This window comes from Dermacentor variabilis, chromosome 2 (genome assembly GCF_050947875.1).
Source record: "Dermacentor variabilis isolate Ectoservices chromosome 2, ASM5094787v1, whole genome shotgun sequence".
NCBI classification, from domain to species: Eukaryota; Metazoa; Arthropoda; class Arachnida; order Ixodida; family Ixodidae; genus Dermacentor; species Dermacentor variabilis.
In genome coordinates, this window is record NC_134569.1 from 139,265,620 (window position 1) to 139,337,708 (window position 72,089).

Below are 72,089 nucleotides of genomic sequence, written 5' to 3' on the forward strand. Positions count from 1 at the left end.
ACACGACATCGGGGTGCAACGGCATCACCTCAGGCACCATCGAGATGCAAACCCATTTAACGCCGCTGGCGGCGCTCCTTGCGACTCCAGAGTACAACTGCCGTGTTTGGGCGCCCACTCTACATGCGCGCTGTGAAGCAGCAGGTTTCTTTCTGCTGCGCAGCAGTCTTTGGCTCGCCCATTACGTTGCGTCTACCCTCATGTATTTTCGTACGCCGTCCTAAGAACTACAGCGCTATGTCCTAAGAAAATACCACGTAACCAATGAGGATGGCTCAATTTTAGAAGCGATCGTGCAACGCAGCAACCCAGATTAGTGATCATTCGGAAAACGAGAAAATAGTGAAAGGTTCCTTCACGTACAACGCTTAATATTGACATAAAAATGACAAGCATCATCAGCAGAGATCTTTCCAGCATTTTATTTTCGGCGGAGTATAGAAGTACACAAGAACTGGGTAGCGCTCAAAATCAGCCGTCATTTCTCTCGCCCCATTCAGTTATACTTGACTGCAAGACTCCTTATCGTAGATCACAACTTCGATGTGGCACTTCTTTCGAAATTGCTCGGTACATTCACTTGGAACATTGTCTTTGACTGCAATCGTAGTCCATAGCATGCACCCTGCAAAGAGAGAGAGAGAAGGTATTGCAAGTGACCATTGTCTGCGTAAAAAGTGAAGGCTACTGTATTGTCGCACAGGATCAGTACAGCTTACACTCGGAATTCTTTCGTTTTCGCTTTTATTGTTCAGCTTACCTCATATGAGCACAAAAAAGACAACTAGCCGATGTATACAATGCTTAGTGGCTTGAGGAAGGTTGAGTGAAACAATTGATATGCACAGGAGAACAGACATTCATCAGCCCTTCACAGTGCGAAGTACGAGCAGCGAAGCTGTAGTGTCTTTTACCTCAATCGACGCATCTATGTATACGTAGGCATTTTTCTTCTCATCATCATTATTATTGTAATGATTAAGAACGCCTGGATGTAGGCAGCATGCCGCATGTGCTCGTGCTTAGAAACGGTTCTCGGTCTTCTACCCCTCATCGGTCCATCGTGTAATAAATCTCCTTTATAATTGGGGGACGGGCTGCGTCCCTTTCAAGTCTACCATGCGGGAGCTGCGCACTCGGACGCTACCTTCCGCCATGACAGAAGCCGACCATCATACGCGCCCGTCGCCACATGTTCTCAGCGCTGGCTCTATTCGCCAGCGGGTTCCTACCATCTTCAGCGGAATGGACAACAATGACGTTGAAAATTGGCTTGCGTCATACGAGCTTGGATGACTCGACCAAGCTAACCAACGTCGTTTTCTATCTCACCGGCGTGACCAATCTCTTGTTCAAGAAGCATCAGGCGGATTTCCGAACGTAGCCTAAGTTCAAGACGGCTTTTACAGAGTTATTTAACCGTCCCGCCGTCCGCAAACTCTGAACCAAGCAGCGCTTGAGCACACGCACACGGGGCACGGGTGAGACATTCACCAGATACATACAGGACGATCTCGATCTATGTCAATGCGTCAATGTCACGATGTCGAAAGGAGACCGAATTAAGGACATCATGAAAAGAATTGATGATGATGTTTTCCAAATGCTACTGGCCAGGAACCTGAACACCGTTGCCATGGTTATCGCTTTCTTTCAAAGCTAAGACAAGCGATGCAAACAGCGCCTTTGACGAGGCATTCTCCTGCAACCGATGCGTTGATCTCCAGCCTGTCCATTGGTTCCGGCCAAGAGTAACTCATCACGCAGATCAAGGCCTTTGTACACGAAGAAGTCACACCACGGCTGTCCCTGCTACCCTTAACCTAGGTGCCTGCTAATTTTTTGCCATCTGCTCTGCACGACGTTAATCAAGGAGAAACTGCTTACGCACTACCGGTTGCTCCCCAGCCACCGCTGACTGCCGCTCCGCTAACTTATGTTGCGGTAGCTGTCAGGCGATGCCAAGCGCCGATACGACTCTTTCAGAGGCACATGTGGCGCCCTTATCCTCCCATCTCCTGGGCAGGCCCTCCTGGGGCCAACTCGTGGTGCACGCACAAAAATCGGCCTACGGCGAACGTGCAACACCTACAGGTGGCGCAAAAATTCATTGCGCCAACGCCACGAAGGGCCACTTCAGTTTCGAGCTGCGTGCTACGAGCTGCTGTCTCTCCTTCTGCTACGCCGGCATTGCATGGGACTGCGTGTGCGCGATCACGACAGGTGCGATAAAACGGATAGGTTTCAATAAACTTAGCAGTGAAGTATTTTCTAGGGCTTCCGACGAAAAGAAATGGAGCAAATTATACCGAAAGAATCATGTTTTCGACGTGACAGAAGAAAACGCGGACGTGCGACTGCGTGTTCGCAGAGTTTCTCGCGGAAGCCATATCAATGCAAAAGGCACTGCAGTAGCGAACACGGCAGTACAACCCCGACGTGTCGACCCTATCGCGTGTCCCTCTCGCTATGCACTTGGACAATACCGACGCCTTGTGGGACCTCATTAGGCTTGTTGTTCGAGAAGAGCTCCAAAAGCGTCAGGTGGCTCCGGCATCGGTACAGCGACTCGCTCTGGCTGAGGTTGTCCGAGAGGAAATCAGGCAGGCAGTCCAAGTACCAGAGCGAAGCGAGACACCCCAGCACGAATTACGGCAGCCACAACCTCGCATGTCGTATACGGAAGTAGCGCGAAGGTCACTGTCCCCGATTTTTCGAGATGTGAGTGACGTTCCGAACTTTCATGGTGTGCGCGCCGTTGAACAAGCAACTTGCAATTTCAGGGCTCACCGCACGCTATTCACGGCTGAAACACGACCACCCCGCAAGAGCGACGTATGGCGCACAGCATACCGGAGGCCCTTGTGTTTTCATTGCGGTGAAGCCGATCACCTCTACAGGGCGTGTCCTTACCGCCGAGCTGGACTCCGTGGATTTTCACTGAATGCGCCGTGCCCGCGAAATGGTGAACGCCCCCTGGAGATTGAAGTATACCTCGCGGACGCCAGGACCACGTTTGCCCAACGATTCCGTGAACCCCGGTCACCGTCACCAGCCCGAAACAGGTCTTCCAGCCTCCTCTTCACGCCGAGAGCAACGAGGCGTCCCTTACCCTGCCCTGCCTGCCGGGAAAACTGAGTCCAGCCACCTGCGGAGGTGAGGTCGCTGACGTTGCAAAGCCTGAAGATCCTCCACTACGGCGACCGCGATATGACGTAATCGAGAATGCAGAGAAAGCAGTATAGTTCCGTGTCAGTATCCTGCGACGTACTAGTTACCATAGATGACCACGAAGTCAAGGCGTTAATCGACACGGATTCGGGCACGTCTGTTATGAGCCAGAATATTGCGCGTATACTGAACAAAGTTTCGACGCAATGGACTGAAACTCAGATTCGTACGGCAGGAGGGCATCTCATAACTCCAATGGGCCGGTGCACGGCGCGAGTCAACATTCGGGGCTTCACGTACTTCGTCATTCTTCCTGACCGTTCAAAGGACCTTATACTTGGCATGGATTTCTTTCAGGCGAACGGTGCCATCATCGACCTGCAAGAGTATACAGTCAGGTTCGCTACTACACTCTAAGAACAGTTTACACCCTTTGGCTTGCCCCTTCTGCCACACAAAAATAATCGTCATCTGCCTTGATGAGTTTCCTTTCTTTATCGCTGCAAGCCCAGAACTTTCCAGTAACGAATGACACGCGCGTTATCAGCATAGAACAGTTTACACCCTTTGGAGTGCCCCTTCTGATAACGCGCGTGCCGTTCGTCACTGGAAAGTTCCGGGCTTGCAGCGATAAAGAAAGGAAACGCATCAAGGCAGATGACGATTATTCTTGTGTGGCAGAAAGGGCAAGCCAAAGGGTGTAAACTGTTCTTAGAGTGTACGCAAGCGATAGCGAACAGTAATGACGACCATGAGGTCGCGCTTCATGTAGCTGACGATCACCTCACTTTGCCACCCAAGAGCAGCGTGCTTACCCTTGTCCGATGCGACATGGAGGACGACGCCGAAGGAATTGCTCTGGCGAACGTGTCCCTGCTTCTTGAGCGCCACATTTGTGGAGGCAGAGGGCTTCTTCAGGTGCGAAACAAATGTTTAGTGGTTTTCATAAAAAGCTTTAGCAACCAATAACGGCATGTACCGCGAGGAACGACAATCGCATTCCTTCGGGAAATAACTGATGTTATTGACATTGCCCCATTGGAAACCGCGTCGTCTCAGCAATCTGAGTTACCCAGCCTAAAAGAACGGATTCACGTTAACGCCGCTCTGCCATACCACCAGAAAGATCGTCTACTGAGTCCCGTGAATGAATTTGCTAACTGTTTTTCAACGTCATCCAGAGTGCTGCGCACGTCCATAACAAAGCACGGCATCAATACGGACGAGTCAGCATGTCCTGTTCGTCAGCATCTCTACAGAGTGTCTCTAGTGGAAAGGGAAGCGTTCAAGCATCAGGTGAAAGAGATGCTCCAAGACGACGTGATCCAGCCGTCCACCAGCCCGTCGGCCTCCCCTGTAGTGTTAGTCAGAAAGACAAACACACTACGATTCTGTGTAGATTACGGAAAGTTGGATGCCACGCATGGACGACGCACTGGATCGTCTAAAACATGCCAAATTTTTCTTCGTTGGATATTAAATCAGGGTATTGGCAAATCGAAGTTGATGAACAGGATCCTCAAAACACAGCGTTTTTGACACCTGACGGGCTTTATGAGTTAAAAGTTCTCCCCTTCGGTCAAAGTTCTCCCCTTCGGTTGGAAAGTTCTCCCCTTCGGTTGGAAAGTTCTCCCCTTCGGTTGGAAAGTTCTCCCCTTCGGTTGGAAAGTTCTCCCCTTCGGTTGGAAAGTTCTCCCCTTCGGTTGGAAAGTTCTCCCCTTCGGTTGGAAAGTTCTCCCCTTCGGATGATGGATACCGTGCTTGCTGAACTCAAATGACAAACCTGCCTTGTATACTTGGACGACGTCTTCGTGTTCTCGAGCACGTTTGATGAACATCTCGCACGACTCGAGAGTGTCCTCCCTGCGATCCATACTGCCGGCCTCACCATCAAGCCTCAAAAAAGCTACTTCGGTCTCACGTGGTCTCACGTGCACCGGTTAAGCGCGCAACATCGTTTTTGAGGCAGAACGATCTGTGTGTTTTGTCTGCGGACAAGGAAGGTGGCTTTGTTGTCCTCAAAGAAGGTGATTTTAATACGAAAGCCGGCTCTGCGATTGCCTCTATTCGACCAGTGTAGTAATGGATCTCTCAGAAAAATCAAGCTAGAAGCAAAGCGTCTTTGTAAGAAGGCAGACCTTAGCCAGTTGGTTCGTGAAATTGACAACGTGAAGTCTGGTTGCCTTCAAATTATGTTTAGTGCGAAGACGCATAAACCCGTTTACCCATTAAGGGTCATAGTTTCAGAAACAGGGTCATGGCAGAAAAAGTTCGCTCTTTTCTTGCAAGATAAGCTCGGAATTCTTAATATTGACGCCCCATTTTGGTTAGGAGCTATGCAGAAATCGTAGATTTCCTGAAAGAAAATTCTGACAAAAGCTTATCAGCTTGCTCCTTTGACATAAAGGACTTGTACTACTCCTTGCCTCAAAAGAAAGTAATAACTTGTGTAGAAGAGTGCATAGACGAGTATGGCGTGGTTTCGTTCCAAAATTCAGCCGGTTTGTCCGTTCAGGGCTTTTCAGATATGCTTAGTTGCTACCTTCACTCTACATATGCAGCATGGAATGCCGACATATTAATTCAAAAGCAAGGGGTTTGCATCAGTTCATATTTGGCGCCCATACTAAGTGACATTTTTCTAGCTCACCATACAGAAACCTGTCTCGTACCTTGTCGGAGCACAGGGTGGTTAAAGTTGTCAGATACGTTGACGACTATCTCGTTCTTTCTGAACCAGACGCACGTTTTACAGTAGGCAAGCTTTACGAAGTGTTTTCTGCAGGCCTTAGCCCACTTACTTTCACGATTGAAGAGCCCACCCATAACGTGCGGCGTTTCCTAGATATTCAGCTCGAGTTCATGGAACGGCACACGTGTTGGGAGTATAAACCTAGAGCTAATAAGCCCCTGTTATCGTATAGGTCAGCCCACTCGAAGCTCGGCAAGAGGAGCATTGCCAACTTATGCTTCGGAAATGCTCTAAAGAAGTCTTGCCACCATAAGACCTATACGAGTCTTATGAATCAATCGGGAAGGTTATCAGCAGCAGGGTTTCCGGAATCAGTGCAAGTTTCGGTCGTCGAGGGGCTGCTAAAATGGCGCAGGTCAGATAGCAGAATTCGGGACACGGCAAATCAAGGGACGGAACGTATAAGGAAGGTAGTGCCCTAGGTGCACAGAACGGCACATAAACTGAAGAAAATGTCTAGCCGAGTGGACACAAAAGTGATCTTTTCCGCTCCAGAGAAGCTGGCAAAAATATGTCGATTAACGGACCCGTACCGTAAGCCAGCTGCCGGATGCTCTACGAATCACCGAAAAGCGCCAGTGGGATGCATAGAAGCTGTTGTACATGAGCTTCCGCTGTCCTGTGGGAAAAATACATCGGACAGAAAGGGAGATGTCTTAATGACCGATTACGGGAACATTGCCAAACTGTGAAAAATAAGCAATACGGTCATCTGTCAACCCACTGTCAAGAATGCGGCTGTGCGCGGGTGTATGGATCCTGCCGGGTTCTTGCGAAGCACAAAGATAAAGACGTGCGAGCGATTATTGAGGCTCAGGCTATCTGGCGAATAGTGACACATGTGTTAGTGCCCCTTCGGTCGACTCGTTAGATAAGGAGACGGCTTTTTTGGAAGGGTAAGGTTTGGATAAGGTGGCGCCACTGTGCATGGGTTATATAGGTGTATTTCCTGAAAATCAAGCTGTTGAAGTTAGCGCATTGTGGTGTCGTCTCCCTTCCGTCCTTGTTTGCTGGCGCTAAATATGCTTTCAGTTTACCAACACGCCCAACAAATGGCAATTGTGTACTGTCGACTGATAGGCCTACCCACCAGACGGTACCTGAAAATAGGCACGTCATGCCACAAGACGAGGAGGTAGTTCCAGTCGTTAGTACAATATGGACGCATATTCCGGCTGCCTCTGTTATAGAGACTTTCCCCGTGACCAAAGGATGCCTCGAGGGTAAGGCCGTAACTGCGCCGAGAGATACTGGCTGCCATAATGTAACGGTTCGACAAGGACTCGTTCCGAAGGAAAAGCTTACAGGAACAAAACGTCCAATATTTCTGTTAGATCGCACTAATCGAAAGAATAATGCCAGAGGCATTAGTATTTCCAGACACGGCCTTCTTCATAGGCATGGTGCGTGTCACGTGCGTGCAGAACTCGCTTTAGGATGTGGTGTAGGGGAACGTCGTAGGTGTAAAGCCGATTATTCTAGTTAACCCACATCCGCCACGACAACATCATGGAGCGGGCCAAGCAGATAGCACCGCGAGATACATGGGTGACACGGTCATTTCGTCGGTAAGTCCTGCAGCGGAGGACATCCAGCGTCATCCTAGAAGTCGTGGGGAGTGCCCTTAAATTTCGTCCACAAATAGGAAGACGTCACCCGAGGACTTCAGCTTGCCACTCCGCCAAGTAGAAAACCAACATGACTTTTTGGGTGATAGCGCTGCAGCTGCAAAAAGAACTGTAGCACGCCCTATGACCAATCTACCGGCATTAGAACCCTCAGCCACCGTTATGACCAAAGCGACTCTCGAGAACCTGCAAAAAAATGACGAGTCCTTAGGACGTTGCTTTGAGAATGTCGGTAAGGCGATTGTGGCAAACAATCGTGAGACTCACTGTAACTTATTTGACGAAGTCTTATATTTAAGACACAAGCTGTCATGTGGGAATGAAGTACAACAGCTTGTTCTCCCCAGACAACTGAAGCAGAAATCCTGAATGTGGTACATGAGAGAATTATCCCAGCTAATTGAGAAATATCCCAGACGACTAATCGCATTTTCACCGAATTGTACTGGCCAGCTGTGCCATCTGAAACGAAAAGATTCATGAAGTCCTGCGATGTCTGCCAATGGACTGGTCATCGACATCTAGTCGACCGTGCCCCAATTTACGCTTTGCCTGTTCGTGAAGCACCTGTGTCCTGCGTGGGCACTGATATCGTTGACACCGTCGCAAATCGACCCTAACGGCGCCGTCGGCACCGTGGGACAAAATAATTTGGCGAAACCACCTGACCACAAGATCCACGAGAAATGTACTGTTTTTACTTTATAAGCACCTACGTGCCAACTCTTGTGTTGCTTGTAAGCTCTTACCTCTGACTTTTGTAGCAGATCCTTTATATGTAGTATGACGAACTCAGTTCTCTGCGTTTCGTGTGTTGACTCACCGCGTCATACCTCACCGTCGCGTTGATCTTGAACTGGAGGGAAGTGTAGTAGCAGGACGGCATTTGAAGTGCGTGGGCGTTGGATTGGGCGCTTGTGTCGCTGTGCGAGGCCACAGCGAGGGTGAAAAGCGCCAGTGTGCGTGTGATCGCCGCGCGGGCCCCGCGAGATCGGTTCGAGCAACGTGACCGACAAGCTGAGTGGAGCGGTACAGAAGGGAAGCTGTCGCCGGGCCATGCGAGTCGAGCAGCGGGCCACGTCCCCACGTCTCCGTTCCTGCTCCTGGTGAACCGGGCTTCGTCCCGGCTACCAGCACTCTCCTTGGAGGCTCTTGGTGCTTCCTAGAAAGACAGTGTAGCAGTGTTACTCGTCGTGCTTCCCTGTCGGCACCAGGCTGCTGCCCGGCTTTTGTGTTGTCGAGATAGGCTGCACTACGGCGTTCATCGCCATTTCTCGTCCTCCAAGGTTGGGCTATGCCCTTGCTCCCGTCATTCTCGTAGGGACTTGCGGCTGAGCTACGCCCAATCCAACGCTACCCCACCACTGCGGCTTGAATCTACCACCATTCGAACTGTGAGCTGTGCATTATCTGAACTGAGTTTAGCGACTAGAGTGGCAAACCTGTTAAATGTATTATCTGTATTTATCCTTATGTGTCTGTCTAATCTCATGTCTGCAGTCCGTGTATGAATTCGTTCCTTTCCGTCTTGGGGTGATCCCTTAGTACGTCTGGCTAGCCTGCGCCCATACATTTGCTCCCCCCCCCCAACCCTCGTTCTTCTGCTAAACTTGTCGTCCAGGAAGACACCAATATATCGCCGTGCCGGTCAGCACCTGTACAAGTCTCATGTGGCGCTTTCTACGATAGAACAGTCTTCTTCACGATGTCCGTCCTCTTCGTTGCCCGAGAAGCCCTTCCTCTGCTTTTTTCTACCCTTCACCACGCTGCCGGTTTCAGCACAATGCCCGTTTATAACACGCTTTCATCCCCGCTCACATTGCTTCATCACGAACGCCTTGGCCATATCAAGACCATCGATTCTATTTAGATCGTATTCGTCCCCGTCGAGACGTCTCCTACAGCTGTCCTTCTCCTGAGCGCCATCTCTGCTCCTGATCCAACATCTATGCATGTCTTCAGCCCATTCATGACCGAGGATCGGACACCCTTGCAGCAGTCCTACCTTCTTACCATTCTGCAGAACTTACAAACTTCTTTCGACGTAGCACAAGCATTCTTAGGCCACACATCAACAGTCGAGCACCAGATCGACACTGGCTCCCACTCACCGCTACGCCAACGTGCATATCTTGTATCCGCTGCGGAACGCCGCGTCATTGCCGACCAGGCCTACGACATGTTCAGTCGAGTTGCGATTAAACCTTCACAGAGCTCATGGGCTTCTCCTTTGGTACTTGTCACAAAGAAAGATGGTTCCATACAGTTTTGCGTCGATTTTTGGCGCTTAAGCAACTATGCGCCGAAATATATTTACCCATTGCGGCGCATAGATGATGCTCTCGACTGCTTACAAAGAGCCGAGTTCTTCCCTTCATTCGACTTGCGGTCAGGCTACTGGCAAGTCCCGATGGCGGAGGCCGATCGCCCAAAAACTGCCTTTCTAACACGAGATGGCCTATATGAGTTCACAGTCTTACCTTTCAGACTTTGCAACGCGACTGCCAGATTCGAAAGCATCATAGATGATGTTTTGCGAGGCCTTACATGGAATATATGTCTATGTTTGCTTGATGTGATCGTGGTATTTGCTCCTGATTTCGCAACGCACATGCGCCGCCTTCAGCACGTGCTGAGTTTTGTAAACAACGCCGATCTGCAGCGTAATCTAAAAAAATGAGGCTTTGCCGCACGCAAGTTGAGTATCCTCGGCTACGTTGTGTCCAAGGATGACATTCTTCCGGATCCCGAGAAACAATATTTACAACTTCACTGAGAACTACGCAATTATGAAAAATATATGAAACTCGACGTAATGTTCCAAGCTCCGTGGGCGCCCACCACTAGGGCCTACACACAAACGCCCCTACGAGGTAATCCAAGTCCACATGAGGGATGGTGGAACCATGCCTGTGGTCACTACCACACGGCCCCTCGGCATGACCATCGCAGCCAACGGCGCCAACTCAACGGCTGTATCCAAGATCCACCGACTGAAAGCGAATACGTCGCGGCTGCTGAAACGGCTGACCAACCGGCGACAGGGCATGAAGGAAGAAAGCCTTATCCGCCTTGTTCACTCGTTCATCTTCTGTCTTATTACCTACGTCGCCGCCTTCCATAATTAGTACAAAGCAGAAAAGACTAAACTGGACATCATTATACACGGAGCCTACAAGCTAGCCTTAGGACTGCCAAACAACACTAGCACAGAACTCCTGCTCTAATTAGGACTCCATAACACCCTCGACGAATTAAACGAAGCAAGGCGTCGGTCTCATCTGGAGCGTCTCACCCTCACAGAAACGGGCCAGCACATTCTAACTAAACTCGGCATCACCTACCACCGTCAACATCTAGACAAATACCCAATTCCACGCGACGTACAGACTAGGGAGCATCCCAACCCTATCCTCCAAAACACGCACCCGGAACACAATAAAGAACGCTGAAAGGCAAGCTCTGCCTCCCTCATTAAAGCCTATGGCGGCACGACGGACGTAACCTTCATTGACGCAGCTGAATATCAAGACAGGCACCGCTTCGCGGCTGGTACCACAGTAGGCGACTCGCTCATACATGCCGCCAGCATCGTAACCCAAAACGCAGAGACGGCCGAAGAAATGGCCATCGCCCTGGCCACCTTCGATCCTGACTGCCTCACCATCGTGAGTGATTGCCGCACGGCAATCAGCCATTACAATAATGGTCGTATTTCACAACAAGAACTACACATCCTACACCTTCACTCACCCGCAAGTCAAATAAGTCTCGTCAGGTCTCTAGCTCACGCCGGCGTCGTAAATCCGCACCTCACCAGCCTCAACGAGGTCGCTCACTCCGAAGCGCGAGGCCTTGTAAACCGTGCCGGAGAGAGCGTAGGTGCACCCGCGGAACGCGATCGCCTCACCAGCTTCAACGACCTTACGAAATCATTCTATCTCAAAAGAAGAACCGTCCTCATCCCTAATCCCAATTTAAACAGAGCACAGGCAACCACGCTTCGCCTGTTACAGACAAGCACGTACCCCTCACTAATACGTTACCACAGTATCAACCCAGACACCTACCCTAGTCACACTTGCAAGATCTGGAAGAGTCAGGCAGCATCGCTTCCCCATGTGCTATGGGAATGTAAACAACAGCAATGTCACTCTCTCGTCGAGATGGCACGCTACCCTGCGCAGCTCCCACCTCGACGACCAACTCTGCGCTACGCGGCAAGCCGGCGAGGAGGCGACGAGGCAAGACCTCGACGTCCCCATGTGGGAGGCCTAGGCCCAGCCAACTAAACTGCTGGTTTCAATAAAAGTTTGTTCCTCCTCCTCGACGTAATCTTATAGTCGTCTTAGCGGCAAATTATCATATAATTTGCTTCGGAATAGTTTTCTTAAAAGAAGAGTTACAGCCCTTTTCTGTAACCATACTCCTTGCGTAGACGGCTACGTGTTGACAGGAGATGGAAATCCTGTAGTGTTTACAACGTCACTGTGAACTAACTAACTGCAACAAGTAAATCAAACTGCGCGTAATGATAGAGCCATCTCAGCGACCAAATTCAGTACATTTTTTTCCCAATATATCTGCATTACATTAAGAGCTACAGAGCATTCGCTAGAAACTTGAGACGAAAGCGCAGGTGGCGACTGCCGCGGACGGCGGAGGAGAAGGCTCGAGTTATGTGCCGACACATGGGTGCGATCCTCGGGGAAGAAGCCCTTAACAGCTTCTCTGTAAAAGCACTTACTACTTGTTTTCGCAACGCTATAAACGCTATACCAGCATCCTTTAGGAGGCAATCTTTCCTTAAAATGGACTGAAAATGTCGTCATTACCGACACGACTCGAAAAGCAATGTTACTTCAGATAAGCTCATGGCTGCCGCGAATACTTAAGACAAACTGCTTCTTACCTTTCTATAATGGTACGACAGTAATAAATCGTGAGGCTGCATCGGCATTACACGTTTATATATTGCTATGTACGTATACCGTGTTTTTTCTGTAGCTGCACAAAAATTTCAGAAATGAACCGTGGCAGATAGTACAATTCTCACCCTTCATCGTAATTACTCCATGAGGTGATAATTAGTTCAAAAAGAAATCAAAATGCGTAGTTGAAGAATTAGCGTAGTTGCGATAAATAAATTGTTAATATTGGGCACATGTATAGAAGTTACAATATGCAACGGCGACAACATTGCCTTTATTTCAGTAGTCTACAGAAAAATGAATATGTGCATGTTTAGTAAAGATTGCGAGAATGAAAGTGCGCGACTGTAATGGGCTGACTATCGAGATGCCTTGTTTTGACAAACGTCCTTCTACATTGGTGAACTATTTCGATAAAAGGGCTATGACGTGCAGTTGCTGGCTCACGTAGGCATCCGCATAGTCTCATGGGCTAGTGCACATGTTTGTTATCGCACACATAGCTATCACTACACGATATCTGTCCACTATCGCGTTCTTCTATTAAAGGGGATAAACAGACGGCAATGGAATGTAGAGTCGTACGAACATTTGTATCCGGGGCTCTTGAAGAAGCATTAGTTCGGCTTTATATACATATAATGAAGTAGAATTATTACTTCGCACGTTTGCTTAAGTATTTCGGATATTTCATATGTTAATACCAATAACAAAAGTCATGCGAGAAATTCCCAGGATAGACACGGCAGTACTTCCATAATGGTTCTATTTATTTTTTCCTTTGAGCCTGACTTATTTTCAGTTGGTTTCCCCAGTGTACAGTAAGCTTTCTTCTTTCATATGGTGAGGTTTCCATGGAAACAAACATATATAAAATTTGTTTAGGCGTTTAAAGTCAAGCAGACAAACATGTAAATTCCTGTAGTTTGGTTTACATCTACGAATATTGTCGTGGTCGATTTCTGTTGCAGAATCTTGCAGACCTAAATACACATCTCCAGTGAGGATTTAAAATAACTGTCTCTTAGGCTAAACACTGCGAGTTCCTTAGCACACAGGGCACGGAACATAGTAATGTGGGAAATAACTATACGGAGGTCTATATGGATTAAGCTTTAGTCACCTTTCTGATTGTAAATATAGGGTAAGAACTGTGTTCTTCCGTTCATAGTAATGCGTAGATATTACGTACACTAGAAAGGAGGCACGCCGCATGTGGAAATGGCTAACAACGATAGGTTGTTAGGCTGATGATCTTCAGATCCCAAGCATACTTCAGCGTACGTTCGTACTGTCCAGTCTAAGGCCTAAGGTAAGAGCAGTTTTCAGCAAGTGTTCTAGTCTCGATGCGCTGTTTTGTTGTGAAGACACTCGTCGAATTGAAAGTTGCAAGTGACGGCGGCCAAGAAGGCATGATGTCGCTTTGTATCTTGTGGGGTACCAAGGCTAAATGACGTTTCCGATATTGTTATTGCTTGGCAGCAGCAAAGGCCAATGATATAGGAACAGGTGCAAGTTGACAGTAACAGCCTATGAGAAAATTATTTCACAAGCTAAGTTATCTGAAACCTGGTAGCAACATCGCTCCCGTACTTCAGTGAAGTCTCCAGGGGCTGCGTGCTTATGCTACTTATATATATTAGCATCGTCACCTCAAGCCTTTTGAATTTAACAGACACAGTCGCTATGTCGGCCGTACTAGTCCACCATGACATAGAACTTCCTTACGTGTATTTCTCTTATATGGAAACTCCAATACGGCGCACCTCTCGTAGTCGTCATAGAGGGCTCTCGCTTCCTGCTTTTGACCATCACCTGTAAGATTATAGAAGTAATTTAGGCTCATAGTAGGTCCTTGTCTTGATCGGCACGAGTGATAACATTACAGGAAACATAGCTTCCGGAAAGAAAATTCAAGATCAACATTGTTAATCCATAAGCTAGCCAAAGAAAGAAAAGAGAGACTGCTATGAATATTATATTGCAATTTCTCATCTGATGCTTCGTTCACTATGATTCTCAGTTCATTTACGGTACCGTTTAAGTTCTAACTATACTATCTATATAGTATATACTATACTATATATTCTAACTATACTAGCTACAGAAGTCAAGTGAAATAATAAATGCGTGAAGAGCACATTGATACCCGTACAGCTTCTAAAATGGATGCGCAGTTTCTTGGCATGCACACCATCTGCTTGCAATACGAGGCCAGAGCACGCCATGCTTGCAGAGATCCTTGACGTCATTTGCAAGGACGTTGCTTCTTTTATGAGAAGACTAATACGGACATTTGATTTATTATGGCATGACGATTGTTACTTTCACAAAAGGATTACTGATTTTTCTTCGAACTAGAATACAATAGGCCATTGCTTTTAACTTGTAGCGGCCAGCTATGCAATGTGTTTCATTGAGTCACTTCTCGTAATATTTATGGATAAGAGTTTCGTTTCCGTGATTACTGTAGGATTTGAAATGACTTGGAATAACTGGCATAGATAAAAATCGACAAAATAATAAAAAACAACATTATTCGAAGTGTGAGTATCACAAGTCTAACTCCATCTATCGACGAAGTCACGCTGATAAATATGATTCGCCGATTACATCCACGACTCTGCAAGCGTCGTCTCAAGCTGCGAGTTAGGCATACCTGCCTTATCTTTCATTGCACGTATGCATGTCACGCATGACCGCAATTAAGAGCACCGACATAATGCACTACGAGGTATAATTAGGTGACCCTGTTTGGTTTACAAGGCGGAAATTTGGCAACAACTTCTGCACCTAGGCTACATTTCAAGAAGCTGGGTAGCCTTTGATTTTTGTTCTTGTGCAACAGGTGCAGTTCTGCACCTGTTCTGCATCGTGTAACTAAGCTTCAATAGGCACGTCGCACAGCAACGGTACATCTACATCCGCACTTCACTGCGCTCCTCTTCGCTCGTCCAGGGATAATTTCATCATCATCAGCCTGGTTACGCCACTGCAGGGCAAAGGTCTCTCAAATACTTCTCCAACTACCCCGGTCATGTACTAATTGTGGCCATGTTGTCCCTGCAAACGTCTTAATCTCATCCGCCCACCTAACTTTCTGCCGCGCCCTGCTACGCTTGCCTTTCCTTGGAATCCAGTCCGTAACCCTTAATGACCATCGGTTATCTTCCCTCCTCATTATATGTCCGGCCCTTGCCCACTCCCCCCATTTCTTTTTCTTGATTTCAACTAAGATGTCACTAACTCGCGTTTGTTCCCTCACCCGATCTGCTCTTCTCTTATCCCTTAACGTTACACCTATCATTCTTCTTTCCATAGCTTGTTGCGTCGTCCTCAATTTAAGTAGAACCCTTTTCGTAAGCCTCCAGCTTTCTACCCCGTGCGTGAGTACTGGTACCTCTTAGTACGCACCTCTTATACACTTTTCTCTTGAGGAATAATGGCAACCTGCTGTTCATGATCTGGGAATGCCTGCCAAACGCCCCCCAGCTCATTCTTATTCTTTTGAATATTTCAGTCTCATGATCCGGATCCACGGTCAACACCTGCCCTAAGTAGATGTATTGCTTTACCACTTCCAGTGCCTCGCTACCTATCGTAAGCTGCTGTTCTCTTCCGAGACTGTTAAACATTACCTTAGTTTTCTGCAGATTAATTTTAGGTCAGTGAGCATGCATTGTAATTTTTCCCCTGAGTTATTAAGCAAGGCAATATCATCAGCGAATCGCTAGTTGCTCAGGTATTCTCCATTAATTCTTATCCCCAATTTTCCCAATCCAGGTCTCTGAATACCTCCGGTAAACACGCTGTGAATAGCATGGGAGAGATCGTATCTACCTGCCTGAGCCCTTTCTTTATAGGGATTTGGCTGCTTTGTTATGTAGGAATACGGTGTTATACATGCGCCGCAATATAGCCGTAAGTGTCTATGGTGCAACACTTGCTATTCATTTAATTCTGAAGCAATCAATCTGATGCAATGTGCATATGGGATCGGGGCTGTACCACTCCCAACTCTAAAGTGTCTTGACGAATAAGGCCGCTTGAAACGAAATAGTTTCAAAAATTAGATTATGCCACATGCCGTTTTATTCTTTGGTTGCAATGTATCTAGTATACGACACATTTATTTTTCATGTGACGGAACCTGTAGATATCCAGTGACCTCAACAAACGCAGCTGTTGAAAATGATATAACTGCCTGTTAACCATTGACCAAGGCTGCTATAGATTGTGTTACGTGAATGATAAATATTCTTATATAGTTTACGGGTTGTTCTTTAAGGTTCTCATAAAGGCCCGCCACTGTGTAGCTTCCGTAATATGCTATGATATCTTGAAACTGGAGTCCGTCCTAAGTTAGGCCACCTAATATTTTTCGGAAGAGTGTTTTATTCTTTCACATTAATATAGATTCATGCTAACTTTTATTTAACTTCCGCCTATGTGTCTCAGCAATGGCTAAATTCCCATACATTCATCACCTAAATGTAACTTTTTTTCTACAGGCACCACTTATTTTATGCGCTTGCTGACGGCTTCTGTGCTTATGCTCAGGCGGCAACTGTTCGTTGTGCGCTCCTTTATTATGGAATGTTAGCTGCAGGTATGAAATGACAAAATACTGGAGAGAACAGTGGCCTTCCACTCCGCAGTATTGTCACGTGTAACGCGACAGCGCTTGTACAGCAACAGCAGTCCAGAGTTCCTGCAGCAAGCTTTATTAGGGTGAACTTGCGCACGGTGAGGAAACTAGTGTGGTGGTGGAGCCAATAGCGACCGTTAACTATCGCTGCGAAAAGGACACCCGTGCCCATACTGAGGCGAGCATTCGTACATGTACCCGCCCACTCAAAAGCATTCGACATGAGCCCACTAATGCCACGTCGCGAACGGCAAACTGATAAAGATGAGCGACGCACATGTCAAGCATGCAAACAAAATGCGATAACAACTTCTTTATGGGGGCTCCCAAGTAACACTGCGGAACGATATCTTTCGAGTGCAATGCTATTGCCTCCACACACATTGGAGTGAGGTATTTTAGTTACCATCATCGATGGTGACGAACGCCTTGTCCGGTGCGTCTCCTTTCTCGAAGTGGTACGTGATGTTCTTTCTGAAATGTTCGTTAAAAACGTGAGCACCTCAGAAATTTATTGGAAAATAAAGAAAGGAAGAAAGATCGGTTATCGTGGCTTTCGCCATTTAAAGCCGGTGGATGCTGTTTGTTGTTGATACAACATTTGATCGTTTCGACCAAATTCTCATAAGCAATTCCCGGTGTCACTTTAAATTATGAGGTTTTACATGCCAAAACCACCTTCTTATGATGAGGAACGCCGAAGTGGGGGTCTACGGAAATTTCGACCACCTGAGGTTCTTTAACGTGTGCATCAAGCATACGGGTGTTTTGGCATTTCGTTCCCATCGAAATTGGCCCGCCGTGGACGGGATTCGATCCCGCGACCTCACGCTCAGCAGCCTAATACCATAGCCACTGAGCAACCACAGCGGGTAATTTCCTGTTGTGAAAGTATGGACCGTAACTTACTTTTTAATTACTAACTTTTTTTAACTTACTTTCTTTAACTTAACTTCTTTTGCAACTTACTTTCTTATTTTTAATATGATTTGATAGTGCACCCATTCTCACAATATATGCCGGAGAGTCCTCTGGAAGGAAGCAATAGTTTTTCGGCGCATTTCGTTATATTGTGCTCTCCATAGTAAGATATTGTACAATAACAACAACAAAAAGGAAACATATTACAGAACAATGTGAAAGGGAAAATGTGTGTTCCACCCACACTGTAGCAAGAACCGACAAAGTAAACCCATACGGGTTTCAGAAAGACCCGAATTAGAAGAAAACTTAGGCCCGGTCCTGTATTTGAGCCTGGAACCAACGCCTTACCGTGGCGGTGGTGCTAGCATCTGAGCTAGCCTTGAGGTTAGCAGATAGCTACGCAAGGGCGAATTCGTCGATAAATGAAAGCACAGGGACATTGAATGTGGGAAATCTCTTTTGAGGAAGTCCGCAAGGTGGAGAAAAGATCATGTAACATTACTATTGAGACGGCTACAGGCATGGGCTACTGCAAGGAGTACTCAATTATCTAAGAATTAAAGTATTCGACATTTCATCAAGGTTTATTCATGTTTATTATGAATACTCCATTCCAAACAATGCTCGGCAGAAAAAGAGTGTATCAAGATTCACCCACAATTGTGGCACACATTATAATTGATGTTTTAAATGTCAATATGACAGTTAAATAACTACTTTCCTCAAGATATTATTTACTGAATTAATTAATTAACACCATAAAATTGCTATTTTGGAGGCACATTTATTCGCTGGAAATCTCGCTTAGCAATTTTATTTTTTTTTATTTTTTATTTCACAATAACCCTAAAGGCCCTCTAGGGAGGGTATTACATAGGGTAAATGTTACATAGGTGAGGTGAACAGTGCGTAACGTTAATACAATGGAAAAAGAAAACTGGGAAAAAATTAATTACAGTGCATCAACGTACAAATACAAAAAAATAATGATAGTTATCAGTACAGCAACTCTAAATGGTTTGTACAAAATGTGACACTGTCGTGGAAGCTTGGTTAACGGCGCATTAACAAAAAAAAAATATGTTTACAAATCAGAGAGTCAGACGTGATATATTAGGTATTCATGGTACTGCCTAGAGCGTCTGTAAATTTTAAGGCATTTGTTTCGGTGACAATGTGCGATGGCAGATTATTCCATTCTTTCGAGGTGCGAGGTATGAATGACTGACCAAATGCGAGGGAATGACACATTATGCATTTAACTTTGCAAGAATGATCCCGACGCGGAAAAATGACTGAGGGATTACGCATGAACTCGTTATGAAGGGATACGTGATAGTAGAGCTTATGGAATAGTGTTAAACGAGATATATTATGGCGAAGTGACAAGGCTTCAAGTCCAATATTTTTGGAAAACGGTGACCCAATATACGAGCTGACATTTGTCATTTTTTACACCGCGTTGGTAAAACTAAGCTGAACGTGCAATTTTTTGCGAGATTTGCTGGTTATTTTGGAATATGCAATGCAGCTTTGAAAATGTCCTAATTATTTGTGTCCTAATGCAAATGTCGCAATATATTATAATCATCAGTGAAAGCTAGGCGGTCAACCAGTGAAGTGCTGATGATAGCCACAACTTCGATACACGAGACTATATGAATCTAGTCAGTTTTACCGATATTTGAAGGCTCGTTTATAGCCAGAGTTGACGTCTGCGCAGGCAAGTGTGGGATTGGGGGGTTAGTTTACGCTGGGGAGGCGCGGCCACTTTTACGATTCGGTGTAGTGCCACGAGACTGTTGTAACAGTGCCCATGGGCGCGTGCCGGGGGCACAAGCGCTTATGTGCAATACAATCTAACTCGCACCGTGCTCTAACATTTCCGTTAACGAACGTGTTTGAGACGATTACTGGCAGAACGCGAATAGCGCAGCGGTAAAGCCGCGGTGGAAGGAGCAACATCTGCGCTGGCGGATACCATGATGGTAGTTGAAACACATTTGCATGGCTCATAGTGCTCCTGCAACAAATTCGAAGGAGTGCAAATGCCATCTGTCGAGCTACCGCTGCGTTCTCGACGTTGGTCGAGCTGCGACGAAGGTTAGCTTTAAACACGATGCATTTCAGCAGCGCAGCACCCTTGACATGGCGGAATAATTGACCGGTCTTCGGTGGTGTGCGGACTACGATGGACTGTCGAGAAGCTTTATTAACCTAATAAAGCTTCTAAACTTGAACTTGAACTTGAACCTGCAACAGTGACCCTTGAAGACTCTTGCATTTATACCCTAAACAGCATCGAATTGGTGTTTTCGTCATTTTCTGTTTATCAGTAAGAAAGCTTCGCCAATGAAGAACTGATTTTTTCCCGGTATTAAGCCAGGTATCACCGCCGCTGTGGGAGAATCGATCTGCGGGTGTCCCACAGGGAACTCACGAACGAAAAGCACTTACGGACGAAAAGCTTGGTGACTTCATCCCCGAAAGTTTAGCACAAGGCGACATAAGGGAAACGTTAATAACAACTTGATGTGTTATCTAAATATTCCTGTGGAAGTCGGCAAGGTTTAGAGGCGCTCAGTATTAGTCATCCCTATTCAACTTTTCATTATTATATTCTGAACTTCTCAAGCATCATGGTTAAAAACCACAGGAAACTTATCCAGTGATTCCGCTTGTTTGCACTGTCTGCATACATCATATACAACGCTACAATAAAGCAGCTCAAGTTCATACGGCTCCACAATCTTGTAGTTCTGTAACCTTTAGAATTTATTTGACTGCATTTCCTTACCTTCGAGGTTACCTAACTTAAGCCAGATTGCCATGGTATTCGGTATATTTTTTTGCAGGATATTTTCCATATCTAGAGGTGGCAGCATTGACTGACTTTTACTTTACTGAAATTTAGACAATATACAGTTGTCCGGGTGAAGAGGGCTAAAGGTGACACACGTGGTCACCTGACTAGGCCCTAGACACCTTGAATTCACGCAGGCACAGTTACGACATGGTAAGTTGCGAAGTACAATTTTTTTTACAGGAAGATTATAACAATTCACATGCAGCACTATACATGCACTGTACATTCAAAGCAATCTAATTAAGAGTGTATAATACCTGCAAACATGTTCACTTGACCAAAAAAAGAAAAAAAAGCAAGGAATCCTAACGATCTCCTACACAACAATAAAAAAATATGTTCACATGACAAATATGTTCACTTGACAAAAAAAGAATAAAGGAAAAAAATGTCAACTGGTTTATACACGATTTAAGAAAAATCTCTTTGCCTGGTTTCGGAAACAGGCAAAGAGGAACAGTTTTCCATGAAGTCAATCAGAGCAGGATGAAGGTTTAACACATTAGGAATTTGCCAATTTAACAGTTGTGTCCCGTAATTCGTCCTGCATTTAAACTTGATGAAGTTGGTTCTCCTAAACTCGTAGTGGGATTCATGTTTGGTATACCTCAAAGAGAAGAGTTGTGGATCAATTTTGAAATCTGAATATGCAAGCTCTGATAGTCGCAGTTTATATAGTGATTCAATGTCCAGGACTCGATTCTGCGAAAAATATACAGATGTCGATTCACGTTGTGGTAGATTTTCAATAAAGCGCACACTTTTTTTTTCTGTAATCGATGGAGGCTTTCCATGTTAGAGCTAGTAGTGGTGCCCCAAACAAGCAGGCAGTAATGCAGTCGCGAATGAACGGTATTAAAATACAGTTGACGTCGTATATAACGAGGCAACAATAAGCGAATCTTATTAAGCATACCAATACAATGTGCAATATTGCGCTTAATATAGTGAATATGGCAAGACCAACGAAGGTTTTCGTGAAACTGAACACCTAAAAAGTTAATTTGTGTTACCTTCTTTAGCGATCGCGACTCGAATGCCACATCATTATTAATATAAGCAGGTCTGTTAACAGGGGTAAAAACAATGTACTTAGTTTTGTCAACATTTAATGAGAGTCATAAGTTTACACGCGGAATTAAGGAACCTAGATTTTCACCAGAAGAAAATACACTTGTGTCGTCAGTGTAAAGGATAATAGAAGGGGTTTGTGGGATAGAAACCATGTCATTGATGTATAAAAAAAACAGAGTAGGTCCTAGGATTGACGCCTGAGGAACCCCAAATTTTATTAGCTCAGAATTAGACGTAGCATTATTAATAACAACATACTGGGAACGACCGGAAAGGTAGTTCTGCAATAATTTAAGTTAAGTGCCTCCTATTCCATAATACGGTAGTTTGCTAAGAAGTATATTATGTTTAATAGAATCAAACGCTTTGCTGAAATCTAGAAAAACACCTAATGTGTACAATTGATTTTCTATGTTGTTAATAAGTTTACTGAGCAATGCAGATTCAGTTGATTTCTTCCTCTGAAATCCGTACTGGCTGGGAGAGATTAACTTGTGTTTGTTAAGATAGGTAGTAATCCGTGTATTAATCACTTTGTCTACTATTTTGGAAAACAACGATAGAACTGATATAGGTCTATAATTACCAATTATATTTGCAGCACCGCCTTTAAATAAAACAGCAACTCTTGCCATCTTCATTTTTCGGGGAAAATACCTGTTGTCAAGATTAGATTTGTTATATGACAACGCAAGATTAACTATTAGGACAGCAATTGCTTTAATTGGTGCTACCGTAATGCCATCAAAACCGCAAGAACAGTTATTTTTGAAGCCTAATATACTATCATTAATCTCTGCAGGATTAGCTGGATATAAGAAAAGTTTGTGCGGAAGACTATATTCCATGTATTTTCTAATATTACTGGGCGTTCCTGCAGGAAAATCTCCAAATGCCAAAAAATGTCTGTTGAACTCATTGGCAAGATCTTTACCACTCAGAACCGTTCCTCCAATTGTCATTTGTGTATGCATATTTTTTTCTGATTTCTGTAGAAGATCTTTGACTGTACGCCACGTTTTTTAAGGGTCAAAGGAGATATATGAAAATTTATGAGCGTAGTATTGAATTCTAGATTTATTTATATCTGCACCTAATGGATTTCTAACTTTTTTATACTCTTTCAGAACTTTCAAGTCCTTAGATTTTATAAACTTGGAGAAAAGCCTATTTCGTGCCTTGATTCGCCTGAGCAGGTCTCGTGTAATCCAAGGCTTCCTTCCTTTTCTACACTTCGCCATTGTTACAACTGGGAAAGCGCATTCATACAACGCTGTCATTTTGTGCAAGAATTTGTTGTATAAGATATTAGGATCTTCATCACGCTGCAATTGGCTCCAGTCGACAGAGAAGACTATTTGACGAAATATTCAATTTTGCTTTGGTTTATAACGCGGTAACTATTTAGTGGGTAAGTATGTTCGAATATTTGTTGATTTGACCTTTCCTTAAGCAGAAGGTAGACAGGTGATCACTGATGTCGCTCAGGAGTACTCCTGCCGTGGTACCACCGATATCACTGTTTGTTAGGCATAGATCAATAAGTGTTTCGCTGGAGCCTGTGATACGAGTAGGTGTTGTGATTATATTGGAAAAGCCGTCGGCTAACATATATCAACAAATTCATTGACAGAATTTGACTTTTCTAGTAGGTTAATATTAAAATCAACTATTATTACCACAGGTATACTTTGTAAGGAGAGGTCGCCCAATACTATTTCTAACAAGTTGAACTTTTGAAGAGACGCAGAAGGTGGCCGATAAATTACGCCAAAGATGAATGCTTTTGTCTGAATAAAAAATGATTCGCACGAAGGGCTGAAAACTGTGCACTGTGGCATTATGTCGTAAGAAAGACTTTTTAATGTAAAAAGCTGCACCACCCCCTTTTTTGGCTTCCCTAAACAGCGCTTCACACCTATAACCAGGAAAGCGAACATCATTCCATTCAGTATACCAGGTTTCAGTGAAAACCAGCGCATCAAATTCATGGTTCAATGACGACAAAAAAATATCAATTTCTTCTTCTTTGTTTCTTAAACTGCATGCATTCAGATGATAAAAGCAAAAGCATCCGGATTTTGAAACCTTCATACATTTAAAAAAGTTAACATCGTGATAAGAACTGTTATCCATTTGAACTGTCATTCACAGTAGATATACACTATCTAAATAGCACATCATATCATGTTATCAATGTCACTTTCATCGCGGATGCGAATCGCGTTGGCGCCTTCAATTTTTCGTGCAAATATGTGACCATTCTTTTGCCACACAAACCGATAGTTCTTTTCCCTGCCTTTTCCACTTGCTAGCCAAAGAAGGCGTTTGTTGAAAGGTGTCAGGTTGTCCAAAAATTTCACGTTTGGTGCTTCATTCTCAAGGCGTGAGCGATCGCGCATCCATTCTTCCTTATGTAGGACGGATGAAAACCGAGCAAGAAGGATAGGCTTCTTTCCTTTTCGTGCAGGTAGCCTATAAAGCGCATCAAGGTTACTGTTCTCCAGCAGCGGTAGCTGAAGTTTGCATGCAAGATCATTCATTTTCGCGAGCAGGTCTTTGTGTTCCTCCACTATGAGGCCATGTACTTCCATGTTTTGCCTGCGAATGTGCTGTTCCAGCTCATTCAGCTGACGTTTGATTTCCCTCGTGCTTGCGGACGTTCCCGATTCTATGGCCTCGACTCTTCTTTCCAAGACTGCAATGTCAGAGTTTTGCTTGCCTAACTTACTTAATATTGTATCATATTTGCCGGAAAGGTGCTGTATCGATGTTTCAATGTCACTGACTTTTTTTCAATAGTTGTGTCAAATTGTCAACTTTAGTGACGAGGGGAAGCATGAGGGTTATCTTTTCATCTAGCTGTTTCAATCTCTTCTGAATGTTTGAGTCTTCTGTTGGTGTTACGGTGTTGCCACATCCTTTTTTTTCTAAGTTCAGATGTTGCACAGTTCCAGCTTGATTTTAGTGAGTCACCCTGGGCACGGAAATTGGATGTTTCACCCACGATCATTTACCTAGATTGTACGAGTACTTGCAACCAGTGCATGTTATATACATGTCATCTTCAGGCAACGCACTATGACATGTCAAACACTCTTTTTCTTCCATATCCGAGATCACCAAGAATGCTCTAATAAACACCTTACTGTGGCAGCAGTGGACACAACCAGATCTACAGTCCTTACAAGAGAGGCTAAAAGTACCACCAACCTGTGAACAAGCGTAGAATTTTGTAAGAACGCGTTCAGTCTGCCGTCCACTGCTGCCACTGCGTGAATGCCAGCACAGCCGGTGGTGTCAGTCTTTTTGTAGCCAGAGTGTGGTCACGTGGCTTGTCCGCAGTTATCGATGCGAAGATCGGCACGATGATTATTCGGCTGTCACTCAGGCGTACAGGCGCAGCTCCTATGATATCCCAAGGCTTTCGTGATATCCCAGTGGCTTCCTGTGAACACGCGTAGAATTTTGTAAGAACGCGTTCAGTCTGCCGTCCACTGCTGCCACTGCGTGAATGCTAGCACAGCCGGTGGTGTCCGTCATTTTGTAGCCAGAGTGTGGTCACGTGGCTTGTCCGCAGTTATCGATGCGAAGATCGGCACGATGATTCTTCGGCTGTCAGCCAGGCGTGCAGGCGCAGCTCCGATGATAGCCCAAGGCTTTCGTGATATCCCAGTGGCTTCCTGTGAACAAGCGTAGAATTTTGTAAGAACGCGTTCAGTCTGCCGTCCACTGCTGCCACTGCGCGAATTCCAGCACAGCCGGTGGTGTCCGTCGTTTTGTAGCCAGAGTGTGGTCACGTGGCTTGTCCGCAGTTATCGATGCGAAGATCGGCACGATGATTCTTCGGCTGTCAGCCAGGCGTGCAGGCGCAGCTCCGATGATATCCCAAGGCTTTCGTGATATCCCAGTGGCTTCCTGTGAACAAGCGTAGAATTTTGTAAGAACGCGTTCAGTCTGCCGTCCACTGCTGCCACTGCGTGAAATCCTGTGTCGTTAAGCCGATCAAGGCGTATTGTAGAGCAGTCTTGGTAAGATATTGAGAATTTTTGGATTGACCAATGTTGATATTCTTTTTTGTCAGAAGACAAATGATTCACCACAATGCTTCGCCTCATCGGACCTCGCTGCTCGCTTTGTCAACTTGCCTGACAGTGTGTTGACTTGGCTTGTCTCATTGTATGGTCCGATGTTCGACTTTAGAAAAATTTCTACGAAGAAAATGCGACTTTAGAAATTGTTTCTAAGAAGTTTGTAAGACATTACACTCATGAAGTTTCATAATTGAAATCCTTGCGCTCCGTAGAATGCGCGGCTTCCGCAAGATGCCGCGAGATTATAGCTGGCAATAAAAATACTCTCGCAACTTTGTGCTCGGCTGAGGCTCCTTGCGGTATGTGACTCCAGGTGCATGGGCGTTCCCAATAATTTCAGCCAGAGTTCACAATGTTCGCACATCATTATCTCTACGAGCATGAAAAAGACATTCTAGAGAAAATTCATAATGATTTCCCGCGCCGGGAGTTGCATTGGTCAGCGCTGCATCAAAGCGCGAAAAAAATTCGGGCGGCGCTTCAGCGCCATAAGGCCCCCCTCCCCCTCCCTGGCTAAGCCCCTTCTAGAGGTTGCAGCATTGCGGTCTGTAAGCGGATCGAACCGTATTGCAGAGGTGTTGTAAGGCATTGACAATTTTAGGATTGGCCCTTCTGTCATTTGTCTACCTGAGCGATCACTCAGTCCTCTATGGCAAACGTCCATAACTCACTTCGCACTGCCGTTCAAACCCTTGAGAAGCCAGACGTAATCAGCAGTCGGCCCATCGTCATCATATTTTGTTCGGACGGCGGTCACACAATCGAGATCTCCATCGTTGTCAGTGTCTAGTATGGCGACGCCAGCGGAGTGCTTCTTAAAAAGCTGTAAAATAATACAGTGGCATTGAAATAATGGCAAACAAATATACGAAGCGCGAAATGGAAGCTACCAGACGATCATAGCTTCAAAAAAGTGTGCCAAGTAGTTAGGCGCTACAAGTATGCTATAGGTTAAGTTTCGAAAAACACTTCCGCGACTATTGTTTTGTTTCATTTAGCAGCTCCAAAGCAACGACGCTATTTATCCAACCGCAGATGTCTTGTTCACTTCAGTATAGCAACAGAAACTTACCGCTGTATATTTAGTACTTACGCTTGCATAGAATAGTGATCCATTTCGGTCGATAAAGTATTAGGACGAATAAATATCATCGCTACACTTCATGTTCACGCATGATAGTGAGGTAAATTAAGGTCAGTAAGATTAAGGGCAGTCTTCCTACGGCCAACTAAGACGCTAAAATGACAGAATTTTCCAGCTATGCCTTGTTGTTCACTTTCACCGATTGCCTTTGCCACGCATCTGCATGCTTTAGCATATGGCGCATTACCGTGAAAGTGCAACTGCTGCATGAAGATGAGCCTAAATGACTCCATAGCCTAAATGACAAACATAAGCACCTGTCTCTGACGTGAAAAAACATGTTATTCGGATCTAAACGGGAGTTTCTTGGTATGTCGGGTCTTATGGAATAGTATATTTGGGGTAAAGACAAGTGCTGGTAAGTCCAAGTACTACGTAATAACTACAATATCACAACCTAAAATAGACACATTTCATGTCGGATCACAGTCACCTCTTAACCATACGTAATTTCCATTTGAATAGCGTATGGTTTGGAATGGAAACTGTGGTAATAGTAAATTTCTAATATTTATGTTACACTTCTTTTGATGTGAAAGTATCTGTTAGCATTCTATCGCGTCAGTCTGAGTCTGTCTTCATGTCGTGAAATCACGTAACACGGTATCGGTGTTGCGCAATTAGATACGCCGATACTGCGCCCTTGCTGAATGGTTCTCTTTCACCACTTAATCAAACAGAACATTACCAACAGGTCGACTTGTATTATAAATATTCCTCGCGTGGCATTATTGAAATCAATTTCATAGCGAACAGAAAGGTTGACAAAATTGCGCAATACGCCCGGCCTTGTGCACTTGGCTGCTACTACTTATCTTTTCGGGCCTCTGTGCCCCCTACATTGCCATCTTCTTTACTCATTCCTTGCGTCTACCATAATAGTTGCTCCAACGAAATTTACGGCCCTGCATAGAGAAATTTTATTTTGATTTGTGTGACGCTATAGGTGTAGAGTGCTTGTACGGACATTTGTCGTGCAATGGTACTAGGATAGGCACACTTAGGTGTTCGATTAGACGAACTCCGGAATTGACCCCCTTCAAAAACCACGCTAAATTTCTTGCGGTGACAGATATTGAGAAGCAAGCCGTCAAAAAATATCGTGAAAATCACTAGATTTTTTTCCTTGAAGTGTCGGAGTAAATGCAAGGGGGATAGTTAATTTTCTGCCTCAGAGCATTAAACGGCGTTTTGTTAAAAAGCTGAACGAAACAGTGCTGATTGTTACGGTGAGCTTCATGGCGCGTATTTTACAGCCTAAGTCATTCTGGAAATTCATTCCAAGTAGAAACGGCTCGAAAAATTGATGTCTACAATTCGCAAATTACAATATGTACATTAACTGCATACGTGCGTAAATTGCACATGTGATTTGACTATTTAAAACGCTTCTTAGTGTTTCCGAATAAGATGACTATGCATTTACATTTCTCGTGCAAGTAATGTCCGTCGTTCTTGACAATTCAGATTAGGGATTATATTTGTGTTATCTGAAAAACGTGATTTTTCTAAATTCCGGAAAGCTAAGATATGATAACCCGGTGGTTAAATTTTGGCACAAGGTTTTGGCACAATATACATGTGACATCATTTAAATAAACATATTGTTACGAAAGGATAAAACAAGAGAGAGGGAGAAGAAGATCATGCGATGCTGGCTGCTTCGTGTTGCCAGTCAGCCATATTAACCCCATTGATTCTGCTTGTATATGCATCGTAAATACAGCCTGTCTATACTCTCAACATGCCCGTGACAGAATGGTGGGAGGTGCGGGGTACCACGACGAGAAATGGAGCTCTGCAGTGGACGTCGCATCACCATCCTCAGCATGAATGACGGTGAGCACGCGGGATCAACGTCGTTACCGTCTCCAATGTCACCATTGCCAGCTACGTCGCTGTATGCTTCGGTTGTGGTTGTGCAACCCAAGTATCCCAGAACTCTCTGCACGACTGATGCAGCCGACATTGGAGAATGAGTGGCTGTTTACAAATGCGTGAGTGGAATCAGCAGATGGGACCCTACGCTTATGCTACCTAACCTGTTGTTCAAGCTAAGAGGCACGGCAAAGATGTGGTTCGAAAACCATGGAGAGCAGCTGACCAGGTGGGACCAATACAAAGAGGCGTTAACAGAGTTGTTTGGAAAACCAGCGGGTCGTAAAAGTGCCTCAAAGCAGAAACTGGCCTCGCTTGCCTAATTTCCAACGGAGTCGTATCTTTCGTACATGCAGGAGGTGCTGGCCTTTTTTCGTAAAGCCGATCACGATATGACAGAAGCTGAGAAGGTATGGCATGGGCTTAAGGGAATTACTGACGATGATTTTAATCTACTCATGTGCAAAAGCTGCTCTAGAGTTGATGCTATCATCAAAGAGGGCTGACAATTCGAGCAGGCGAAAAGTTTACGCGTCGTGCAACTATTCGCCAGACTACCCAATACTGCCGCAACGTCGACGTGTGAAGATCAGCCCGCACAGTAGCATGCGTCGCCATCAGAGCACGTAGTGCGAATCATTCGACATGAATTTGACGCGATGGCGCCCGCAGCTTTCTGTTCGCGTAGCTCTGGTCATCATCACCATCATCATCATCATCATCATCATCATCATCATCATCATGATTATCCTCGCTAGGCCCACTGCTGGGCGAAGACCTTTCCCACACTTCTACAACTGTGGCCATGTTGTCCCTACAAACTTCTTAATCCCGAGGTCCCGATACAGTCATTGACTATGGGACCTCCTTCTGTATATTATTTGTTTTTACAACCTGTAATCTATAATGAATAAAAATCAATTTCAATTTCAATTTCAATCCGCCTACCTAACTTTCTGCCGTCCCCTGCTACTCTTCCCCTCCCTTGGTAACCAGTACGTAACCCTTAATGACCATCGGTTATCTTCCCTCCTCATTACATGTCCTGCCGATGTCCATTTCTTTTGCTTCATTTCAACTAATATGTCATTAGCTCGCGTTTGTTCCCTCACGCAATCTGCTCTTTTCTTATCCCTTAAAGTTACACCAATCATTCTTCTTTCCATAGCTCCTTGCGTCGTCCTGAGTTTAAGTAGAACCATTTTCGTAAGCCTCCAGGTTTCTGCCCCGTGCGTGAGTACTGGTAAAACACAGCTGTTATACACTTTTCCCTTGAGGGATAATGGCAACCTGCTGTTCATGATCTGAAAATGCCTGCCAAACGCACCGCAGCACATTCTTATTCTTCTGATTATTTCAGTATCATGATCCCAATCTGCGGTCACTACCTGTCCTAAGTAGATGTATTCCCGTACCACTTCCAATGCCTCGCTACCTATCGTAAACTGCTGTCCTCTTTCCGAGACTGGCAAACATTACTTTAGTTCTCTGCAGATTAATTTTGAGACCCATCCTTCTGCTTTGCCTCTCCAGGTCAGTGAGGATGCACTGCAATTGGTCCCCTGAGTTACTAAGCAAGACATTATTATCTGCGAATCGCAAGTTCCTAAGGTATTCTCCGTTAACTCTTATTCAATATTCTTCCCAATGCAGGTCTCCGAATACCTCCAGTACACGCGCTGTGAATAGCATCGGGGAGATCGTATCTCCCTGCCAGACGCCTTTCTTTATTGGGATTTTGTTGCTTTCTTTATGGAGTACTATGGTGGCGGTGGAGCCGCTATATATACCTTTCAGTATTTTTACATCTACACCCTAATTCCGTAATGCCTACATGATTGCTGAGGTTTCGACTGAATCAAACGTTTTCTCGTTATAAATGAAAGCTATATGTAAGGGTGGGCTGTATTCCGCACATTTCTCTATCACCTGATTGATAGTGTGAATATGGTCTATTGTTGAGTAGCCTTTACGGAATCCGGCTTGGTCTTTTGGTTGACAGAAGTCTAAGGTGTTCCTGATTACCTTAGTAAATACTTTGTAGGCAACGGACAGTAAGCTGATCGCTCTATAATTTTTCAAGTCTTTGGCATCCCCTTTCTTATGGATTAGGATTATGTTAGCGTTTTTAAAAGATTCCGGTACGCTCGAAGTCATGAGGCATTGCGTATAGAGGGTGGCCAGTTCTTCTAGAACAACCTGTCCACCATCCTTCAACAAATCTGCTGTTACCTGATCCTCCGCAGCTGCCTTCCCCTTTTCCATAGCTCGCAAGGCTTTCTTTACTTCTTCCGGCGTTACTTGTGGGATTTCAAATTCCTCTAGACTATTCTCTTTTCCATTATCGTCGTGGGGGCCACTGGTACTGTATAAATCTCTGTAGAACTACTCTGCCACTTCAACTATCTCGTCTATATTAGTAATGCTATTGCCGGCTTTGTCCCTTAACGCATACATCTGATTCTTGCCTATTCCTAGTTTCTTCTTCACTAGTTTTAGGCTTCCTCCGTTCCTGAGAGCGCGTTCAATTCTATCCGTATAATACTTCCTTATGTCAGCTGTCTCACGCTTGTTGATTAACTTGGAAATTTCTGCCAGTTCTATTCCAGCAGTAGGGTTGGAGGCTTTCGTACATTGGCGCTTCCTGATCAGGTCTTTCGTCTCCTGCGATAGCTTACTGGCATCCTGTCTAACGGAGTTACCACCGACTTCTATTGCACACTCCTTAATGATGCCCATAAGATTGTCGTTCATATCTTCAACACTAAGGTCCTGTTTCTGAGTTAAAGCCGAATACCTGTTCTGTAGCTTGATCCGGAACTCCTTACCGCTAACTCATTCACCGGCTTCTTATGTACCAGTTTCTTCCATTGCCTCCTCAAATCTAGGCTAATTCGAGTTCTTACCATCCTGTGGTCACTGCAGTGCACTTTGCCGAGCACATCCACATCTTGTATGATACCAGGGTTAGCGCAGAGTATAAAGTCTATTTTTTTGTCTAGTCTCGCCACTCGGACTCCTCCCCGTCCACTTTTGGCTATCCTGCTTTTTCAGTTCCCTTCGTACAAGTCATTGTTCACCAGTAACTTCAAAATACTGGCCTGCATTCTGTCTGTGCTGCCATCAACCCCAGAGCCAATGAACGCCCTTCTACAGTTTTAGCTCCAACCCGACGCTTCTCTCCGGGTTTTCGCACCCTGACTGAGTGGAGAACTGCGGACGACCAGGCGATATGTTTCACCTGCCGCCGCATTGGTCATGTCGCCCGATACTGTCGCAACTCGTGGCCCTCAACACATCGCACGTCGACCAACCGGAGCCGTTTTAACGGAAATGCTCGCAATGTTTCGCCCACCGCCGAGTCTAACAGCGCCGACAATTCAGCTAGGAACACGTGGTACAGTCGCTCACTATAACAGTGCGGACACCAGTCTCGTTGACTGCAAACACGTCGCCCATCTTCTCGTTCACCGCAGCCACGCCGTCTTTCGTCCCCGGTGGCTTCTGGCCGCACCCTTTCGGAAAACTACGAAATGCAGCCCTGGAAGCTGGTGCTGCATTGCCTACTACTCCAGCAAATCCTCTGTCTGTGCCCACAAAGAGAAGTGGTATTGACAATAGAATAGACAGAATACCTCTCGAAGCACTCATTGACACTGGCGCCCACATGTTTGTGATGAGTGCTAGCTTACGTAGACCCCAGCAGCTGCCCGAGTCCTTCGTGTGGCCGGCGGTGGCGTGCTGGTTGTTCTTGGAATGTGTGCGGCGCGTTATCCTACGACATTATTCTTGGATTGGACATTTTATGCAATCACTCCGCCCTCATAGACTGCGCAACCGGCGCTCTTCAGTTGCAACTGCCTCTAGTCACTGATGCTCCTAGCACCACTCCACCGCACTTCAGAATGTGCGTATGTCACCTGAGGCAGTCACGTCGCTTTTACTGCACAGCCACAGATTCCTCACGGTGAATAAGTTATTCGCCCCATCACTGACGTGCTTTTGAACCAGAACTTTCCTCTTGAGCATACGCTGGTAACAATTACTAAAAACGGTGTCGATCTTCCGCTTCAGAATTTCAGCCTCTGCCCTCAAGTGCTTCCAGCCAGCATGCTCCTGGCCACCGTTTCTAATAATTTCGAATTTGACATTTAAAGCATGAATGCCGAGGGTGCTTTCTCACCGCCAATCGCAGCTCACAGGTCTCCTTCACTAACGGATGACTTCGCGAAGATGATTGTACCTGCCCTCACCTCTGCACAGGCCATGGACATACGTTTCCTCGAATCGTACCGTGACAGCTTTGATTTCAGCGACAGGCGTTTTGGCCAAGCATCTGTTGTTCACCACCGTATCCACACTGGAGACACGCATCCTATTCTCCGGCGTCCCTATCGTGTATGGCATGCTGAACGTAGAGTCATACAATCAGAAGTGGACAAAATGCTCTGGTCATCGAACCACCAGCCAGTTCATGGCTTCGTCTGTCATCCTTGTGAAAAAAAAGATGGTACCTGGCGTTTTTGCGTCGATTATCACCATTTAAGCAAGGTCACCCGAACAGACGTCCAGCCACTACCACGCATCGATGACGCCTTGGACTTCTTGCACGGAGCTAAATACTTCTCGTGCATTGATCTTCAATCCGGCTACTGGCAGATATCAGTTAATGAAATGGACCGCGAGAAGACGGCCTTCATCACAATTGATCGTTTATGTCAGTTCAAAGTCATGCCCTTTGGCCTATGCAATGCTGCTGCGACATTTGAACACTTCATGGACTCTCTTCTGCGAGGCTACAAATGGACCACCTGTCTTTGTTACCTTGACGACGTCATTGTTTTTTCTCCCATGTTCGCTAGCCACCTTACCCGACTCGCTGGAATTCTTGCGGTTTTCCGAAAAGCCGGCCTCCAAATGAACTCCACAAAATGTCAATTCGGATGCTGTCAGCGCTTGAGTCAGGTGGCGGCAGCAGCTCGCGCAGGTCCTCGAGGGGCGAGGTTTTCAACGGCGTCGTCTGCTACGGCGGCGCGCGCTGGTCGCATTGTCGGGAAGCGTTCTACTGTCGGTTGCAGCGCACCGATTTCATCGTTACTGCGTGAAATGAGCCGGTATTCTTTACTAAGCGCTTTGCGACGCCCACTGATACGGCTAGAAGGTAACGTCATCGCTGAAAGGTGCAGGGCAGTCAAAGACGATGTACTAATTCCATACATTCTTGACGGCCCGTTCCTGGAAGGCGACTATATATTCTAGCATGATAAGCCGCCGATTCACACTGCTCGTGTTGTGCAAGAACTGCTGGAAGAGCGCGCCGTCACTCTCTTCGAGTGAGCGCCTACATCCCCGGTCGCCAACATAATTTAAGATGTCTGGGGCTCGTTGAAAGTATCCCTGGCACACCATCCCTTCTATGAGTCGCCCGAGGATATGCTTCGATCCACCATCGTCAGCGACTGAGACGTGCTGCGAATGAACACATCCCCGATCAAGTCACTCTACACTTCACTACCTTCCAGGATGAGCGCTGTCATCACTGCCGCTGGGCTCATGACGAGATACTAACTGAAGTTCGGAATGTGACGTGTCCAATTCCCCGGCGGTGGACAGGGTCTTTCTGGTGTAGTGAATGACTGTCGAGAAAAATCACTTCTAGCTCATTGTCTTAACCTAAAACATTCCTTTAATCGTATCCGTTTGTTTCATCATGTTCGACCCCCATAGTTATCAATGTTCAGTGCTGTGTTTTTCTTTCGAGTCAAATAAAGACTGAGCACGTTGCGCGCACATCTTGGTGAGTCTTGTCGCTGCTTATTGCGGTAGCAGAAACAGTGAAGAAATATATGTGCATGCGCTCAGTACCCCGGCCTTTCGAAAGAACAAACGAAGCATGCTGTTAAAAGAAGTTTGTAAAACTCCATTATCGCCAACGAAGGCTCAGAGTTTGGCGTCGCACAACGTTTAGTAAAAAAATATCAGCTCAGTTCCCATAGTACCGATGGAAGGTGCACTGCCCCTGACACTAGCACGCCTCCTGACAATGCGGCCAGCGCGTGCCGCCGTAGCAGATGACGCAGATCACGACTCCGCCCCTCGAGCGTCTGCGCCTGTTCGAGCTGCTGCCGCCGCACGACTATACTGCTTGCCGCATCGCGATGCAATACGTTCCGAGTTTTCCCCTAAGTGTAAAACAGACTGTACATGCTTCTATTTGCTTTTAAGAAGATCGGTAGGCTTGACGATTATTTTTACAGCTGCCATGCGGCGAAACGGGAGCGTCTGCCTAGCAATTTAATTGACGCTGAGCAGGTAATCGGAAACGACATCGTGGTGCCGCCGGAAAAATCGTCGGCACATACGATGCGGCACGTACATACGGCACATACGAGCTAAAGTAATTTTTGCAGTTCCTCACAAAATGTTTGCTAGAAATCCGTGTTGTCTGTGATGGCGACAACGGACTTCCATCGGCACTGTATAATATATCGCTGCATAGCACAAGTACTACATGCGCCCAGAACTTTAACTAGTACGTCCCCTACAATATAGAATAGAGGCACCAATGTAAACAGCTTGGCCATTTCTTAACAGTGCTCAAGAGACAGAAGTTGAAAGTATTAGTAATCATTTCTGCTTCAACAATGCCGGCGCGACCAAGACGCGGTCGTGCATCGTCCAATAACTCGATCGATCGGTCCAGTGGTGATGCAGGAATGAACTCCGGTCATCTTCAATGCATTGAGCACATAATCAATTTGTCTGCACGCGTGAACTTCGGCCACTGCTAATGCATGCACCAGAAGTGGTTTCCATTCTTGGGCGGCGCACACACAAACCAAACACGAGAAAGAAGACAGGAAAAGCGCTGGTGGAACAGCAGAAAGGTTTTATATGAATAGAAGGATTATATACAAAGTAAATATTAAATTTATGCGTGTTAGATATAAAAACCGTCATACACTCAGGAGCGATCAATGAACGAGCTCGCTTCGTTTGCCAGTTGTTTACTTCGTTCGGCGTACCGCAGTGAGCCATGTCTCTCGTCTGCTTTTTTCGTGCCATTTTCTTGTGAATCCGCAGAATTTCACTGGTCGCATTAACCCTTTCGTGTTTACATTGCTGTCGTGACAGTTAACAACACAATAATAATTTCCGGTCATGCGAAGAGGCGCCGTTGCAAACGAGCGACGTTTCGCGTGCAGCACGAACTGAACGCGGGCGCGATCGTGAAGGGAAGCGGCGGTAGAAACCTACACGCGTTGGAGGTGAAATCCTTCCGCCAGGGGAGAAACGAGCGCTCGCGTCTAGGATGAAACTTGGCGTGTGGACGTCTGTGGAAAAAGCAACCTTGTCAGTTCTGTTTTGGAGTTTACCTGGCACGGGCTGTTGATCTTAAAACGAATAAAAAATATCTTAAATGCACGCGTGATCACTAGACAACCCCAAAATTTGTATTCTGTGGGTATACATGCGAAGTGACGAATATCATTCACAGACAGGCCATAAGGGACGCGGGGACATCTATATTTTTTGCTACCTCCCGTTCTTTAACCTAAATTTAGGAACACACGCATTTTCAAACTTCGCCTTGATTTATTACGACAGCAGTGGCCTGAATTTAATTCGCAACCTTGGTCGCACCGGCATAGCCACTAACCTATGGCGGCGGGTGATATAATCACACATAAAAACAAACGTCTTCGTGCAAGATTATTACATATATGGTATGTGTGCTCCAATATATCATTTATAGGACACCAGTAAAAAGGATTCGCCTGGTGCAGTAGCTTGGCATACACATGGGACGTATTTCACCAAATTACGCAAATTACATGAACTGCGGGAATTAGCGTGCGTGGAGCTTTCGTCTGCCTGCATGGCAATAATTACGACTGGGGACGAGCTGTGCTGTTTAGTCATGAAAGCGCCCTCACCCATCATGTTGGTCCTCGAAGTTGTCGAGTAATTTGCATAAAGCCTTAAAACCTGCTGGAACCAATGATACGACGTGCTTTACCTTGTAGAGGCGCAACACAACGCGATTAAAGAAGCTCATTGAATTTTCGAGAAGAAAAGCTTCCTCCCTATACATTGGCGTGCGCCCACTAAAGGGGATTTTCCAAAAAGCTGCCGTCCAGCGGATGACCAATAATAGTACAATATGGATAGAATAGAACATGCTCTCAGGAACGGAGGAAGCCTAAAAGCATGAAGAAGAAACTAGGAATAGGCAAGAATCAGATGTATGCGTTAAGAGAGAAAGCCGACAATATAATTACTAATATGGATGAGATAGTTCAAGTGGCTGAGGAGTTCTATAGAGATTTATACAGTACCAGTGGCACCCATCACGACAATGGAAGAGAGAATGGTCTAGAAGAATTTGAAATCCCACAAGTAACGCCGGAAGAAGTAAAGAAAGCCTTGGGAGCTATACAAAGGGGGAAGGCAGCTGGGGAGGATCAGGTAACAGCAGATTTGTTGAAGGATGGTGGGCAGACTGTTCTAGAAAAACTGGCCACCCTGTATACGCAGTCCCTCATGGCTTGGAGCGTACCGGAAACTTGGAAGAATGATAACATAATCCTAATCCATAAGAAAGGGGACGCAATAGGCTTGAATAATTATAGACCGATCAGCTTACTGTCCGTTACCTACAAAGTATTTACTAAGGTAATCGCAAATAGAATCAGGAGCTCCTTAGACCTCAATCAACCAAACGACCAGGCAGGATTCCGTAAAGGCTACTCAACAATGCACCATAGTCACACTATCAATCAGGTGATAGAGAAATGTGCGAAATATAACGAACCCTTATATATAGCTTTCCTTGATTACGAGAAAGCGTTTGATTCAGTCGAAACCTCAACCGTCATGGAGGCATTACGGAATCAGGGTGTAGACGAGCCGTATTTAAAAATACTGTAAGATATACATAGTGGTTCCACAGCCAACGTAGTCCTCCATAAAGAGAGCAACAACATCCCAATAAAGAAAGGCGTCAGGCAGGGAGATATGATCTCTCCAATGCTATTCAAAGCGTGTTTACAGGAGGTGTTCAGAGACCTAGATTGGGAAGAATTCGGGATAAGAGGTAATGGAGAATGCCTTACTAACTTGCGATTCGCTGATGATATTGCCTTGCTTAGTAAGTCAGCATACTCACTGACCTGGAGAGGCAAAGCAGAAGGGTGGGTCTAAAAATTAATCTGCAGAAAAGTAAAGTAATGTTTAACAGTCTCGGAAGAGAACAGCAGTTTACGATAAGTAGCGAGGCACTGGAAGTGGTAAGGGGATACATCTACTTAGTACAGGTAGTGACCGCGGATCCGGATCATGAGACTGAAATAATCAGAATAAGAATGGGCTAGAGTGCGTTTCGCAGGCATTCTCAGATCCCTCAAGAGAAAAGTGTATAACAGCTGTGTCTTACCAGTACTCACGTATGGAGCAGAAACATGGAGGATTACAAAAAGGGTTAAATTGAGGATGACGCACCGAGCTGTGGAAAGAAGAATGATAGCTGTAACGTTAAGGGATAAGAAAATAGCAGATTGGTTGAGGGAACAAACGCGAGTTAATGACATCTTACTTGAAATGAAGAAAACGAAATGGCCATGGACAGGACATGCAATGAAGAGGGAAGATAACCGATGGCCATTAGGGGTTACGGACTGGATTCCAATGGAAGGGAAGCGTAGCAGGGGGCGGCAGAATGGTAGGTGGCCGGATGAGATTAAGAAGTTTGCAGGGACAACATGGCCACAATTACTACATGACCGGGGTAGTTGGAGAAGTATGGGAGAGGAATTTTCCCTGCAGTGGGCGTAACCAGGCTGATGATGATGAAGCGGAGGACGGACGGAAATGTAGAAGCAAGAAACAGGACGGTGAGTGAAGTCTAAATTAATATGTATGCATAAATTGAGACGTAGACCAATGTGATTCTTTGTTGTTTCTCAGAGCAGTCGCCCGAGCCAGAGCCCAAGCACCACACGTGCCAATAGATGTTGATGAGAATTCTATGTAGGAATGACGAGGACAGTCTGCACAAAGAGCGCTCACAATTTGTATATATATATATATATATATATATATATATATATATATATATATATATATATATATATATATATATATATATATATATATATATATATATATTTCAGTATGCTTCTTTTCTGTTACGTCTGGTAACGTTCACCAATTTCCAAGAGGCCTGTGGCTTCATCGCTACCCCGACGGTGCCAGCGCGTTCATGTTCTTTGAGTAAATCAATACTTTGCGACACGCCTAACGCACGAATCCTCTCTCTCAAGGCGCTTGAGCGCACAAGGTATATCTGGAAATGCCTTTTATTGCTTCCTTTTAGGCAAGCTTACTCGACCTAACTCTTAGGGCCCATTCACACTTGCCAGTCGGAGAGGTCGTGCGACCGTTCTGATCGCAAAGCGACAATCGCACACGGTCGCATTGGTAGAAAAGCGACGATTGCAGTCCAGTCGCACGCTGCTTGATTTTACAGCCTTGCGACTTCGAGTCGCAAACAGCTAAACCAAACAGCGATGCCCCGGAAGTAGCGCGTGAGGTTTTGTCCATCCGGTTGTCATTTCCGGTGGCAAGCACGAAACGACGTCGTTCCCGAGAGTTGTCGTTTCGAACGAGAAGGTGACCCGCAGGTCGCTGATGTGGCCCCGCGAGTGTTATCGTCGGTGTTGTCGAGCCGCTACTTGGTCACACACGACTGACGGTCACACGACATCTCCGACTCACAAGTCTGAATGCAGCCTTAGAGCAAAGGGCGTCGCTGATGTGGGAACGGAGCTCAATAGCATGCGTCGAAATTCTGACTTGTTTATGTACTTATAAAGGCACGTGTCAAGGTAACTATGAAGGGCACATAAGAACGCAGAGAGAAACATATATACATGCAAACCACAATATGGGAGGGAGTAACTAAACAACGCTATCGTTGAACGCGAGTTTTGCAAACATTTACAGAGAAAAAGGAGAAAAACAGTGATAATACGTGCCTTCATTATATCTACGACAACATCCTTTGTCTCCGTATTGGAATCCCCGAAAACAGGTGGCCATGTAAAGCAAAAGGTGCAGATACACGCTACGACAATGATATTTCCTTGCCGCATTTTTCTTTGTCCAGGTGCCGTGCGATTGTTACCCGAACGATACGCTACCATATTTTATATGAATAAGCCATGGCCCTTTTAAGGCTGTTTCGACAGAAATTTATTGCCGGTTGTACATACCAGCGCTTGAGCATATTGCGGTGACAGTCGATTACAAAATTTGTTCTTTTTCATTTTGTTTGCAAAAATTTTGATCTAGCTGAGCAGCAAGAAATTTGACGCGGCAATTTTAGTTGCCAATTATTTGTGCCGTCTGTCGCCCGGTGAACAATTTTGTACAGACAGCGCAGTGAACGCTCCCGCTTATGCACCTGTCACTTATGTGTAACGTGATCGAGCACTTTATTCGTTCTGTGTAGGAAAATATTTCTTGTTTTATTCTTCTTTTCAACTGATTCCAATATTAGAATTAAGCACTGTACATGCGTGCTCTACCTCGTTCACTCAGAAACATAGCCGACGTAGAGAAAAATACCATGCCTGCAATTATGAAAATAGGGCGATCTCACAAATTGTTGTGGGTCCCGCAGTAGTTGACAGTCCATTAGGAAAGTTCATTACAAGGTTCACATTGGACTGACACAAACATAATGTCTGACTTCAGTCCTATCGCGTTCGAGCACACAGGTTGCGAACATATTTGCACTTACGCACATGAGGCACGAGATATTTATGTGGATTCAAAGAACATCGGGACTCGCTGTTATGCGAAACATTTGGCACGTATCAGGCCGTCTCGCCTTGCTGGGGTTTACGCAAATTTTTACCAAACAGACCGGCATGTTTGTTTACGGCGATACGTTCTGCGTGTAGGGCGAGCAGACGTTTACGAACCTCCCTACCGGACTCCTCAAAATGAGCCACCGATCACTATCATCGCAGCTTCGGGAATGGCTGCGCAGCCATTTTATTTTATTTTGTTAGATGTTACACACTGGCCTGTGGACTTGCAAGTATTCTTATGCTGACGCATTATTTAATTTCAAACAAATGTTACAAAAGGTTCTGCCATGCTGAAAATGTTTTGGGTTGTTGCGTGAAAATATGTCTCGCGCGCAGGTCAATATTCTGGCGCAGGTACTACCGTGAGAACCAGGTACGCTGTCTAAACGAGCACTTATCCACCCATTCTTGTGCAGCTGTTTACACTCAAAATTGTAAAGCACCCTAGACAGCTGTCGAAGTTAGCCGTAGAAACCGTTATAGTAGCGTCTCCTATTGCCGTTGTCTGTTTCTGAATACCTAAGTAGTGCGCACCACACACACACACACACACACACACACACACACACACACACACACACACACACACACACACACACACACACACACACACACACACACACACACACACACACACACACATATATATATATATATATATATATATATATATATATATATATATATATATATATATATATATTTGAAGAAACGAAGGAGCACGCTTACCAAAATTGCATTTTTAATGGTTTTACGTTTCAGCCTTGGCACGGCCTTCCTCCGGATAAACACAGATGCAAGCGCGCAAACGCTTTTATGTCGTTGGCATAATCAGCAGTGATATGCACGAGTACGATTGTAAATAATAACAGAAAAAGTGCAGCAGTAAGTATAACTTCTCCATGTCGCACTTGATATCATTCTATAACTTCATGTACAACCATCGCAATACCATAATGATATTTCATACATACCATTTACGTGCACAAGTTATACTTACTGCTGCACTTATTGTGTTATTATTTGCAAGTGTACACATGCATGAACTGCTGATTATGCCCACGTGCGCATGCCCACAAACGCGGGTGCGCGCTTGTATCTGTCCTTATTCTGACGAAGGCCGTGCCACGGCCGAAACGGAAAGCCATTACAAAGGCAATTTTCGTAAGTGTGCTCCTTCGTTTCTTCAACTACCTATGCAACGGACCTACAGAACTGTACCTTTTGTTACATATATATATATATATATATATATATATATATATATATATATATATATATATATATATATATATATATATGTTGTTGTTGCTGCTGCTGCTCCACTACCTACATATGACGCACTGTAACATGGCTCCTCTGGCAGACGAAGACGTCCGGCCAAGAAGTGAGTGGTGGGGCTTTCTTTGAGTACACGGCTTCAGGCGGCCTACATGTGCAATGTCGGCTTTGGATGACCGTCTTCCATGGGAGGTGAGGCGCCAATTCTATAATTCACCTCACTGAGACGATCAACCACATTGAATGGTCCAGCATAGTCAGCGAGCAGTTTTTGACATAGAGCGCGTTTAAGCACGGGAATCCGTAGCCACACTAGGTTACCCGGGTCCTCAGTGACTGGCCGGTTCCGACTATCGTATCGGGATTTGTACTGCTTTTGTGATGGTAGAGTACGTAATCGAGCGAGGCGCCGAGCCTCATGAGCTCGGCGGAGGGTTTCCCCGATACAAGCGTCTTCGTGATTACCAAAAGGAAAATAATGTCCAATGTGCACCTCGGCGGACGAGCGTAAAGAAGGAAAAGCGGACTGTATCCAGTGGTCTCATGTTACGCAGTGTTTTACGCGCAAGTGATGAACGGCAATACTTTTCCCAGTTCTTTTGGTCCAAGCTTGCGTACATGGAAATCATGTTCACAAGTATTCTGTTCGTGCGTTCTGTCCGACCATTCTGTCCGGTCTGCGGGTGATAAGGCGTTGAGTGTCGCAGGTTGGAGGCGCACAAGCACAAGTTTTTCGACAACACCAGCTGTGAACTGACGGGCACGGTCGCTAATGATCACTCGAGGGGGACCATGACGAAGTATAGTGCAATGCAGCATAAACCTGGAAACTGCGCCTGCAGTTGCAGAGGATAGGGCAGCCGAGTCAGGTAGTCCGAGTAGAACCGAGTCAGGTAGTCGGCATATACTATGATCCAGCGGTTGCCTTTAGAAGAACATAGGACCGGTCCTATGAGGGCGATGCCTACTTGCACAAAGGGGGGAACTGGGTGGCACGAAAGGCTGGAGGAAACCGGCTGGACCTGCGATAGGTCTCTTGTGTCTTTGACACTAGGCGCAAGTGCCTACGTATGTGTCCGTTGTCTTGCGCATTTGAGACCAGTAAAACCTTTCTTTGGCACGATGGAGTGCCTACGTGGACGCTAAATAACCTGAAGTTGGATCATTGTGCATGACGAGCAAAACAAAAGAGTAGAGGGCTTCCGGTACAACCAGAAGAAACCGTGCATCTGTCGCGGGTAATTCTTCTTATAGAGCTGTCCATCCTTAACACAAAAACTACGTAATGTCGACTCATTCGCGGTAGAGAAAAGTGACTCTGAATTCGGATTATTACGTTGCTCTCTTGCGAAGGTTGTGGCATCTGATCTGGGAAATCACGGTGTACGGAGGCGATGAGGTGGTCAAAACTATCGACGTGTCGCATTCCGTTGTGCTAAGAGGCATCCCGGAAAGGCAGTCGGCATGAGCATGTCGTCGGCAGCTCTTATAGGATACAGTGAAGCTGTACTCTTGCAGACGCAGGGCCCATCGTGCATGGCGTCCAGATGGATCGCGAAGATTAACGAGCCAGCAAAAAAATGATGATCCGTGACGATCGTAAATTGACGCCCATACAGGTACGACCAAAATCGCTGCACCGCAAAAATAATAACAAGGCATTCCTTCTCAGTAACCATGTAGTTACGCTCGGGTTTGCTCAATGACTGACTTGCGTAAGCGATGACATGTTCTTTGTCATCCAAGCGTTGAACCAGGACAGCACCAAGATCTACATCACTCGCGTCTATGTGCACTTCTGTTGGCGCGGAAGGGTCGAAGTGTCGGAGGGTCGGTCGCGACGTCAGCAGAAACTTCAGCTGTCGAAAGGAAGCAGAACAATCAGACGTCCACTTTAAAGTGGCGTTCTTGTGCAGGAGGCTTGTCAAGGGATAAGCGACGTCAGCTAATCGAAGAATGAACCGCCTAAAATAGGAGCAGAGCCCTAGAAAGCTGCGAAGTGGTTTTGCACACTGAGGCGGTTCAAATGCTTCAACAGTCCGCAGCGTCTGGCCTAATACCGTCTTTGCCCACAAGATGTCCCGACACCACGGCTTGGCGCTCAACAAAATGGCACTTTTTAGAGTTGAGAACAAGACAAGTCTTCAGTATGCATCTGAGGTATGCACTGAGAACAACGCCGAGACGCGTGTTGTGCTCGTGACTGTGCGCCCCAAGGTAATACCACCGTCGAAGTAGCACATGCATATCTCCAACTTTAAACCTCGAAGAATAGTATCCCTGAATCGTTCGCAGGTGGCGGGTGTGTTGCACAAGCCGAACGGCAGGACATTGAATTAAAAATTCCATTGCGTTTTAGAAACGCTGTTTTTTCCCTTATCCTCAGCATGCAGCGGGATTTGCCAGTAGCCAGACCTCAGGCCTAGAGAAGAGATGTAAGAAGCCAAATAAAGGCAGTGTAAGGCATCATATATAAGCGGAAGTGGGTAGACATCTTTCTTGGTAACGTTGTTTAGCCGCCGATTATCAATACAGAATCGGCAACTGCCATCTTTCTTTTTCACGAGGATGACAGGTGCGGCCCAGGGACTCGCGCACTCCTGAATTATCCCATTGTGCAGCATTTCCTGAACTTGCTCGCCAATTACCTTGCACTCATTTGGGGATACTCTGTACGGCTTCGGTCATATAGGGTGCGTTGATCAGGAATTTATATGGTGGCGTATTCTAGACGTCAGAATTTCGGACGTCTTGTCAGTCTTTGAAAAGTCAAACACTTGCGAGTGCTTGAGTAGAACATTCAATAACACGGCGCCCTTGTGCTGAACGACTCGCTCACCATCTGAAGTACTTTCTAGGCGGATGGAGGGACTCGTGTGCAGCCGTAAAGCCAGTAACGCCGGTGTTTTTGCTGTAGAGACCTAGCTTCATACCAGAAGGGAGAAGTACGGGCTGGGCCGCGTAGTTCATCGCCCATTATTCAGAGTGTCCTTCAACTGCCGATACTAAACAATGTGGAACTAAAACGTTCTTCTTTACTCAGGCAGAATGAAGAGGCCCGGTTGCGGCATCAAATCTGGTGGGATCGCTACCAGAGCAAATGAGTAGAACGCATACAGCTCATAATGTGGGAATGACCATGTCCTCAGAAACACAAAAGGCACTGTCTTGAAGTGGCGAGTTCTTCATGAGTCCTGTCATAACCTCGTGTTGCACTAAAGCTCCCTACTTCGACAGTCAACGCTTGCACCACACTACTGCATAAAATCTATGCCTATTGCCTAAAATCACATCGTGCGTGGATCGAGGAATAACGGTGAATTCATTGGTAAATACTTTGCCGCACAAACACACATCCGCAGTACAAACGCCGACCTAGTACACGGTGTCACCACTAACAATACGAAATGTAGAAATATTGTTCCAAGAAAGCATCACTTTTTCTCCCAGTAGGGCTTTAATATTTATACGGACATTACACGGAAACCACGGAAATTGTTGCCCCAGTATTCACAAGAGTCATTGTAGGCATATCGTCAACAAGCACGTGAACTCCTGATGAACAACAGATCAGGAGCTTACAATACAAGGCCTTGAAATACCCTGAGTGGCCGAATAAAAATATCTCAGAGTACATGGACGCGGCCCGCCTCGCTCTGAAAAGACCGGGCTTCGGGACTGTAATAAAGTTTTGTGAATGAATGAATGGATAAACAAAGAGCAGATGTACATGGAAAAGCACGAACAGTCTCTCATAGCAAAAGAGCGAAGAGATGCCGGGATAATGAAACATAAGGCATTGCGGGGGTGCAACACGTATGAAGTACTGAGAGGTATTTGGAAAGGAATAATGGTGCGGGGCTTACTTTTGGGAATGTGGTCCTGTGCTTAAGGACAGAAGTTCAGTAGAAACTAGAAGTAAATCAGAGAGCTGTTGGAAGATTAGCAGTAGGTACCCATGGGGAAACCACAAACGAGGTAGTACAGGGGATATGGACTGGGCATCGTTCGAAGCACAGGAAGCTCAGAGTTAAATCCTATACGAAAAACACCTGAGGAAATTGAACGATAACAGGTCGGCAAGGTATTTAAATACTTATACAGAAAGAGCATTGATTCACAATGGCGGAAAAGAACTAGGAAGCTAACCAGTAAGTATGCCACACGCGAGGACGGAGAAAGACGGAGCATTAAACGACAGGGTGAAAACAAGGAAGGTAAGAATTGGATAAATTCAATGGAAAAGAAGCCTAGTATGGAACAATATTGATGCTGGAAACAGCAGATCCGGAACGAAACGTTTTATGATAACTCAAGAGGCATTGTCCTACTCTTTGAAGCTAGGTCAGGATGTCTTAGAACACACGGCTATAAAAAGAAATTTAATGAAAAAGACACGTGTATGTATGTGGTAAATCTGTAGAAACTATAGAACCCCTCATAGTAAAATGTGATGGTATCCATCCCGATGGCGATGCGGGCACAGTCACGCTTCCTGAGGCCCTAGGGTTTAGAGATAACAATAGCCGTTCAAATAAATATGTGGTGGAAATTAGCAAAAATCGATTGCAAGATTGGTGGCTCAAAAGCATAGAGGTGACATAAGGTTAAAAGTTTAGAGATAGGTATTTAAGGAAAATGGCGAATTTTAATAGCTTACAACACAGTTAAACAAAAATAAAAATCTGAGCATGGTAGCAACTGCCATCACCCCGTTTCAAAGGAGACGCTCCTACCTTCCATCCATCCATCCATCCGAAGCGAGACCGGTTCATGGGTTCAGACGGAAGAACAGCTCTATAATCGTCCACGTTCGCTGCAATAATAGAGAGTTTCCACGACGCAGGTGGCAGTCCGAGCTCGCTGCCTAGAGAGTCACCGCTACCACTACGGCCGATTTTGTGGCACCAGAGGAGCTCGTCCCGGACCCTCTCTCGTATTGCCGACGACAGATCGGATGGTATGCTCACGTTAACGCAGGCAAATATCGGCACATTATCCAAACGGCCGAATTTCGGTGCCACGCGACGCATCTTCAGCGCTTCAAACGTGCGGCAATGTTGATTATGTTGGCCACAGATGTCAGGTTTTCATTGGCTATCAAGAACCGGTATACATCTTCAGCTATGCTCTTAAGAAGATGACCCGCACTAGCTTCATCGGACATGATAGAACCCACGAGTCTACATAGCTTGAGGACCTCTTCTATGTACATAGTACAAGTCTCGGCAGAGAGATGGGTTCTTTTGGTCAGGGTCTATTCAGTTGGCTTCTTCCTCGTTGCCGAGGACCCAAAGTATTTTTTCAGTTCTTGTACAAATGTATCCCAGGCCGTAAGCGTGCTCTCGTGGTTGTCGTACCACATGAGAGCAGTACTCGTGAGCGAGAACACAACATTCGACAGCTGATCGGCGGAGCCCTAGCCCTTATGTTTGCTCACCCGTCGGTACTGTTTCAACCACTCGTCCACATACTCATCGCCAGTCCCGGCAGCGCTCGGTGGCTCCTTGTACAGTTGCGAAGAGCCCGTCGGCCTCGCAGCTTCAGTTTCTCGGGACATGCCTACTGTTGAGGATGGTGGAAGGCCCACTCGTCGACGACTGCGACGAGGTTCAGGTGGTAGCGATTCCGTCGTTGGATGCTTAGATAGCCAGCGCCTCCAACACTCTGTTACGGAGTGTATAGAAGGAGTTTAATTCAGAGAGCCGGAGGGCAGCAGGTGGGTCCCGGTCCTGCACGCCGTCCTCCTCTTCATCTCTGCCCTTTTAATGTTGTTGTTGCTGCTCCATTACCTTAGACGAACTTTAACAATATATATATATATATATATATATATATATATATATATATATATATATATATATATTGTAACGAACAGTTAAGGGAGTCCAGACACAACTATTTATTGTGGGCTAACTTGTGCCCTGGGGGTAAATAAAAAAGGACTGCCGCGTTCTGAAAAGGAGATCAAGAATGCCTTCTTCTTCTATCTCGAGCGTCGCTTCACCTCTTCTTCTTCTTGCAGACGCTGACAACGGCCATCTACGATGCAAGCGCGTGCGGCGAAAACACGTGCCATCATTTCGTTGTCTTTTTCTCCAATACGCCGTTGTCCTCTTGAGGGGGCGCATGACCCTGCGCGCGCTGTTTAAATGTTTCTGCCTTGTGTCATTATCCCCCCTCCAAAACGCATCGTCCCGATGCGTACAGCGACTAAATTGTTCACAAGCTGTTGTCCATACTAAAGTGGTATATGGCACAGAATAGATGTTTGGTCGAATATTCACTGCCTGTCATAATAAGGCTTCAGTCTGACCACATGTACAGTTTCCGTGCGACGCCGGCATCGTGATGAGCTTACTTGTCCTTCTGGCGTAACTTCGTAGTTCAGGGGACTGATGCGGCGAAGTACAAGGTAAGGGCCGAAATAACGGCGCAAAAGCTTTTCGGACAGGCCGCGCGTCCGCACTGGAGTCCACACCCATACTCTGTCGCCTGGGGCATACTCGACTTCCCTTCGCCGCAGGTTGTATCGGTCCGCGTCGATGCGCTGCCTTTGTTGAATGCGATGTCGCGCCAGCTGACGTGCTTCTTCGGCCCTCTGTGTAAAGTCGCTGATGTCAGGGTTCTGTTCTGTACTGTCGCTGACAGGCAGCATTGCGTCCAAGGGTGTAGTAACTGTTCGACCAAAAACAAGCTGGAATGGCGTTACCTGAGTGGTCTCTTGCAATGCGGTATTGTAGGCGAATGTTGCATAGGGTACTATCTTGTCCCATGTACGCTGCTCTAAGTCTACGTAAATTGACAACATATCGGTCAGCGTCCTGTTCAATCGCTCGGTTAGCCCATTTGTTTGAGGGTGATAGGCAGTTGTTTTCCTGTGGCTGGTATGAGTCAGTTTCATAATGGACTGCGTCAAATCGGCTGTGAACGAAGTTCCTCGGTCCGTGATAATAATTGCAGGGGCGCCGTGTCGTAATACTATCTTGTTGACAAAGAATTCAGCCACTTCGACAGCCGTTGCACTGATGAGAGAGGATGTCTCGGCATATCGAGTTAGGTAATCCGTGGCTACTACAATCCATCGTTTCCCTGATGACGATGTGGGAAAGGGACCGAGCAAGTCCATTTTTACTTGTTCGAACGGGGCTCCTGGGGGTTCTATTGGTTGAAGGAGGCCTGCGGGTTTTAATGGGGGCGTTTTGCGTCTTTGGCAATCCCGACATGTTCGTACATAATGCTGTACTGAAGTCAATAGCTTTGGCCAGTAGTACTTAGCATGAATTCGGGCGAATGTTCTGCTCACTCCGAGGTGTCCTGCTGATGGGTAATCGTGGCAGGCTTCCAAGATTTCGGATCGTAATGCTGAAGGAACGACGAGTAGAAATTTCTCTGTGCTGTGATCAAAATTTCTTTTGTACAGGACACCATTTCTCATCACATACGATGACAATCCCCGGCAGAAAACTCGCGGAACATGGACGGGGTGTCCCTCGAGGTGCCTGATGAGTAGGAGCAACTCGGCGTCAGACTGTTGATGTTCGGCCATCTCAGATGTGGTCACGGCTCCAAGAAACGGAAAGTAGTGTCCATCTTTCACAGGAGCAGATTCGACCGGCGCACGTGATAAACAATCAGCGTCACTGTGCTTGCGACCTGACTTGTACACGACCGTTATGTCGTATTTCTGCAGTCTCAGACTCCATCTAGCAAGTCGTCCAGAAGGATCTTTCAGGTTTGCAAGCCAGCACAATGAGTGATGGTCGCTGATTGCTCGGAACGGTCTACGGTATAAGTATGGTCGGAATTTTCCTATGGCCCATATTACTGCGAGGCATTCTTTTTCGATGGCTGAATAGTTGGTTTCAGCCCTCGAAAGAGTGCGGCTGGCGTATGCAATCAATCTTTCCTCTCCGTTTTGCCACTGAACGAGGACGGCACCGAGTCCTAAATTGCTGGCGTCTGTGTGGATGTCTGTTTCCGCTTCCTCATCAAAGTGCGCAAGGACCGGTTGGTTTTGAAGTCGCCGTAGTAGCTCATTGAATGCATCTTCTTTCGTTAATCGCGTTAATGGCTCGGCAATCTTTGAAAAATTTTTGACGGAACGCCTGTAGTAGGCACAAAGTCCTAGGAATCGCCTAACGGCCTTTTTATCAGTTGGTCTGGGAAACTTTTCTACTGCTGCGGTCTTCTCAGGGTCAGGACGGATGCCTTCGGAGCTAATCACATGGCCGAGGAAAAGGAGCTCATGGAAGCCGAAGTGACATTTTTGTGGCTTTATCGTCAGCCTTGCTGAACTAATAGCTTTGAGCACAGTCCTTAGTCGTTCCACATGCTGAGCAAAGGTGGTAGAAAAAATCACGACGTCGTCAAGATAAACCAGACAGGACTGCCACTTTAACCCGGAGAGCACAGTGTCCATCATCCGCTGAAAGGTGGCAGGTGCGGAACAGAGGCCGAACGGAAGTACCTTGAATTCGTATAGTCCGTCAGGTGTGACGAATGCTGTCTTCTCACGATCTCGTTCGTCCACTTCTATTTGCCAGTATCCGCTTTTGAGGTCCAGAGAGGAAAAGAATTTCGCATTCCGTAGTCTATCGAGGGTGTCATCGATCCTCGGAAGGGGGTAGACATCCCGTTTTGTGACGACGTTTAGCTTCCGATAATCAACGCAGAAGCGCAAGGTCTGATCCTTTTTCTTTACCAACACCACAGGCGAAGCCCACGGGCTGGTCGATGGTTGAATTACGTCGTCTCTAAGCATTTCTTCGACTTGTTTGCTGATGACCTCTCTCTCCTTCGGTGACACTCGGTAGGGATGCTGGCAAATAGGCCTCACAGCTTCGTCGACAATGATACGGTGTTTGGCGTTGGATGTTCTCTGGACTTTCGATGTCGTTGAGAAACACGAGGCGAATTCTCGTACAAGGTTCTCTATTTGCTGCTGCTGGCTTGGTGATAGTGCTGCTTCGATGTTGACAGATGTGAGTATGGAGTCTACGTTGTCAGAATCCAGTAGTGAAGCATCGGAAGGGCTCAAATCCGTAATCTGTTCATAAGCATTAAGGCGGGCAATGACAGTTCCCTTCGCAACATGCTGGACTTCATTTCCAAAATTAGTCAGGAAGACATTCGAACACCCGTCACGCAGCTGAACCAGACCTCTTGCCATACAGATGCCTTTTTCGAGTAGGAGCCCAGTGTTACTGTCTGCTATTCCTTCATAGTCGCTGAATACGGTGCTTCTTACGGCAACAGCTATGCTGGATCTTGGGGGTATCGTGACGTCGTCGTCTATAATCTGAAGAGCATCAAATTGTTCTTCACACTCGAATGTCGCGATGGCGTGCTTTGTTGAGAACGACACACAGGATTCCTGCAAGTTGATAACTGCACCGTTCGCCTGCAAAAAGTCCATTCCAATAATTAAATCCCTTGAACATTCTGACAGGACAATGAAACTGGCGACGTATGTAAAGCCGCGTATTCCGATTCTAGAAGTGCACCTGCCCACCGGGTTGATAAGGTGTCCTCCGGCGGTTCGAATTTGCGGTCCTCTCCAAGGAGTCAGCACTTTTCTCAGTCTTCTGGCAAGCACTTTACTCATAACGGAATGGTCTGCGCCTGTGTCTTCTAAAGCGGTAATTTCGCAGCCGTCTATAAACACACATAAATCTGAAGCAACGTCACTTTTTCCGCAACTGCTCTCGCGTCCGTCGTTCAGCGCTGGAGGCTCTGTTCTTGCGTCGACAGCGGCCTCACCTCCACAGGTCGCCGGTATTAGTTTTCCCGACGTGGGCTTTGAGGGCGTCGCCTTGGGGAGCTTGAGGATGGACGCGGGCTCGGTGATCGATACCTCAGCGGCACTGTTGACCGAGGTTGATGTTGCTGTGAAGTCTGCGGGCTTTGGCGCGTTGACAAATACTCTTGGATCTCGAAAGGGCGTTCACCGTTTCTTGGGCAAGGAGCATTTACGGAAAACCCCCAAAGTCCCGCTCTGCGGTATTCGCACATCCTGTAGAGATCACCAGCTTCGCCGCAGTGGTAGCACAGTGGGATTCTATCAGGCGTGCGCCATATTTCAGCCTTCCGGAATCTCGTCTCCGGCGGAGACGGCAAGAACCGAGGTTCGGGTACATGCGCAGTTGCCGCGGTGAAAGTACGTCCTGGAGATCCTCTGAGTACCTCGGCGTACGATACCGTCGGCCGTACCGGTGACGACGCTTGCGGCTGTGCTGGCGGGTGCTGTTCGCGGACTGCTTGTCTCACTTCTTCGCGAACCACTTCCGCTAACGAAGAGACAGCTGTGGGGCCGTTGTTCAGCTGCTGCCTCTGGAGCTCTTCTCGAACCACAGATCTTATGAGTTCTCGTAAGACCTCGACGCTGTTCCCGAACATTGCCGACATCGTATCCATGGAGGCGACGTTCATATCGCGGTTGTAGAGTCTCGCACGCTGTTGAAGAGTCCTTTCCATAGTTGTCACCTCGGAGCGGAATTCGGCGACGGTGCTTGGAGGGCTCCGAACCAAACCGGCAAAAAGCTCCTGCTTCACACCGCGCATCAGGTGCCGAAGCTTCTTGTCCTCGCTCATGCTCGGATCGGCCCGGCTGAATAAGCGGGACATATCTTCGATATACATTGCCACGCTTTCGTTGTCTCGTTGGCTTCTTGCTTGCAAAGCGGCTTCAGTTTTTTCCCGGCGGTCTGTGCTCGGATACGTGGCCAACAGCTCCCGTCGGAAGTCATCCCACGACCGGAGGACAGCTTCATGGTTTTCAAACCACGTTCGCGCACCGTCTTGCAACGCGAAGTAAACATTGCGGACCTTCCGGTTTTCGTCCCATCCATTGTAGTCAGCGACGCGCTCGAAGCCTTCCAACCAGTCCTCGGCGTCTTCGAAGGTATCACCGTGAAAAGGCTCCGGCGTCCGCCGCTGATCGACGACGATGTGGGTTGAGGCTGTCTGGGACGTCATTTCAGGATTGTCCGCTGCTGCTATTATAGTTTGCTCCGGCAAAAGAGGAAACTCAGGCGGCTCACCACGAAGGCGACGGCTCGTGCGCTGGTGGACAGGCGTGAACTCGTTGGGTCTGAGATGACGTGGTTCCGGGCTGCTTTCTCCAACTCGACTTGGGCTGGAAATCATTGCCCAGCACCTCCACCAGAATTGTAATGAACAGTTAAGGGAGTCCAGACACAACTATTTATTGTGGGCTAACTTGTGCCCTGGGGGTAAATAAAAAAGGACTGCCGCGTTCTGAAAAGGAGATCAAGAATGCCTTCTTCTTCTATCTCGAGCGTCGCTTCACCTCTTCTTCTTGCAGACGCTGACAACGGCCATCTACGATGCAAGTACGTGCGGCGAAAACACGTGCCATCATTTCGTTGTCTTTTTCTCCAATACGCCGTTGTCCTCTTGAGGGGGCGCATGACCCTGCGCGCGTTGTTTAAATGTTTCTGCCTTGTGTCAATATATATATACATAATCCCTCTATGAGTTTTTTTTTCCTTTTCTTGACGATGGGGAGCTTGAAGCTCACCTCCTCGAGTGCACAATATCTGCAGGCTTAGAGTGACGCCTGTCACCGGCAAAAGATGCCGAGAGCGAGTGGAGTTATGCTAATCAAGGTAGAACCAAATTAGGAAGGCCCACTAAGCACCAACAAGACACTCCCACATAGGTACAGGAATTGGCCTCCCTTGTGCAGTATTCGGCCACTTCCTCCCAAATGGCTCACTCAGTTACCCAATGGCCCTCAGTCCACAGCAGCTGTGGAGCACCTGACCAAGGTGGCCGTCGGACCTGTAATGTAGCTGAGGGTGCTATGAATCTCTGGGCCCGGACAGGCCGCCAATGGAAACTCACACTTGCAACGTTTAACACCCGAACTCTCTCGAGTGAGGCTAGCCTAGCAGGACTCTTTGAGAAACTATAAAACATTTTTTGGGCTGTTATCGGCCTAAGTAAGATTCGAAGAACTGGGGAGGCTTATACATTACTGAATAACGGAGATTTCCTCAGCTATAGAGGTCACCTACATAAGAAGCAATACAGGTTAGGATTCCTAATCCATAAGGACATAATTTGCAACATTGACTAATTCTACAGCATTAACGACAGGGTAGCAGTAGTCGTAATCAAACTTAATAAGAGGTATAGATTAAAGGTATGACAAGCCAACTCTCCAACATCCAGTCACTGCGGTGAGAAAGTAGATCAGTTTTATGAAGATGTTGAATTAGCGATCGGAAAATTGCTGACTCAGTAAACTGTAGTAATGGGCGACTTCAATGCAAAAGTGTGGAAACAGCTGGCTGATGAACACGCATTGGAAACAACGTCGTCGATTCTAGGAACGCTAGAGGAGATATGCTGGTAGAATTCGCAGAAGGCAATAATCTTCGAATAATAAACACTTTTTGCGGGAAGCGTAGCAACAGAACGTGGACCTGGAAAAGTCCTAATGTTGAAAGAAAAAATGAAATTAGGTTTAAACTTTCTGCTGACCCCAGTGTAGTGCAGGATGTAGAAGTGATAGGTAAGGTAAAGTGCAGTGATCATCGGCTGTGTGAGGGCCAGGATTCGACTCAAGTTGAAGAGAAAGAGAGCAAAATTGGTCAGGAAGAAACAAGTAAACCTAGATGCAGCAAGGGTAAAAGCAGACAAATTCAGTCTGGTACTTGCAAACAAATATGCAGCCTTAGAACAGAAAGATGTTGATGACAGAGACCTAATGAACGAAACCGTAACTAGGCTGCCTTCAGATGCAGCGATTGAAGTGGGTGGCAACGCACCAAGGCAACCAGTAGGCAAGCTCTGCCAAGTAACAAATGACCTAATAAAGAACCGACAAAGAATTAAAGTGTCCAACTCAAGAGATAAGATAGAATTCGCGGAGCTGTCAAAACTGATCAGCAAGGCGAAAATAAGTTATATTGGAAACTGTAACGTAAGAAAGACGAAAGAAGCCGTAAAAAATGGACGCAGCCTGAAATCAGTGAGACAGATACTCGGCATGGGTCAAACTAAGATGTTTACACTGAAAGATAAGCAGGGTAATATCATCAGCAATCTCGAATATATAGTAAAAGAAGTGGTAGAATTCTGTACTGACCTGTACATTACCCAGAAGTGTCAGGATACCTCCATTAGTGACAGTAATGAACAGGATACAGAAACTCCTCCTATAACTAGCGATTAGGTCAGAGGGGCCTTGCAAGACATGAAACAAGGAAGAGCCGCAGGAGATGGAAGATGGAAGATCAAAGATGGAAGAGACATAATGCTTGGAAAACTGGCGACTCTTTATAAGAAGTGTCTATCGACTGCAAGGGTCCCAGACAACTGGAAGAATGCAAACATTATACTAATCCACAAAAAAGGGAGACGTTAAAGAATGCAATAACAATAGCTCTATTAGCTTACTCGCAATATTATATGAAACATTTACCAAGGTAATCTCCAATAGAATAAGGGCAGCACTGGTCTTTAGTCAACCAAAGGAGCCGGCAGACTTCATGAAGGGATACTCTACAATGGATCACATCCATGTCATTAATCAGGTTATCGAGAAATCCACATAGTACAATAAGCATCTCTATATGGCTTTCATAGATTACGAAAAGGCATTTGCCTCAGTAGAAATACCAGCACTCATACAGGCATTACGTATTCAGTGTGTACAGAACGCTTACGTAAATACCTTGGAAAATATCTACAGAGATTCCGCAGCCACCTTAATTCTGTACAAGAAAAATAGGAAGATATCTATAAAGAAAGTTGTCAGACAGGGAGACACAATCTCTCCGATGCTATTTACTGCGTGCTTGGAAGAAATATTTAGGCTATTAAACGTGGAATGCTTAGGTTTGCGAATGATATTGTTCTATTCAGCAACAATGCAGACAAGTTGCAACAAATTATTGAGGACCTTAACAAAGAGAGTGTAAGAGTGCGGTTGAAGATTGATATGCTGAAGACAAAGATAATCATGAATAGCCGGGCAAAGGAACAAGAGTTCAGGATCGCCAGTCAGCCTCTAGAATCTGTAAAAGACTACGTTTACCTATGTAAATTAATCACAGGGAACCATGATCATGAGAAGGAAATTCATATAGGAATAAACTGGCTTGGACTGCATACGGCGGACATTGTCAGCTCTTGACTGGAAGCTTACCATTATCATTGAAAAGGAAGGTGTACAATCAGTGCATTTTACCAGTGCTGACATTTGGGTTGGAGACTTGGAGACTGACAAAGAAGCTTGAGAACAAGTTAAGGACCGCAAAAACAGCGATGCAACGAGGATTTCTAGGCATAACACTAAGAGACAGAAAGAGAGCGGTTTGGATCAGAGAGCAAACAGGTATCGACGACATTCTGACATTAAGTGAACAAAATGGAGCTGTGCAGGTCGTGTAATGCGTCGGTTTGACAACCGCTGGACCGTTAAGATCACAGGATGGGTACAAAGAGAAGGGAAACGCATTCGAGGACGGCAGGAGACTAGGTTGAGCGATGAAATTAGAAAATTCTCGGCCGGTAGTGGGAATCGGTTGGCGCAGGGCAAGGGTAATTGGAGATCGCAGGTAGAGGCCTTCGTCCTGCAGTGGACATAAAACAGGCTGATGATTTTATATATATATATATATATATATATATATATTAATGAAAATAACGTTTTGCACTTCACGGAGAACTTGTCGACGATAAGAACACTTATGCTTTTCTGGACATGCACCAGTTCACGCTGCAGTGTGAAAACGCGCCTTCAATGTCAACGTAAAATGTGGACACCAGCGCACACACAGGTTTTAAGAGGGATTTTTAGCTCGGGCCCAACATCGATGCGGCCTATTCCAATACATGTAAAACGCAAAAACGTTTTTCTGAGATAACCCCTCGGCCGATATTAATGAAATTTGTGGCACTTGAGAGAGAAACTTAAATTCTGGTGACTGTTGAAAGCAGAACTTGTACTTAGGTCTTGAATTTTGTTAAAAAAACTTTCAAATATTCGAGAATATGAAGAAAATAGAAACACGAAGTTTAGAGATTCATAGCTCTGGGGCTCCTATAACACAAAACTATTCCAAACTTTTCTATTCCATTTCTGCGATCAGCCCTTCATGATTGGTCAAAAACTTTTTTAGCCCACTCCAACTTCACCTGTCTGTCACGCGACGTCACGAAAACCGCGATACCTCGCCATCTGATATGATGTGTACCCATTGATTATGCATGATTTGTGATTTGACCGAAAAATGAAAGACACTTATTTCTGATTCGACGCCTTTTCGCAATTAGCCCCCGGCTATTGATCAAAAGTTTTCGGGCTGCACCAGCTTCACCTGCCTGTCACACGACGTCACAAAACCGCGAAAACTCACCGCGTCAAAGTGACGTGTACGCATTAATGATGCATTAATATGCCGAACAAAACTGAATTTTCTTCTGAATAGCCGCAGGCTCCCCCGTTCTGAAAGGAATAAAAGATCGCTGCCGCCGATAGCTCCGGCGCTGGCTACTTGCACCTGCCGGGGAGCATGGGTTTATTGGCGTATAATAAAACTTCTTGCGTGGCCGCGTTACGTTTTCGAGCACTTTCGGTACGTTTACGATCTCATTCGGCCAACTCTTCTCTGCCGAGGATCCGTTTTATGGTCATTCTTAACCTTCCGTTGCATGCCGCCGCGATTTTTGACCAGCCACCGCAAGCTAAGTAAGGAAAGCGGACCAATCGCAGACGCCGGCACCACCCTCGTTATCTGGTTATCGCTTTTCGGTGCACTGGCTCTACCCAATCGAATCCCTCTCCACTTGAGCATTCTTCTCGCCTCTTGTCAGCTAATTAGATACAACAAGCCGCTCAGTGTAGGCAATGCTATTCGTTTTTCAAGCAAACAAAAGTGACTTCCTATGATCGAGGAGAGCGTTTGATTTGTCTGTTCAGACAACCCTGCGGTTCACCGCCCGGCGCTTGCGTCTGTGTCGACGCAAATTCGACGTCTTGGAGATTGGAATAAAAACATATTGGAATAGTTTTACGTTATAGGGCGCCTGCATCAGTAACAGATATCCCGGTTCTGTAAACGGCATACATTAGATCGTTAAAAGTGAAGAAATTAGATTTGCCGTTCTATATCTTACGTGAATTTATTGCGTTGTTTACAAGTGTTCTATGACAGCGGTATTTCCATATTACTAATTTTTTTTTAGATTCATGGACAACATAGGAATTTTGTTCGCTTTATATGTAATATTATATGCAATTCGTAGAACTCTATATAATTTTTTGTTGCTGAGTTACACAGTTGTATTCCTGATAGTTTCGTTTCTCGAAATTTTCTTATTTTTTACCAATTTCGAATAAAAAATTGACAACCTAAGTCAAATGTTTGAAACTAATAATCACTAGATTTTGACTTATTCTTTTCAATGCAACAAATCTTCTCAAATTTGTTGCAGTGGTTGCAGAGGAATATGAAGTCTCCGTTTACGTGTATATAGATAGGAGCACCCGAGCTAAAGCTTCCTCTTAAGGCGAGAGCGTTAAGGTACCCGTATGTTGCGTAAAAATTTCGCTCTCGCTGTCTTGCGTCGGACGCTGTTTAGCGAAATATCATTCCGAACCACAGGCACTCAGGCCCTCCACGTGGCGCAGAGGCGTTACTGAATTAATCGAATCCCTATATGAATTCCCAGTGGCACATCCCTAGGTGCCCGAGATGTAAAAGATTTTCACTGAAAAGCGGCATACACCTACTGGCACATACCATGTGACGGCGTCAAAGAGGTTCATTTAACAACCTAAACACAACCTACAGACACGACAGCGTCAGACTGGGATTTGAATACGCCAGAAGGCATAATTGTCTTCTGCGGAAAATCAAACAAAATCCACTTTCCCAGCGTTTCTAGCACTCATAAAGCGGCGCGCTGTGCTCGGTTCCTCTCAACAACCCCATCCAGATGGCGCTCACCTCCGCGAATGCGCGACCCACGCAAGAAGCTGCGTTTCTACCCGAATGCACGCCCACTCGCCTTCGTGCACAGCTTTCGGTACATGCGTTTCCTGGTAAGCATTACGGTTAAATAAGATGCGGTTGCCGGGAAGCGTGACAAGCAGTCAGGGATCAAGGAATGATATTGCCTTCCACTCTGAAAGGCGAAGCTTAAGCCTCCTGCGTATTTTAGAGCGCAGCTCTTTGGCGTCCGTTCCTGGGTTTCGCGTCGTCGTCGGCGTTGTCGTCGGCGTTGTCGTCGGCGTCGGCCTCGTAACCAGCTCCGCCCCCCTTTCATCCCCCCAGCGCTAGCAGCGACCGACTGATACCGCTGGATGCCGCTGACGCCGCTAGAGAGTCAAGATAAGGTGACTGCATAGAACACCGTCGCCGCCATGCAGAAAGAGTATCAGTCAAAGGCATCAGTCAGTCGCTGCTATCTCTTCCCTCCTCCCTTTATCGTGTTGTCCGCTTGCTGCGCGCGCTTCTGCCCCCATCGTTTGCCGCTGGGTGTACACGCCGCCCCCCTCCGCTTCCGCTTACTGCTGGTTGCTCTCGACGGCGGCGATGAGCCTCCGCTTCGGCGGCGCGAACTGCAGGGTCTTCTCGGCGGCGGCGATGAGCTTCTGCTTCAGCCTCGCTTACTGCTGGTTGCTCTCGACGGCGGCAATGAGCCTCCGCTTCGGCGGCGCGAACGGCAGGGTCTTCTCGGCGGCGGCGCTTAGCCTCTGCTTCCCCCACGGCTGTGACAACCTCGCGAGGCACTTGTATAGATCTCGTCTTTGAGAATCAAGCATTGGTGTACGAAGTCGAACATATATCAGTCTATTTCTCCGACCACAAAGCTTCCTTCATGACTGTCAAGAACTGTTAATGGAGTCTTTGTTAAAGGAATACGTGTGAAAAATAAAAAAAAAATTCTGTGATAGCGCATACATGCGTTGCTCGATTTCTTTGCCTCAATCTATCCAAAAGGTGAAACAGCTTATTTGCTGCGCTCAAATTTCGCATTAGGAAGTAACGTAATCGTCGGTAATTTTTTTTATGAATCAGCTTCCTTCCGAATAACTTGCGTGAAGAACATGAACAGTGCCCGTTTCGCGTTCGCGGCTTTTATATTCCTGTGCCCTTTCCTTTACTTTGCTACCTTGTGGCTGTTGCGATGATGTAGGACGCCAATTTGGTGCGAAACCTATTTGTACTTAGCCATTTGCCCTAATCTATATTTGGATGCATCTAAATTACCATGTATTTGTACGTAATGACATTTAACGCAGAAAGACTTCGTTGCAGAGATAAGCAGAGAGGAGTTTATTTTACCGGCGAAAAAAGTCAACGTCTTCTTTCTTCAGGAGAGTTATTTAGAAAACAAGCAGGAAGTTAAAATGTTTTGTGACGAATTTCCTGTAAATGGCAATTTTTGATATAGCCCCGGGAGATGTCGTGGCGTAGGAGTTGTTTTTCGTAGGGTGCTTCTACATGGAAGTCACCGCCTGTTTGATTCAGAGGGTCATGTGATAGCTCTTGATTTCTTGTGGGGCGAGAAGAAAGTTACCGCATTGGCTTCTCCGGGCGACTCACGAGGAGCCGTATAAAAAGCTTCTGATGTGCGCGTAGCTAAACTATCTCGGATAGATAAAGAATAAAATTTATCAGATGCCTGGGTGGATGTGCATGGTGTAAGTTGCTGGCGGCACACGGCAACCAAGACAATCGCAAAGTCACATGGATCGAACGTATCCCCCCCTCCCCTGAATTAAAAACGCAAATTGTCCATTTGAACATGTTGGATCTACCCGCAGGCGCCGGGCACATTTCAGATTATCGAGATTTTACTGTCTTGCTGAACCGCGAAGGAAGCCCAAGTAAACGCACTGAAATGTGGAAGCTAGGCATTGCTTCTGTGCGTAACCAGGTGACCCTAACCGAAATAAAACAGCAGTAGCTATATCAGTAAATGATTATGAATGCAATATGAAAGCGTGGGATACCTGAAAGGAAAGGTGGAGGTCAGCATGCGTAGCAACTAGCAGGAAAAGCAAAAGAAAAGACTGAGCAGTTTGTGATTGCGTGAGAAGGATAAGAATAATGAGACGGTGGCTCCGAAACCCAGTTAATGTGCAAGCACTTTACTTTGCCCATGTACTTTCGTACCACTACAAAGGTGTGGATGACGAAGAGGCCAATTTCTGATTCTCAGGTACTGCAGCTGACTGGTACGTACAGCAGCAGGCAAAGTTGCAGCTCTTTTATTGAAAAGGTAATAGAAGGCGGCACAGAGTGGTGTGAGGCCAGCTATTGAAAGAATATCTTGTAACTGGTTCTCGGACGAATTCTCATCGGAAAATATTTAGAATGCGCAACTCTTAGGTAAATAATTTTTTTTATTTTTTGTGATAACCTACAGAAAGTGGAAGACACAAAAGATAAGCGCATATTTTCTTCAACAAATTTGCTAGAAGTTCTTGATGTTATCCGATTTATCAAATGCTGATCGACACGTGGTCCAGCAGGCTTTCCAGTCCAGTTTTACCGGTCTTTCTGGGCATAAGTAAGCACTGCCTGTGTATTTCTTTAACAGAATTATTACACGAGAAGATATTGCTAAGCCGTTGAATGGGGGCCACGTGATGCTCTTGGCAAAGCTAGACTCACCCCTATCGAAATTCTCATCCCTGTAGCTCTATAACGCTGCTCAACACAAAGTAGAACATGTTGACAACCCTTCCTGCAAATCGCATGAAGGTATTATTGCCGAAAATAGTCAATATACATCAAGCATGCTCCGTGCGTGGTCGGAGTATATTTTCATCTCTCAACTTAACAAGATATACCATAGATTACACAACAGCGCGTTAAGCTTCCGGACTATTAGTAAACTTGGACCATGCCGAAGCATCCAACAGCTTAGAACACTAGCACATCTTTGAGGCGCTACGGTGCTATAACTTCTCCGAAGGGTTTGTAGATATACTGCGCATGATGTATAATGCAACAGCTGAGCAACTAGTTAGGAGCACTTTCGCAACTTGGTCTGATGCGTCAAGGGGAGCGGGGCTGGCTGTCATTCGCACCTATATTTTTTGTGCTTTTGGTGACCGGACGTTGAGGCGCTTAAGTGTAGAAGAAAGATACCAGCGCATTCTATTGAGAATAATTTGTTCTTACGGGATTGGGATAGAGGTTGCGGATAGAGGTTGCCGTGCACAGTTACATTTGGCAGGCTCCTGTGCAATAAGAGTGCATGTGATCTACATGAAGACGTTGAGTACCCAGGTACTCAACGTCTTCAATAAACTGTTTGTTTATTGGCTGGGCGATTATCAACGATCACCTATGCCGCAGAGTGCATGCAACTTGCTAGTGATAGCGGTCACGCCAGCACATTAGAATGTGGCGGCTGCGCGTTTACAAAAGCAGCTTCTACAACTAAAGAATACAAAGTGGCTTGTGACGCCAGTTTCAAGGCTTTGGGAAATGTTGTGTGAGACAGCTGTACCTCCAGGGCCAGCTGATACACAAATATGAACAGCCATGCTTTCCGGTGACTTGGCCCTTCAAGTGAAATTATTTCATTGGCAATGTCACTGGGGCATCCTACATACACGAGACAATTCTGAACGCTGGATGAAGCGAATGATAAATGCATACATTCCGCACAAACAGAGACTAATAGCACTGTCACACGGGAAGATTTAGTGCAATTCGAATCGAATGGCATTCGTATATAATCCCACTATTCGGGATTTACACGGGAAAATGTAATGTCATTCAAATGAAACGACATGTGCCATCGAATGAGTTAGGGGAACTCATTCGCATTTGTTTTCGAACCGAATGTATACCCTTGACCCCATGTACACAACAGCGACACGCAACGCGAAAAATATTGCTTGCATCAGCAAAGTCAGAAGATATTTTCGAGACTTTTAAAAAGGAATAATTACTCTTGCGGCGATGATATTTGCACCACAGCCAGTGCTCAAGGGCTATTAGTCGTTGTATCAGGAGTCTGTCGCGGCAGTCAGCCATATTGGATGTGTTTGTTTAACAACGGCAGCAGTGTTGTTGCGTACTCTCGTGGTGGTTCGTCTGTGTTTGACGTGCGGTGGCATGGTCACAGCTGCAGTGGCTGCGGACCCGAAAGAAAACTATGTTCCAGGTCGTCATTGCTATCATTTACGAATGTAATTGCATTTTACTATGTAGCCCCGCAAGAGACCGAATGGCATTAGATGCATCGAATGCCATTCGATTTGAATGAGATTAAATCTTCCCGTGTGAATGACGCATAACACGCATGTAGCAAAGGAGCGCTTTAGTGCACACACCTACTTGAAGCTGGTTGCAAGAATGTTAGGAATCTGCATCATTGCAGAAACATATAGGCTGTCAGATAGAGCAGTGTAGTTTAGAGTGTGCAAACCACGGGTGTTAACATGGGGTCAACTAGAAAAACAGCTGTTCAAACTCGGTGAAGCCCAGTTTCATCGTCACCGGTCTACGCAGTACGTTACCGTTTCTTGAGCCAAAGTATTGCGGCAGTCAAAATGATGCCCAAATTCTGTTTGCCTCAGTAGAGACTTTGTACTTGTGTGTGCCCTGGGTGTCATTCATGAATACGAGGCTGACTATAATGCCTTTGTATGCCCGCTGTCATGATGTATTTTTTATGTCTAATAAAGCCAGTGTCAAGCTGACACCATTTCCTATTTTGTTTGCACAACTGTTTTGTTTATATCAAGTACAACGTATTGCAGGAGCTATAAGCCATGTTGTTCTTCACGTTGATACCAGAGCTGTGCGCGTGTCTACGGGTGAATACATTTTCTTGTCAACTTGCCCCGAGGTTCTCGTTTCAGTGCGCGGATAGCGGCTTTGGCTTTTGGTTAAAAGTCATATGAAGGTCGCTGTCAACGGCAGCTTAAAGGATTTCATGCTTAAAATGGCTACATTTTAAAGGCACGTGTTGTAGCGACATTAACCAACCGAGAGCTGACCACAAGAAGGAGTCAAAGTCATCTTTACAGTTTAATTACTGAAAACATTTTGGACATTCTAGCATTCCAAGGAACTAAAATCAAGAGTCGAGAACAGATGGACAGCACGGTGTGCCTCCTTACCAGTGGGTACGATGTATTTGTGTGTGCCACGCTGTGAGAAAGTCGGCGGGATGTGTGTTAACAATACGTAGCAGGTTGGGTATAGTTGTAGAGAGTGATGGCATGTAATAAATGCCATTTCGATGATTTTGACGTTGCATAATTTGAATACAATTGGCACTTAACATGCGTTTATGCATTTGAAAACGCAGAATAGCGAAAGGAAATGTTTGAAACTATCAGTAACTACTGCGCTACGAATGGGATTGTTATTGTCACTGGTCACTTAAGTTCCGTATGATTGACAAACGACAAAACAGGCTCGACCTCTTATATGTCAGTGTTGTTGCCTTAAATAAACCGATCAGATAACTTGGCTTTGAAGACGTTCGTGAATGTGCATTTGGGAATGATATTTGATTTGCCTATTTTCAAAGTGAGAGCCACGCCCAGTTGGACTGTGCCCGTTTATCTGCAGGTTTAGTAATGTTGATCGATGCATATCGGGTTCCACTCTAGCAATCACTGCGTAGTAAAACTTTGTGTCGGAAAAATAGGAAATAAAAGGTAGAAATTTGTTTGGAAAAAATGGAGACTAAACGACGAGCGTTTAAAATACGGCATTATTAATAGCCACGTCATAGACATAATAGGAAAATTTGACAAAGGGTATTAAAAATGTTGAGGAACACTGGGAGATTTTTAAGCAAGAAGTGAAAATGAAGGCCATTGAAAGGTCAAGTGACATAAATCGCAACCGAAAAATTGCCAAAATTGTGCTCCGAGCCAACCTAAGCACTTTCGTTACAGAAGACTGCAGATAGCCTGGAACGTTTAAGGAAGATATAAGTGCCACAAAGCGGAAATATAAAATTATAGGTAAGGAGAAGCATGAAGGCGCAGTAGCCTGAGCTCGGTCCGAGCCCTTGATGGGTGGAGAACTTCCTGCCATGAGCGCACTACGTTTCATAAAAGTCGAGCGCACCTAATCGATGTAGCAAAAGTAGAGCGGAAGAACGCTGTCCATACGGATAAGAAAGGCATCCAAAGGGCATTTTTTAAATACTACAGTGCAATATATTTGTATACTGAAGTAGACGTAGACGCCTTCAAAAATAACTATCGTTCTGTAATGCGGCGAGCATGCGATGAAACAAATAAAAATTTGGTAATGTCGATCTCTCTGGAAGGAGTTAAGAACGCTATTAATGATCTCATTTTTGCGAAGTCTCCCGGCGCAGATAGGCTGACAGCATCGTTCTTTAAGATTCTGAAGGATAACGCAGCCGTAGGGTTGTCACTCTTTAACGAGGCTTTAGATATGGCGGTACTTCCGCCATCAATTCCCAAGTCGGACAATCTTCTCATAACAGGTACACAAATGTACATAAAGCCTGATCCGTTTTTGACTGCTGTGATGCTTATTCTGACAGCACCGCAATGCTACGGCTAGGTATTGAAAAAGCGTTTGTTGTTGGCTGCATTACAACACATGAATGTAGTGTGCGCTTTGAGGCATGGTGCACTCTTAGCATACGGAGGCTGCACGACGCGCTTGATGGTAAATAAGGTGATTGGAGCCCGCATCAAAGTGGAACGCTTGGTGCATCAGGGTTTCCCTCTGTCACTATTGCTTTTTTCCACTATATTGAATTGTTTTGTTCGAGCATAATCAATAGCCCCAACATACGAGGATTTCGTCTCCATGCAGCGGCAGTGTGTGTGCTTGTATAAGCAGACGACATAAAATTATATTGTGCTGATCATGAAAGCATGAGTAACGCTGTAAAAGTTGTCAAAAGTTTCTGTGGGGTTAGTTTGAGCGCAATCAACTGGCGAAAGTGCGTCGGATTTTGGCATGGTTAGTGGCCAATGGACCCAAGTACTTTCTGTAATATCAGGAAGGATACGACATGTCTTTCTGGAAGACCCTCCGGAAAGTTATAAAGAGAGGGGGCCTTCGTGGCTGCGGAAAGTTGTCGAAGTGCGCGAAATGGCTAACAACCTAAAGTCCTTTTACTGGTCAATTTTTGTGACAGCACTAATGTGCGATTTCTTTTTAATAGGCAAACTGTGATATAAAATGCAAGTCACTCATTGTACTCGTGTGAATGTGCCAAAGTTGCACAGAGTTCTCGCTGCGTTCATTTGTAGATCTGCGTGTGAATGCCCAAGGTGAAGCAACGTATTTCTTCGTTTGCGCTCAATTTACCCAAGCACACTGGCGCATCTGGTATAATGGTGTGCGAAACCCCAAACAATGCTGGATACACAGAATAAATACTTCACAGAATATCGATTCTCACCGTGAGTAGAAATTGCACAGTTTATCATGATGCATTACACACGCTTGTTTTGGTGTTTCTACAAGCATCATACATAAGTCGTTTGGGCGGTGGCAATACGTTGTGTCCCGTGTTCATTCACTGCGAAACGCATTATTTGCGATGGTCATGGTGAGGTGGGTTCTGCCGAATTTAAGGGATGTCGTAAGTCATTGTAGTGCCGGAAATTCCCAGTGGCACACACCTAGGTGCCCAAGTTGTCAAATATGCTCATTGAAAAGCGGCACACACCTACTAGCACATACCCTGTGACCGAAGTAAGCGTCAGAGAGGTTCATTTTTTAGAGTCGCACATATCCATTATGGCCGGTCGACTTCAGAATTTGACTGAACGTGGTACCTACGTAGTTCCACATGTACAGCGAGCAAAGTGTTCGTGAAATTTGTTAGTTGAAGAGCCACGCAGATGTACAGAGAGAAAGAGAGACAACTAACTTTATTCGATCCTAAGGAGAGAGAATGTTTTTTATGGAAGATGGAGAAGCCGGCTTGAGTGATGTACCTCTATGTAAACATTGCAACATATACTGAGTGACCCAACTTGGTCCCACGGTTACATTTGAATCCTCTTGCCCAGCACAGCGGGCCGATGCGTGGCCCATTGTATAATGGGCTAATCACCCAGCGACCGAGGTAGTCGGAAAAACAGTTATATACGTGCAAACACAGCTCCTTGAAAGTGCATGAAGTACGTGAATAATCATGAAGCATTATCAGCCACGTACAAACGTGTATCCCCCGAAGATGCGTTGCCGCGTAAACAAGGCGACAAAAACAATATGTGACATCATATGCAAACAAAACGAGAGACCGCCTTTGAGAAAGTAGGAACGTGTGTAGTTCGCTCACATGCCCTTGAAACTGCACCGGCTGGGTGTAACAGAAGCCCACCCAACCTTCTGGAAATGTGGCAAAGTTATTCAACGTTTAAAGCAGCATTTCAGCACATATCAGCGCTTAATGGCGGCCACTCATAACTGTTCAGCTGTCACTAGCAAGAACCTTCTGCGTAGTTTACAAGATTTAGTCCACCCAACAGAAACCTATAGATCGAAACTGCGAGAACTAAAAGCAGCCTACGATGAGTGACGCTCGTTTCCTTAGGAAGAAAGAACGAGTCAGGCATAACAATTCACAAAGGAAGGGGAGGGTGAAGACACGATGGAAAAGAAATCACATGACGCCGATAACCCGCCAATACCACAACAAAGAACTTTCTGTTAGGAAGTTTTGCAGTCGTTATCTTTGCGGCCATGCAAGTCTGCCTGGTAGAGAGGAAAGGTAACACTGGGTATGGTGATAGAGGCTATCAAAGTGGAGATACCTGCTTCTGATGTACAAAATACTCTCAAAACAAATCATACTGCTTCTGATGTACAAAATACTTTCAAAACAAATCATACTGCTTCTTTTAGGCAAAGCCCAACCAAGCATTAATGGAGAGAAATAAAAGCAGCTGAATACTGCACGAAGTAGTACTGAAAGTACACACTACTCACCGGCTTTGGAAATATCGTTGAACATTTATGCAACTTGAACCACAATGCAACTTGAACCACTACCCTCCGCCCCTCCCCCTTGCGATGCGGTGAACCTTCATGAATTGCACTTCCCGGGGTATATGGAAAATAGGAGTGGAGAAGACGAGGCACGTGTCCTTAGCAGTGGCACCAATTATTATAATTATTCTGGGTTACAATAAATGAGGCGACCAACCACCTTCATCAGTTCTAAACTGTATTGGCTGCTGTTTTATTGCGATTGGCATTCTTAACATACTGACCCCACTTTGGTACACTGTTATGTAACCACTATTGCATAATTATCTCGAAAACGCATGTCTCATAGGTTGTTTTCAACCCGGCTCTTTTAGCGCAGCAGGCCTATGACCTACATTTTACGCTATGGAGGCGTGCCTAGAAATTCCACATAACGCATTTGCAAATTTTAATTGTGCAGGAAGCCAGCGCGTTCCGACGCTTGGCAGATTTAGCCGCATCTCATGGCAAAAATTGACTGATAAAAGTCAGAACACGTGCTCTTTTACACTCTGTCGAAGAATGTCTTTCCTGCGAACTGGAGGCTACAGTGTGCATGAGTTAATCAGGAGCGTAATCATGCAAAAGCAGTGTGTTCATTTGCAATTGATCATTGACGGCCCTCTCGAACAAACCCACAAGCAAACGAAGTAGAAAAACAAAATGAAATGCAAATAAAAGTCGGACAGCGCCAACGCTTTGTTAACCTCCAGTTTAATATAGCGTCATTGTGTGCCACAGTACACTGAATTTGCACAAGTATAATAATATAATAGAGCTGTTAGTGGCAGTCCACTTGAATTTGAAGGAAGCGCTATCTGCAATACAATATACGGTATGTTGAACCACAGTTTACAGCATGATCAAGATCAAGAAATAGCAGAAATCTTTAACAGAGGAACTGGCATGCTTCCATAAAACAAGTGATGCAGAATATGCTACATTTGTTCATATGTATGCGTAATCCTTGGTAGTTTCCAAAATCGTACAAAGCAAAGTTTGTATCTTTTTGTGTGTGTACCATTGGTACTGCAGTGCAACCTCAGTTGCTCATTTACTTCTTCCTATTACATGCTTTCGGTCTGGCCTCTTCTATGTAAAAAATACACAAAAAACCACTTTATGTACGCAGCACTTCAATGTAATCTCCAAGTTACTGCATCGACAGAGCGGCTGAACTTCATTAACATATTATAATATATTTTTGTATCAATCGAAAACACAAGGAAGTTTCAACCACTGTTTTCACACAAAGTATCTCATCATTCGGGGTGATTTTTCACGTAAACTCGTGCGTTACGTCATATTTTGTAATCAAATTTTAAGTGTGTACCACGTGGGTTGAAGTGCCAGTGCCTATGTTTTTCGTAATGCCACCGTAGCTAAACATCGACTGAAAAGAATTTCATAATTCAAGTTTACTACCTGTATACTTTTAATATTTATTTTGTACTTGATATACAAGAACTATGCCAGTTTTTTTCAAGCTTCTGGATGTATTACTCAGTATAGATGCTCGAGAGCCGCTTAAGATCACTGAAGTGAAGACCTAAAGCATTGCTGTCATAGATTTATTGACGTTTTATGATTTTAACATTCTCGGCTCTCTCGTAGAGGGTACGTAGAACGTGAACATCGAACTTTCATTTCGACACGAGCCATATGAGTAAACCTGAACGTGATGCCTGTAGGTTTAGAACAGATGGAACAGTGTTAATTGTTTCCCAACAATTTCCGGCAGATCACATTTGCGAGATTCCCAGCGCTTTGCAGCTATAATAGGCAGCAATAAATATTACGTTTACATATGCTACTGGTAAATACGTCGTCGTTTTCCATTGTTGTAGTTCTTGATGGATTGAACCAGCTCCGAAAGGTTCCTCTGACATGCAGAATTGTATATCGGTAGTTTTGCTGATTTATTTTAAAATTCATAGTTCTCATGCACCCCACTAGCATCAATATTGGCATTCAAATATTAAAACTTTTCATTTGCGGCTATATGTTAAGCTGCAGCAATGTTAACTGCGCGTACGTCCTTCAGGTACCACGAGTAGTATTCCTTTTCTACAATTTTCTGTTATTTTCTTCATTAATGAAAGTGAAACGCAGATAATAGGAACAGCGTGCTATACTTCCGTTGTTTATCGCATTTTTCTTCCTCTCCCTGTGTAGCTCAGTTCAGGAGGGCAGCATCTGGATTATGTTGTTGGGTACCTTCTACAACAGATTAAGCGGGCGACGAGCTTCATGCGGGATATTCGCCGGAAACGTGTGGTTGAGAAAAGGGCAACGCTTCGCGGCAGCTCAGTGGCTATGGCCTCGCGCTGTTGAGCATGATATCGCGAGTTCTACACCAGCTGTGGTGGCTTCATTACGATTGCAGAAGAATGAAAAAAAAAATTGCCGGATTTCAAGCTTCAGTATGACTCGGTGATAACCGAAGGTTTCATTTACGCTTATTGAAATCTCTTCACATGACTTGTTCATTTCAATGTTGCTAAGCGCTTCTCGCTGAACGCACGCTCTAGTTCTATTTTGTTGCCTTAATTATTTCTCTGTAACCAGGTGCTTATGTTAGCGGCTGGTTTGAATCTTTTCACTTTTATGCATTTCAAGACACCTCGACCAAATCTCGTTCTGATCTTCCTTTCTTCCCTTAACATTTTTTCCCACATTAATTTGTTTTTTGGTACCGACTTATACACTCTTGTGCGCCAGACTCGTTCACAGTTCTCGCTTATTCTTCTCCTGGTCCGTTAGGGCAACTACCGAGGAGCGCATAGCCAGTACGGCGGATTCGCCAATGATGCTCACATAACTAGGGGCACGTCCCGCGTTGCAGATACGGACTTCCCAAGTTCTCAATTCGATTATATTAAACGTTACCAAAGTTAGCCGGCCATTTATCCAGCGGCACGTATCCTTTCGTGCATAACAAGTTCCGAAACTCAGCAGAGCAGCCGTCAAAACAATTTAATTTAATATTTGGGGTTTTACGTGCCAAAACCACTTTCTGATTATGAGGCACGCCGTAGTGGAGGACTCCGGAAATTTTGACCACCTGGGGTTCTTTAACGTGCACCTAAATCTAAGCACACGGGTGTTTTCGCATTTCGCCCCCATCTAAATGCGGCCGCCGTGGCCGGGATTCGATCCCGCGACCTCGTGCTCAGCAGCCCAACACCATAGCCAGTGAGCAACCTCGGCGGGTCCGTCAAAGCAGCATACAAGACAAGAGCCAACCGCCATCAGCAGAAAAGGGGGGGGGGGTACAAGCAAATAATACTTCACACTCATGTACAGTACACTGCGCGCAATTAAGGAACTCCAGCTAGTCACAATTATTCCGGAGTCCCCTCACTAAGGCAAGATTAATAATCAGATCATGGTTTTGGCACAAAGGACCCCAATGTATAAGAAATAATAAGTTGAAGAAAATAAATATTTAAAACTTCGCTCTGTGGTTTTGTCCTAGCCCCTGCAGAACCCACTAGCCTGTTGTCTTTTGCCAAATACCAATGGAACGTTGTGCATGAAATGCGCGTTCCACAGATTTTCAATTTACAGGGTCCCGTTCGTCAATGCCACAGGAACTTTCACTGATTGCCAACAACAACTCGTCATCTGCCTTCGATCCATCATTACAGCAGACAGTCCAATCTCGATCTCTTTTTAAGAAAAACTTGCCTCTTCATAACCTGAAACCATTTCTGCGAAAGGTGTTCAAATTGACTGTTGTGATTGCTCTTTACGCTACGGAAGATACGGTGCCGTTGCTCAGAAAAAGCATAGAAACCAACTTTTCTTTTGTTTAGCTACAGGAAAATA

The 72,089-nt window shown here is 45.6% G+C and overlaps 1 long non-coding RNA gene across 1 annotated transcript; it reads right to left on the reverse strand.

Annotated features, from left to right (window-relative positions):
* Positions 1 to 436: 436 nt before the first annotated feature.
* Positions 437 to 25,486, reverse strand: LOC142570996 (uncharacterized). Its single transcript, XR_012825731.1, has 4 exons — positions 25,208 to 25,486; positions 17,537 to 17,604; positions 14,211 to 14,297; positions 437 to 625 (listed from the first exon to the last, which is right to left on the reverse strand). It is a non-coding gene; the product is annotated as an uncharacterized LOC142570996 (long non-coding RNA).
* Positions 25,487 to 72,089: the final 46,603 nt, after the last annotated feature.